The 72,089-nt window shown below is 42.8% G+C and overlaps 2 protein-coding genes across 2 annotated transcripts; both read left to right on the top strand.

Moving 5' to 3' along the window:
* The first annotated feature begins 45,072 nt into the window (after positions 1 to 45,072).
* MSX1 (msh homeobox 1) lies at positions 45,073 to 48,039 on the top strand. Its single transcript, XM_021554333.4, has 2 exons — positions 45,073 to 45,605; positions 47,018 to 48,039. Exons 1-2 carry the CDS (start codon positions 45,161 to 45,163, stop codon positions 47,446 to 47,448), a joined length of 876 nt encoding a protein of 291 aa, XP_021410008.1. The 5' UTR covers positions 45,073 to 45,160; the 3' UTR covers positions 47,449 to 48,039.
* Positions 48,040 to 48,497: 458 nt separating this feature from the next.
* Positions 48,498 to 53,554, top strand: LOC146767535 (uncharacterized). The gene is made up of 2 exons (XM_085577687.1): positions 48,498 to 49,003; positions 52,359 to 53,554. Exon 1 carries the CDS (start codon positions 48,614 to 48,616, stop codon positions 48,989 to 48,991), a length of 378 nt encoding a protein of 125 aa, XP_085433813.1. The 5' UTR covers positions 48,498 to 48,613; the 3' UTR covers positions 48,992 to 49,003; positions 52,359 to 53,554.
* Positions 53,555 to 72,089: the final 18,535 nt, after the last annotated feature.

Below are 72,089 nucleotides of genomic sequence, written 5' to 3'. Positions count from 1 at the left end.
GATTTGAGTGGGAAAACTCCAGGTCCAGTTTCCCTTCCTGTTTTTCATGATAGGACACACATGGCTGTGGCTGTACTGCTTTGGGCCATGAGCTCCTCAAGTGTTTTGCAGTACTCACAACTGTGTTTGGGCATTAGAATAACTACTGGGATAGTGATGTGGCAAACCATGTTGTTAACATTGCTTTGGGGAACACTGGGTAGTTCTCGGTCTTACAAGCAAAGAATTCTGCAGCAATGTTGTGTTCCTAAAAACACCTACAAACAAGATTGTGTAGCAGTGTTTGCAAAAATACAAGCTTGTTCCAACATTTTACCTTTATTTCATTTCTTGGATTCATTTAATTTCATTTTATGGATCAGTTAAGAAGGGTACAGTGAAAGAATCCAGAATAAAACAGTCAAGGTAACAGATGGGAAAATGGTCTGTACTGAAACATTTTTTTGTATTTGGATATAGGATAGACCTTTTCTAGGCAAGAGGGAAGAATAACACTATTGAACTGGAGATAAACATATGCTATGGAATGGTGATATTAAAGATTTTCTGTGAGGGTAAAAAAAAAATAAAAAAAAATATAAATACTTCATCAAGCAATCTGGAAGTTATCATAAATTAATAATGAAAGAGGAAAACTTGACACTGTGACCTAAAGGCCAAGAGTTTACATTGTCCTAAAGAAAAAAAAAATCACCTTTTCTTTCTCCCCTCCTGCAAGTGCAGAAGTACTGATTCTCTTGGGACAAAGCCAATGCCTCTATCTCCACATCCTTCTCTTCCCCATCTAGATCTGTGTCTTGTGCATTCACAGGGCACCTCCACATCCTCTTGACTACTCCACAACTTTTTGCACAAGATATGGTTGATTGGCCCCATCTGCCAATCAGCTGTGCCTGGCAGGAGAGAAGCCCCAGCTTCATGTTCAAAGGAGAATCCCATCCCAAGGTTTTCCTTGTCACTGCACTCTGAAGTCTGTGCTGTGTCCTCACCTTGGCTGTGACATGTGTGTCTCCTGGTACATAATCCAGTACATCACTGGCTCATACACCGGAATAGAAGAAATTTCACCACTGAATAAAATTAATTTTTCAAAGCTAAGGTGCTAAATTCGGGAATTAGTAAAAATTGCCCATCTTGTGGTGCATTACAGTTACAGTGAAGATGCTGCATCATCTTCTTTAACTCCTTAAAGAGGTTGAGGAGTGCTTGGAAAAGTATGGAAGATTTTACTGGTATCTAGCACCACCTAAATATGGTGAAAACTTCGTAGGCTCCAGATTTTAGGTGTTTGGTGCCCAGGATGCAGCCTAACCTTCATGAGTTCAGCATGTAACCTGCCCATGAAGTCTCTCTGGACAATTAGGCAGCTCCTGCATTAGCCACCAGGCTGTAGATGTGTCTGCCTGACATTAGATGACTCTGGCTGAAGCGAGCCACGTCAGCCCAGGAGCCACACGGGGCACGGCACAGGGCTTGAGCTAATAAAGCTTCTAGACAGCACCTCACAGAACAGGCAAAGCAAGGCCACATCTGCCTACAGCCAGTTGTGTGGCTCAACCTCTGAATGGATGGAACACTAAAGGAAAATTATGAGGTGAGGGAAAAGAGAGAAGAGGGAGGCACTACTTTCGCCTTTCTCTGAAGCGTAAATACTCTGCTGAGTGCATTAATTTTACTAAGCATAAAATTCTGTGCTTGCATTTATAGGGAGGTGATTAAAGATCCACGTTTTAAAAACCAGTCCTGAGATAAGGGCTTGTTTTGGCTCAGAAGCCCCAGGCTTCTGTTTTGAAATGTGGCCAAATAAAGAAACACAAGTACCCCTCTGTTGATCTGCGCTGCAGTCAGCAAAGGATGCAAGATTAATGGGGCTGGAAATCAAGCACAAAAGGAATCCTCACGCTGTAATAATGGTTTAGGAACTCAGCGGGGATTAGAGAGACTTAGGTTTAGTGTTTGAAGTTGCATAGTACTTGTATCCCTGGCTGAGTACTCATACTACTAGGCTGCTACACAGGGTAGAGGAGAGGTGGGAGTGGAAGCCACCTATCTACCCTCATCTAATTTTGTTTTGAAATGAAATTATTCTATTGATGTCTGATCTATTTATTCTGAGGCTGTCTAAGAGATCAGGCCCCGTGTCTTCAGAGTGAGAATTTATAGATCTGATAATCAGTGAACTTAGCAGGATGGAAAAATGAAGGAATTTTTTTTATTGCAACTTTATTGTCAGGTACCTCAGTCCTGCTTCCATTCTGATTTATGTATAGAAATCCTTTAATGGAGTTGGGGTTTTTTTGTCTTGGTTTGTTTTTTTTTTTAATAATTGTTCCAAATTATTTAAATTATAGAAATTAAGTTTTTGACCAATTCCTTTAGAAGGCTGTGTTCATTGAAGCATTGGTCAGATTTCAAATACCATACCACATAAATAGCAACAGCATCTTTTGGGGAATGAACATTAAAAGGAGCAAAATAACTTTTCTTTTTAGCTGCTTTTGGACTCAGCTATTGTATAATTTCTTTCAGAGGCTCAAAAGAAGGAGATTTTGGGCTTTGCATTTGTACCCAGTGTGTGTTGAATTCAACCTTTATATTAACTGGTGCAAATCAGGAGCTGTTCCAATGAAATCAATAGTTACACAATTGTAAAATCAGTTAGTGATCATAGTCTGGCTATACAGACCTGTGGCATTAATCAGTTTTAAAGATCTGGTCCCTAAGTGCTTAATTTCTAGGAAACAGCACAATGTGACATTACAAGGATCCTATTTAGAGACACACACTCTGTAGATCAAAGCAGGAACTACTGGAAATGCTTTCTGAAGGTATGTGTAACTATAAAATGTTTTGAGTGGCTGCCAGTATTTTGTAATCAGTGTTGTAAAGTTTTGTGATACTCTTGATGTCTGCAGATGTTATGTGGCCCGTGGCACAGAGCTGATGTTCTGAATTACCAATTATATACCTAATGGAGCCCTGAGAACTAACTCCTGCCCTCCTCTGGGTACTGAGGCAGTCTTTAAACACTGGCAAAGGACTGATGCTATAAATAAAACTCTGTCTCCACAGCGACAAGCAGTTCAGTGCTCAGCTTTCAACACTTTAAAAAGGTAATTACTGTCTTTTTTCTTCATATTTTTCTATTCTTGGTTTATAACAGCAGTAATAACCTCCTGAGTTGGGCATTTCCTGGCAATTAATGACTGACAGTGTTAAGAACACTTGGCTTTACCTCAAGCCCTCAAATCCTCCAGCCGGTCATTAACTGCCAGGAAATGCCCTTCCCCGTAGTCATTATTGCTTAATTATGTAACCCTGGATTAGAAATTTAATTAGATTACTTTAACATTCTCTTATTCTCTCTCCACTTTCTTTGTCCATGTCCCAAGCACCAGTATTTGCCACAGTTGTCAGCTGGCACTGCTGATGTTTATTGCAAAATAGTGCCAGTATAGCAAACACTATACAGAGTCTCTGTGAAACAAGACTGATTCCCTTTCTAGGCCCCAGTTGACAGAATTAATCTGAACACCTGTTTGTGAATAATACATTACATTAGGTCGGAAAGAACCTCCAAGCCCAATTTGGTACTGCTTTTTGGTGGTGGTTCCCATTGGTAGCTCTCCAGTTGGATGAATGAAGGAGGGCTTGTGATGGAGGACAATGAATCTCTGCCTTAGCTTCCCAACTCCAGCTGTGCCTGCTTGAAGAAAGAATGCTCCAGGTACAGCTACGTGTTTCCCATGTCTCTGAAAAGCTCAAGCATGGAACTGCTGTAGGCAAGTACCTAGACACAGGATTAGTGGCTCTGGCTCATTTCTACCCAGACAACTTGTGAAGCTCTTTCATAGATCTCTTTCCTTCACCTGAACATGGCGCCAAGGTTTAGCTAAATAATAGCTGATGCAGCATCCAAAGAAAGGTGCCAAATTGATCTGGTTTTCCCTATTTAACATGCCCTTTGTTTATTAATTGCTCTTAAATATCTCCTGCATGGCACAGCTGCTGTAATACTGACCCCGTTATGCTACAAACGAGTTGCCCTTCAGAAGGCATTACCTCTGTTACCTCAGGGCCACTGACCCATGTGGATATTTGCACCACATTATTGTCACCATCATCAGTGTCTCACCATTACATTGATAAAATCACCTGTTTATATAATCTCATTTTAGTCCCAGAATATTTAGCTGGCTAGCAAACAGAAATAAGCACTAATATTTGCCATCTTCTTATCTTTGAATGGGCTAGTAGCCAACCCCTAAAAATTGTAGTTGTGATCCTGGGACATATTCTAAAGCATGAATTTGTTTTTGACTTCCATGCAGGCTATATGGCAGCATTTTAATTTTAGAACCTCTTCCTCTTTTTAAAGAGTCTAAAATTTCATAGAAAGTCCATTGAAATGTATATCCATTAGAAAGGTTAACTACGGATGAGAGATCCAAAATATTTGCTTATTCATTTAATTGAGCTATCAAATTATAATATTTCTTTTTGTGTAACATATTATAGTCACAAAGGTGTGTATATTTGTATCCTGTAACATTTTGGTGGTAACGAACTAAATAAATAAAGGTGAGGCCTGACTGTTGTACAGGTGGAGAAGCCTTTTACTCCTCAGTAAAAGAGGTAGACAAGGTAACTTACTTCTTTTTAAAAGCACACCAGAAGTGGAAAATGTGGCATAAAATGGACTTGTAGTCCTTTACTTTTATGCTAGTGAAGAAATGGAACAAGTACCCAAAAGTGAATACTTGTTGTTTGTGGTGGTGTTGTTTTTCTTTGTTTTCCCTGCCCACCCCTGCTTTTCTCCAAACCTGCCCTGCAGAGATCTAAAGCTGTGCTTGAGAGGAACCCCATTCATTTCCATGGAACTGCAGGTGAACAAAGCCAGGGACTCTCCATCCAGCTACTTCTGGGAAAGCAATATAGACAATAATTGCTTTAAGGCTTTAAGGGAACTCTTCTGGAATTCACTTAGGATCACAGTGAATTGGTTCAATCTATGTTATTATGTTAAAATATATGAAAGAAATAGGGAAGTATCCTTTTCTTAAGGTAGGATGAACCAGAGGTTGGAGATAAAATCTGGAACATGATAGATATTTGTTCATATTTTGGCTCTGCTAGTTACATGTTGCTTCAATTCTGTACCTCAGTTTCCCAAATATATGATTGCAGTTTCTTCCTGCGTTACAATGATGTTGATGTGTCCTGACAAGTAGCACTAAAATACGCATTAATAGCAGATTAATGACCAACTCAGCAAAAGGAATGAGAAGGCAGAGGAAAACCTCACTTATTTTATGCACCAAGAGGCAATGCTTCATAATCGACAACAGCTGAAGAGTGGACACCTTAGAAATACAATTTAATCTTCTTATCTTCCTTGCAATGGTGCATATTTTGCAACTTGAAGGTTTGCTAAAGCAGTAGCACAAAAATGTGTAGTAACTCTTCTTATTATGGCTTATATATACTTTATCTTAGTTATTAAACAAAACATAAATCCATGCACTTTAATTACTGTATTTTGTGACGCTTTAGTGGCTAAGAGTGTTCAGTAAACAGAAGGAAATGTAATAGTTAATACTAACAGGTCATTGCCAGGCATATCAGACCAGACAGACAAATTCAATTGCTAATGAGATTGCTAGTCTAACTTGCCACTTCAGAATTTAGAGTGAATAGCAAAGAATAGAGCTAAAAGAAAAAGCTTTGAAATGTATTACAGAAAATGAAGGTTTGTTGATGAATAACATTTACAGGAAAAAAAATTATAAATATTGAGAAAAAGTTTTGCTTTCTATAGTGAAAGACTACTTTTTTCCTGTTTCCCTGGACAGGTTTTGAGTTCAATGGGAGCAAAACATTGTTGATTTAGCAAGGATTACAAGACTGATCCTCACATTACACAACAGACTTTATCCACCTCAGGAATCACTTCAGACTCTCTGTTTCTGTGAGATACAGTGATGAATCAAAAGGCTATTAACTGCTGTAATTTATATAATCTACCCTCTTGCAAAAAAAATTCATTCAGATAAGACTATTTAAGCATTTCTTTGCACAGAGGAGTATTGTCAGCATAAATTATATTACTTTAGCCGAGTTGATATTGCACCAATTAAACACATTCATGCTGTTGTGTCAATGTCCTCAGAGCATTCTGCCATGGTCTTTTCATTGCAGACAAGGTGTCTGAGCCCTGCTGGCATTTCTCAGAGTTCATTGTGTGGTGGATAATTTTTGTGATATGCTGTGGGATACCTCTCTGTGGCTGAAGAAATGATGGTTGTAGTGGCCACTTGCCAATCTAAATCCATCTGGAATGTTATTCTGCTCCCAAGTTGTCCTTCACTTGCATGGATGAAACACAGAAGAACATGATACTTGTTCTTTATCTCACAGGAAATTGAAATCCTTCATCAGAAAGCTGAAATGTTCCTGGGTTGTCTAATTTCTCAATCACTCCTGAGATTCTGATAGTTTTAAAATTTTTAACTTTTGTTCGGCCTTCATTCCTTTGGTGTTTGATGTCCTCCACTGGCAAGCCCAGGTGCAGCCACGAAGGAGCCTGGTTTCATACCCTCTCCATAAAGTGACACAGAGTATGTGTTCCCAGTATGTGGAGCTAACCACATAGCAGCAAGAGACCTGGGACAGCTTCTTTAACTTTGCTTATAAATCTCTGTTTTGTATACTTCAGAAGAAAATTGGGAAAATATTTTATAGGGCCTTGATTTTTTAAAAAATTAAGTAACACTTTGAGACAATTTTTTCTTTCTCTTATTTTCACTAGATAAGAGCAGATTTCTGCAGTAGTTTACATATGTTTTTCATTATATTTTCATGAAAATATTGTTTCGTTTGTAGGTTTAGGGTTGTTTGAGTTTTTTTCCCTGAAAATACCTCTAATTCTTGGAAAGCATGCAGCAAACATGGAAACTACAGTCTAAGCATCACCTTGAACTGCCAGAAAAGATTCAGGAACAGTACTGACCTCTGTGTCTCTGAAATAAAAGAAAGCTTCCTATCTGCTGCCCTTCCTTTCAGCGTGCAGGAAGTTTTCTGTAGGATGCTGGGGGATGAATGGTGGGTTGCAGGAGCCCGGCTGAGTGTGAGCAGGGCTGTGTGCTCTGACAGGCAGGCACTGAGCCACAGAGCCATGAATGGGGAGGGAGCAGCAATGAGCAGCTGATTAAACTGATAGGAGCCAAACAGCGCTGTGGAGCCTTTGATGAGTGTCAGAGGTCACCTCCATACAGTTCCCCAAGTCCCCAGGACACACAACCTCACTGACCCAGTCACTGGATCAGACAAGAGCCTTGAGACTTCATCAGCAAGCAACAACCTCACAGATTTAGGTAACTGATAGACTACCAAGCAGATGCTGTAAAAAAGAGCCAAGCAGAAGCTGCTTGTTGAGAAGGAAAAAACAAGGAGAGAGAGAGAGAGAGAGAAATAAAGTGTTCCAAAAACATATTTTTCTGTCTCAACACCAGTACCAGGATGTATGAGACACCCAGGGTAAACACCATTGACATAAAGATACCTAAGTTCCTGCAAATTGTTGAGGTCTGTACTAGTGCTAATTCTTCATCTGCTAAAGAATTTATGGAATTTTAGGTATTTCTTTAGCTGTCTGGGGGGTTTCAGTATTTACATGCCATTTTTAAATGAATGAGGTATCAACTTAAAAATACAGTCAGCTGCATCATAGGGACTCTCCCACCCTTTTATCCTTATTTTGTAGGGCTGATTTTCTTTGGTTTTGGCAGCATGTTGCAAAAGAGACAAAAATCTACATCTGAGCAAATGTTTTGAGAGGGGGCAGCACAGATTGCTAAAGCAATGTGTCACTAATGGTATAACAATGTGCCTCTAATGGTATAACAATGTGCCAAGCTACTGAACTCCATCAGTTAGAATGGTCAGTTATTTTGAACCCAAAATTAATGTGGCTGCACTGCTTTTTTGTATGACACCTATGCATAGCATAAACACTCCTTGAGACTTAAGTAAGTAACCTTGGTGTGTTAGCCTTCCCATTTGTGTGTGCAACATTCAATGAAGTGTTCACCTGTTTGGGCTGGTTTTGACATGACCACAATAATAAATAAATCTGATATTTGAAGTTCAGTATGGTAAAAGTGATAGAAAAGCAATAGCAACTCACCTTAAACACTACATCCAACTCTGGGTTGGATTTTTGGGATTGAGATTTTTCAGGCTGGAGAAGAGAAGGTTTTGGAGTATCCTAATTGCAGCCTTTCAGTACTTGAAACAAACCTACAAGAAAGATGGAGAGGGACTTTTTAAAAGAACATGTAGTGGCAGAGCAAGGGGAAATGGCTTCAAACTGAATGAGAGTAGGTTTAGGTTAGATATTGGCAAGAAATTCTTCACTGTGGGAGTGGTGAGACAGTGGAACAGGTTGTCAAGGGAGGTTGAGAATGTGGATGCCCCATCCCTGGAAGTGTTCAAGGCCAGGTTGGATGAGGCTCTGAGAAACCTGGCCCAGTGAAAGTTGTACCTGCCCACAGCAGGGAGGGGTTGGAACAAAGTGATCTCTCAGGTCCCTTCCAAAGCAGGCTGTTCTATGATTCCGTGATCCTTATTTCTTTTAGAAACAGCTGGTATATTTCACTGAAGTGTACTGTGTATAGACAAAAATGTCAAGGGCTATGTGAGATGTCCTAGGGTGCTCAAGACAGTCACATGAAGCTGGCAGATAAAACATGGGACCTGTGCGGGCCCCACATCCACTCAGGTGCCACGAGCTACCTCTCTCTCCCCTGTGAGCTGACATGCTGCAGAACAAATGCGAGGTGAAAGGCATTTAGGCAGGTTTGAGTCCTGCTGAAAGGTAACACGAAGTCGAGGAGCAGGACGTATTTGCTCAGACACAGGACTGAGCTGACACATCTGAGCAGCCTCCAGCGTGCAGCTGGCTCACGCGCCAGTCTGGCTGCAGCTGTCAGCACCTGGCAGTGTGGCTGGAGCCTAAGAGGAAAAGATCAGCCCAGGCTCTGCTTCACCTTGTGTTTTGTCACCAGAATGATGCTCCTGTGGCAGATTGTGGTCATGAGCGAGCCAGGAGGAACTGGACTTGCAAAACCTCAGCCGCAGTTTGTAAGGGTCTGCAGCAAGAAAGCAGAAATTCTGATATGTAAATGAAGAATGGTTAAAACAAGCGTGGAAAGAAAATGAATGTGATCCTTTTTACATGTGCTCCTTGTAAGACACCATGTAAAAGGAAAATATGAAAAGTGTTACAAGTGAAATTAAATGTACAGATGAGATACAGAACTTACCCTGCACAGTCCTTCCATTCACTATCACAGATAAAGAAATTTTTCAGGAGCTTATGTGGTGTGCTTAGTTAAACAAATTTCCTTGGAGACATAACTGACTGTTTTTAAGCTGAGCACTCACAGTAACAATTACCTGCGTTCTCAATGTCCATGAGCCTCAATAAACAGCCTATGGATTTATGTCTTAGTGAGAACCAACCTATTAGTTTCAGCCATAAATCTCATGTGCCTTGTGTGCAAAGTGAATTTAATAAAAATCATATAAGGAGCCAGACTTGCTAGGCAGGGTTTCACATGGCTGCCAACATTTGAAAACAATTAATAGAGACCTTTTGGGGGAGGGTAAATAGAACCATGTCTTTAGCTCCTGTTGAAATACAGTGGACTCAGTGAACTTGCCTGAAGGACAGAATAGAGAGGGTTTTTTTCCTATTAAAAAATGAAAAAAGAAATAGAGGCCATCACTTCTAAATAAGGGCAGATGAATGGAAAGGGTCATTCCTCTGAGTTTGCAATTCTTATCCTCTCTGACACCCTGCTGCCAGGGAAATGACAATAAGTGCCTTAAAATTAAGCAGCAAAATAAAATAAATATCCATTTGCACTCCCTGGTCTGAAAATAGATTCCTGCCCCTGGTGAGCAGAGGTAGTGTATGTGTTCAGTTTCCAAACCCTTGATTTTGGTGCTCATTGTACATTCCCTATCTGATATCTGAGTGTACAGAACATGTCGAGTAGAGGACAAAAGACAAAGCCAAGAGTCACTGCTCATTTTTATTCTGGTGGTCATACTGGTTTTATAAGCAAATACTTCATGCATAGAAAAATAAATTTGTAAAGTTCAAAGATAAAAGGTTAGGGCCCAAGGTTCAGATGCTTTGTACTGCCTCCACAGTGGTAAGGGCAGAAAGGTTGCTCCAAAGGGGAGGCCAGGGATTTCTGTAACACACAAGGAGCCTCCCAGGGCCTTGGTGTTGTGTCTGCCCAGTCTGTGCAGGACTAGTTCAGCTGGTGTAAATTAACCCAGCTCACAGGCTGTAATATACTGCTATAATATACTGGGAACGGATGCCTTATCACCAGGCTGGGGAAGGATCCCAGCATTGAAAGGTACCGTTTATACTGAGTTTAACCAAATACAGCTGAGGGCAGGACCACTTCATGTATAACACCAATAAATATATAGACTTGGTCCAGGTAGGGAACTTCGGTGGTGATAAGGGGGTAGCTACACTCTACCTGGCTGCTTTTGAGAAACATATGACATATGTTTTGAGTTACTGACATGGCATATACCAGTACTACATATATACTGTGTATACTGTGCTGCTATTCACATACTCATACTTAAATCTAGGCTGGGATGGTTATAATGAAATTAATCTTATAATTGCAGATAGAGTCACTCTATTCCCTTTGCAAGTTTTTGATGGAAGAAAGTGATTGGCATTGGTTTTATGGCCAATTTTCTCAAGCAGTCAAGGTGTAGGTCCTCTTATCCTTATGTATCACTCATAAATTCATATATCATTCATATATACATATATCATTCATATATACTTATTCATATATACTTATTCATATATACATTTACTCTGAAGCTTGGGTAAATGATTCAGGACTAAATAGTTTAAACCCAAACAGATTGAATTTCATCCAGCTATACAATGTCCAAACACGGAGAGCTAAATTCAGCTAACATGCCACTGCGCCTGCAGGTATTGGTAGTCAAAAAGTGCTTCGAGTTTAGATAGTCCCAACCAGAATATGGTAAGAAAGAACAAGCTGTTTTGCTCCCCAAATAACTCTTCTGCCATGCTTTCCTGTTCTTCAGAAATAGGACAAGTTATTTGGTTGATTTTGATATTTTCAAATAGCTGTAATGAAGGTGTCTTCACATTTTAAAGCAGTTTGAGGATAAATTTGACGTACACAGAAAATTTGTACCCCTTCTAGGAAGTATTAAACAATAGCTTCTGACTTCAGGTCTGGATACACTTAGCTGATTTGAATTATTTCTTGCCAAGAGTATGTAGTGGAGCTCAGACTGGGCTGCAATACTGTATTAGTGGACAAGGGGAAGACAGTGGAGCAGAATAGTCAAGGGCAATAAGAAAGTTTCAGAGTTGAGCATCGAAACTAATTTGTGCCTCAGTGCAGAGTTTGTTCGGCTCTGTAGCATATCCCTCAAGGCAATTAAAAGGTTGACCAAGAAAAAAGATAGGTGTTTCCATCTACTTCTGTGGTCTTTTGCACTTCAGAGTCTTTTGCTATATTGCAGTAAATGTTCAGGTATGAGCTGACACAACCTTTATTTTTTTTGCCTCTGGAGATCCTAGGGAGACTGCTCAAATTACCCAAGACAGTTGTGGTAGTGTATTGTTTTCTTAGATTTAACTTTGTGTAATTACACACAGGTAATCCTGGTTTATTTCTGTTATCCCTTAATTGAGCCATAAGACTTTTTTTTTAAGCTTAAAAAATGCCACAGGCATTTTAGGGGCTCTAAATTAAAATACAATAAACTGAAAGAAACCCCTCCCCAGTTAATGCTATTGACCGCTAATCTGCCAAATTTAATCGCAAAAGAAGCATGTTTTTTTAAAATTACAAAATCCCAAAGAGATCCTTCAAAACACCTATGTGGATTTTATTATTTTTTGTTCCAACTGCCCTGGAGCGCTGTGTCTTTATTTTCTCACTCTCAGCCTGCGGTATGCTTTTTATGACTAAAGTATCAAGACCCTGCAAACAGAGGTTCATAACAGAAACCCTGGTAGATCTTTAGCTGCATGGGTGGGCAAAGCCTTAGCTATAATGTCTTTAGAAGTCTTACTCACCTTGTCACTGCTGTAACAGGCACCTGTTAGCAGTGCTGCTGCAGTCTCATTGGCTCCATTATAAACCTCTCTTTTCATGAGTGCATTTCTTGCTTAATGAGTTTCCTCACAGCTGAAATTTGGCTGAAAGAAACTTTGCCTGGGAACAATTATTATTAATATTCTTATATAAATTCTCTTAAAAAAAACAATCTTTCTGCTATTTTTCAATTAAAAGATAAAGATATTTGTAGGGTTCAGATGCCTGCTCCCTGCATACACAACCAGGTCTGATAGTTCTACTTAGAGTTAGATGCCAGCCAGAAGTTACTGGATCTGATTGTCCTGTGGGTGATGACAAACTGCATGGAAGATCTTTTGCTCTTGTCTACTTGGATAATTCCAGTTCCTAGAAAGAGTGCGGACCTCAGGCCAGGGTTTTTGGAAATTACATATCCAGGAATGTAAAGGTTGAGGAAAGAAAGAGCACAACAGCAGTAGGTTCACCATCTCAGCAGTGAGTTGTGCACACTGAGTTGTTAGAGGAGAGTAACTTCAAGCAGCCCAAGGACAGTAACCTCTGCCTGTGGTGCCCACCAGGCACACCTGTGCTTTCACTGGATGGGTTACACCAAACAGGGCCAAGGACAAAGTGCTGCTTTCCCATCACACATTACTCAAGGCTTGCTGATCTGTTTTTCCCCTGCTGTTCCCACACATCCTTATCAGACGCTGAGTTTCCAGGAGCCCTCTTCTCCCGCCAAAGCTCTGATTTCCTTTCCTGCCCCTGCACTCAGCACTGGGGAAGTGCTGCCTGGTTCCCTCATTCCCCAGCTCCCTTATTCCCTGGCTGCGTATGCTGGTGCCAAAAATCCTGCATCCAGCATTTCTCATGCTCTTATTGAAAGAAAGTATTCTCACTTTCCCTTCCAAAAAGCTGGGCAGGTGGAAATTGTCATACTCAAATGGTGATTGATGTAGAGTGTTTGGGAGTATTTGGGAAAACAGTATCTCCTCTTTCTGTTCCAAATAATTTTGAACTAGACAATATACATGATGCTGAAATATTTAGTAATAGTGACCTGCTTTTCATTCCAAACAGGAAGCAATATATAAATTAGAAGATTCCTACAAATCCACAAGGATAGGGTCCCCACCAAGGAATTTTGGACAAAGATACTTCGCTGCAATAAAAAATAACTTCTGTATAAACTGAGGTATGCAAAGAAAATCTCTGACATTGTGTTTTTTATATACAGGGTTTAGTTAGTAAATAGATCTTGTGAGGATGTGGGTGAATTTTACCCTCTTTGAACAGCACAAGCATATTTTTAATTTTTTTTATATATATATAGCAGCTTTTCACTTTTACTGCAGTGGATGTGACCATTTTCTCAACAGTATTTCAGCTGATTCATTTTCTGGTCCATAGCTACTGGACATACTTTTGTCTCTGACCCACCTTTCCTTGATGCAGAAGCACCATCAGGCACAGCTTTAGCTCTCACTGGGCAGGAGCAGGGGTCATCATTGTGTTGCTTGGGCAAGGAATGTGGAGCAGGTCACAGACACCCCTCCCAAAGTCATGCTGCGACCAGGGATCCCTGCCCTGGGTGCCATGGGCACATGTCCACAAGGTACTCTAACAGTGTAACATGCTGGGACCCTGCCTGCCTGGACAAGGAGAGGTCTTAGAACATACAAAGAATGGAATTCTCCCATCATCTCCTCACATCCAAACTATGGACCTACAGCACCCCAACTTGCCCCTCAAAAGCGATGAAAAACTCACTTTTCTTCCCTTTGCTTTTCCTGCTCACTCCTAAAATGCCATGCATTGTGTGCAGCCTTTGAGAAAAGAAGGAAACTCGGTTTTCTTGATTTTCATCTTGACAAGAGAGAAGGTGAGTATTACTTGAATTTTTTATCCCATATTCTTTCCCATCCTCCTTCGCCCTCCCTGTTCACTGTTAACTGAAAAACCTCAAAATAGCCAAAAACAAACAGAGAACTAGCAGGCTGGCCTCACCTCCCACTTGCCCTTTCAAGTAAGCTGCTTCTCTGCCTTTGTTTTCCCATTGCTAAAATGAAGATTATTCATGTCATGGGATAAATTGTAGTCTACATCCAGAGGACTTAGCAGATTTTCACCAGCTGATGTCCTGTTCCCAATGTAAATTTTGTATTACCATTTTCTTGAAGGAAAGATGCTGAATCCTATGGTGCTGCCTAGAAGAATGATCAGCATTTTATAAAATCTCTACCAAATGGGGTCCTCTTCCTCTTACCCAGACATCTCTCTTGTTTCAGACACCTCTCCTGTCCCAGTGTTAAGGATATGGACTTTCTCAGACGTGCTGATTTACAGTTCAGTCTGCTGAAGGAGAGGAATCAGGCCCAGAGACTTCAGATCATACAGTTTTAAACCACCAACAATTAGACGTTATGCAGTTAACTAACAACAGGGTGGAAAAAACTAAGAGGAATTGTAAATATATCCTAATAATTGTATTGGAGCATAGGATTTATAATTACTAAATGTGTGATAACTGCTTCCTAAATGCCCATGGTCTTTAAACAACCTAATTTATAATTTAAAAAGCTGACAACTCTTAAAGTGTTTTATTTTATCTTGTCTGAAATAATTGAAGAGTAAGTTATTGAAAACCTTTATTTTTCATTAGCCTTAAATTCAACTACAATTAATGTGCCCAATTTGATTATAAACTGCACAAATTAAACAATAAAGAGCTGTCTAATGAGAAATTAATTATGAGGAACAGAAGAGGAGCTGGGCTGGATAAAAGCAATAAGTTATGGCCTATGGCAGGATGTGTCAGGTTTTAAAGGAGACAAAGGGCTTTTTCCTCAATGTGTGCCAGTGCTGATAGGGCTCATCACAGATCAGTAGATCCAGAAGCCATAACAGCACGGTAATTGAAACTGCCAAAATCAATAGTGCTGACAACCTTAATTAAATTAAATATGTCTCTGATGAGCTCAAACAGCATGGCAGCGGACCACTTGACCCTTTCTCGGAGCCCCACTTGATGGAGTGCAGCGTGCAGGATGATGGATTTCGCCCCCGAGGACCACTGGAGCCCTGGCGCTACTGTAGGAAATTGCTCCAAGAGCGACGCTGTCCCCAGAGCAACTGCAGCTGGGACTCCAAAGTGCAGCCCCAGTTTGTCGCCTGCTCTGGCTTCTGCTCTGCCCAGAAAGCACAGGGACTACTTAGCTGAGCACAGCCTGGGGAACTTTGTCATCGTGTCAGCTTTCTGCCCTCCTCCCAGCAGAAATAACAGTTTTGTTTGCTAAACAGGCAAACAACTTCCATCGCAGCTGGCTGGCTGAGAAGCAGCTCTGGCTTTTTATTACAAGCAGCATAGTCAGGAGACCCACTTGGAATTGGGTCTGATTCAGCCTGGGTTTCTAAGTCGTATCTTTTAAAATTAACAGATTGGGCTGATATATCCTGGTATTATCCAAAAGATCATCATGGGATTCTAAGAGAGAGAAAAAAAAAAAGAACTATAAATTGGGCAGGAGACAAAGAAAAATTCTTGCTGCTCAAACCACAGGGCTGGAATCTCAGTTCAGCTGTACAGTCAGCAGTTGTTTTTCTCACTAGGAAATTGCATGAGTAAATATTTTTGAAGAGTGCTGTTCTCTTGACCATGTAGTGCTCACTTCCTAAACAACATGAAATAATTGTACCTTTAAGTTTTCAAAATGTTTATGTCAGCATTAACAAACTGTTCCTTCATTATAAGCCTGTCAAAGATCAGAGGCTTAGATTATTGAAGCAGATTCCTTTCAAATGCTGAAGTTGTTGCTGTGACAACTGAGGGAGAGAAGAGATTGTTTGAGGTGGACAAACTGTGGGTTTTCCATACCAAAAGGTTTTAAATAATCCGCCTCTCTGTTTAGAAAAAATACCTCAGTCACAGTAAACACCCTCCAGCTAAGCACAAAGGTCTCAGAAGGGTAAAATTACATCTAAAAAATTACATCTAAAAACCTATGGGTTTAAATCATGCTGTTGAGGTGCATATATATAAATTACACTAATCTTAAATAAATGTGATCCACAAATTGTAGTTCCATGTATAACATTTTATGAAAGACACCAATTCAATATATGTTGGAGCATTGCTATTCTGCTAGGAACTTCGGGCAGAAATTTATGATACTGGAAAAATTATACAAAAGACAATATCCTTGAATCACGAGCAGGCCCTCCCTCCCTCGCAGTGCCGTTTATGGCATTGCTAATTTAAATGTGCTTCTGTGTCAGGCAAACTGTTTTATAGCAGTCTCTAATCCAGCTTTGAAAACTTCATAATCCACTGCATAAGAAAGCAGTTTGCAGAGAGCGGGAGGAGAAATAGAGTTTGGATTTTGGAACTCTCAGTCCTTTTTTCCTTTTTTCTCCCTTTTCCTTTTTTTTTTTTTTTTTTTTTGGTCATTCTCCTTCCCCTTCTTCTTTTCATTCCCTTTCCATTCCTCCTCCCCTTAACTTTCCATTCCCCTTTCCTTTTTTAAGTTAAATAAAAATAAAAATTGCCTTTTTACATCCTAAGTAGTGTGTATTGTTTTCATTATTATTAGTGGAGAATTATGACACTGTTGGGGTCAGATAGATGCCAAACTCCCCATAAAAATCTGTAGGAGATGGTGTGCAAATTCTGCCTTTGAAAGCTATTTGCCTTTCAGTGACAGCATCAAATAATAACAAATTATTAGTAAAAAAATGTACTAGTTACATTATCAGCAGTAAAAAGTGCCTTTATGCTCATTTCTCTTTAAACCAGGATGAAAAACCTTTATGCCTGTGATGGAGCTGTTAATGATGCTGGATAGTGAATGGAAAACAGGACTTCTAGAGCAAAAGGGACTTCCCAGAGAGTGAAAACTTCTCAAGTAAAGAACTAGAGCTGTGACTGCATCCCTAGAAGAGCAGTGTGGAAACCAGAAATTTTCCAATGGTCTGACAGCCAAGAAGCTGCTCACCCTCAGCAGAGAGCCAGTGTGAGGCCCAAAAGCCATTGAAGCAGAGCTCTTGCTTGTGTCCTCTGTCAATGTTGTTTTTCTGGCCAGCTGACTGATTATCTGCCTGTTGCCTGAAATGTACTGCCAGCTCCATCCAATCCCTTAGAGCTCTCACCATCTTTTGTCTTTTCCTTGTTTAACTCTCTTTTTATCTCTTTTTTCCTGTTGTACCTGAGCTGTACAGCTGTACAGCTGTACCTTTTCCTGCTGTACTTGTACCAACAGATGCTTTTGCCCCACCATTCCAGTGGTGGGTGTAAGGTAGCTGAGCCCTCTGCTTTTGGGGGTGCTGTTGGGATGCAGCACTGGGATACGAGGGAGAAAATGCAGCCAGCATGACCACTTATTCCCCAGTGTTACTGGTGTTAGAAGCCAACAGTCTTTTACTGCCTGAAAAATTATTTACTGAGGCTGGACACTTGGGATACTCTGCTTTTGTCACACTGATAATGCCTGGGAGGAGGGCGAGGAGCTGAGCTCAACAGTGCCTTTCCATGGGAGTCCTTCTGCAAGGAGACAGGACCCCTGAGGCTTGCTGGAAAGAGAATGATTGTGTCCCATGCTCCAGCATGATCCCTGTTTCACCAGATGCCACCATGCCAGCGAGCTGCCTCAGCAATCCCTCCCTTGGACACTGTGAGAGGATTGTAAATGGGAAGAGAAGGTTGTTGGATATTCCTGGAAGGACTCATGATGTTGATGAAAGTCTCAAAGCTTGGATCAGAGAGCAGCATCAAATTTGCATTTTTCTGGAAAATCAGGGGTGACAGAACATGAACTTAAAACTTCAGTCCTTGAGGTTTTGTTCTTTTAGTATCTCTTGACCAGTACATCTGCAGCAAGCCAAACATTCAAGCTCACTCTTGTTGGGAAAACTGTTTAAAATAAGTGATTCTTAATCTGCTTATTCAAGATAGAGATACATTCTGGAGCCAAACTTTTCTGAATGTTCTGTTATTTTTGGCCAACCATAATATATCTCTCTAATCTTAAAGAACCCAAAGCATTTACTTGTTGCCAAAGAAACACTTTATGTTTAGGAGAGATAGTTTAGCTGCAGGCACCTTCACCATTCAGCTTGCAGCCCTCCATTCTGTCTGTGGCAGCTGACCTCCGAGTGACAAGGGAGGCTGGCCCTTGCCACCAGGGCTGGAGTATATAAACCCTCTGCTTGAAATCAAAAAAGAAGAGCAGCATAAAGGTTTTGAATTGACTCTCAGTTTGCACATTCTACTAATAATTTGGTCTTTATCTCTTGCATTGTTCTCTGTACTCTGAAGCTTCAGAATTATCTTGACTGATGTGTCTGAGCTAGTCTTGTGTCACCAGCCTTTGCAATGGGGAAGAAAACTATGCTAGCAAGACAGATAGCTCGGAAGAAGCAATTTGTATAAGGAGGAGAGTCACATTGATCATGTCATAGCATCACTACTAGTTACATGGACACTTCAGCTCTAAGTAGAAAAGATTCATTTCCACAAAAGAGCCTTGGCTTGAATAACCAAAGAGAGTGAAAGCCATGCAAAGTAATTTCCAAGATGCACAGTTTCAAGGAAAAAAGAAAGGAAGCAAGAAAATCTTAAGGAGTGTATGAAATATCTTCCACAAAGTGTATGTAGGGGTGGGTTTTCTGGGTGGCTGGAACAGGAGACACTGTAAGGACTGTAGATCCAGGTCATGGTACAAAAGCAAGTGTAGGTATATTGCTGCACACCCCCTTTCATAAATATTCCAGTTGCAGCTGGCCTTGCCAAAGTCATTTCATGGTCCCCAAAACTCATCTCTGTCTTGATATCAGCAAAATCTGAGTAATGGCTGGCAGCTGCTCTTAGCTCTACTGATTTCAATCACCATGTGTTGGCTATTGCATTTACCTTACCCATGAGTCTGATTTCTAATTTTATATATTCTGTGTTCTACTATTCTATATTCTGTGTTCCTGTTGAACAGGACCAAATTCCTCATTTACTGAGTTTCAAATCAAAGCCTTTTATATGCAGGCAGTGTTTAGATGTATTCATGCTTTGGGTGCAGCTACACAAAAAGTGAAAACTTCTGCACTGGGCCTGATCATCAAATATGATGATCCATTAGCATTCTACTCTGAACAAAATGTGATGTGAAATACAGCTTTAGGTGCTGAAGGCAAATTCTGTAGCTGGAAAGGTGATCTCACAGTCTTACACAGCTGAAAGAGGCACTTCTGTATCACACACTGGATGTCATCAGGCTGAATCCATTTTTCAATATAGTTATAACGCCTTTGCACAATTCTAATACTTTGCATTCCTTTTGTGTATCAATATTAACAAAGATTTTTTCCTGAAAAAAAATCACATACCGTATTTTGTTGAAGAATACTATGATATTGTTTTATTTATTGTTTTGCTGTGTAATGATGGAATGTACAATTTGTTCCAAAAGTTGGAACTGAATTTTTTTTAATACTTCTTCCTATTCCGCTTTGAAATTTCTAAATAGAAGTGGCAGGGTTACTAATGATCTTCTGCTAGTGCTAAGATATCCTTTTGTTTCACTGTCCCAAAATTAAGCTTGTTATTGTCTTTAGTTTTGCCTGGATATAGACACAGTGAAATAATGTCACTTTTGTCCTTTCATTTATTTTGATTTAGATTCTAGAAACTTTTGATGCCTTGATACTATCTTTTGACAGCACAGAAATGTAATGAACTGTGAATGCCCTAAAGCACAGACCTTCAAAATTTAGAATAACAAGAGTTCACACTGAAGGACATTTTATTGCCTTATTATTATACTATTACAGGAAATAGTCTTAGGAGAAATGGGAATATTAAGAAATTATTGTTCATTTGAGTCATAGGTCAAATCAGGGGCCTTATTGCAAATGCATAGAAATTATCTTTACAGCTTCTAGAAGGTTAGATGGAGTTCAAGGCCAAGCATTCATACAAGTAAGAAAGGTCAAATTATACATATGATAATACTTGGTGACAACAAAGCCAAAGGTCAAGTCTGAGGCATTATTGTGGCACATACAGAGAAAATTACCATTCAGATATCATATGGCATTCCTGCTGGCTCCAGGGCCAGATTCTCATCTTGGTTCTGCTGTTGCAAAACGAAAAATTCCAGTTAAGCACCTGTGCATTTGAAAGACTGGGTTTATTCTCGAATATTTAGCTTTAGTTCAATGAAGTCTCCAGTAGAGAAAGTAAACAAGTTCCCCTTGATATTTTGCCATTTCCATATTTTAAGATGTGCAGACTCCTTTTCAATAGATAAATTGGCTCCAAGGATTTCCGCTTTGTTACTGCAATATTTATGTGTCCTGAATTCCTAGACAAAAAATAACCAAAGTAGAGTCTTGCATAATCCATATAGTGGAAAAAATTGTGTATTTTGAGTTACAAGAAAGTAAAGAAATTATTATTTACTTTTTGTTGCACATTTTAGTAAATTGATTTTTTAGATATACAATGAAGAGATTTTTGTCTGCTATCAGTATGAACCTTTTCATTTTGAAAACTTTTATTTTAGAGTTTGTTGTCTCAGATAAGGGGAAGAATGAATGAATGAATGAATGAATGAATGAATGAATGAATTTTCAAATAATTTTTTTTCTAAATTTTTTACAACCCTTGAAAGTAGCCCACTTAAGAAAGCAGTTGTAGACTATAAGGAAAAATAATTAGCTTTTAAAGGAAACTTTTTTTGTTATTGTTGTAAAAGTGTTGTGCAGGCACAGATCAAATAAAATGGTCTTCCACAAATCAACAGGAGAAAAATGCTACTGATACACAGTTATACATCAGAGAAATGACTGTTTGGAGCATACTTAAGCAGTGGGATAACCTCTATATTTACTCTAATACACTGTTCTTGGTAATTGGAAGCAATATAACATTGTCTCTACTAATATAGCTAATGAAGACCCAGAACTGTAATACAAGGAAAAAAATATCTCTGTGTGTTGCTTCTTTTTCATCATGTTCTGTATATGGCATCAGAGTGTAAATGTTTAATAATAGGAATAATACAATGCAAAGAAATGTTTTTCTTAAACCGAAACTGATTCCATATTAATCAGCTTGTAATTTCTTCAAATGTATTTCTCATTAAACTCAGAAAAGCTTTAATCAGAGCTAAAGACAGAAAAATTCCATTGCAAGACAAATGTGGCATTTACTCCATGCCTGTTTGAGTGCAAACTCTTACTATTTAAAATTGCCAAATAGAATAATTAAATTGCTAAATTTAGCATCACTAAAAAAAATGCATCTGCTATATATTGTATGTGGAAAAACTATGGATGCATAAAAAAATTAAGCTACTATTTTTAGTGTATCCATATATACACACATGCACAAACTTATGCATATTATGTCAAAATATGTTTGAGTGACTTGGTTTTAGTTTTAGTCATTGTATTTACAATAAAATATGTTTGATGAGGAATAGAAGGACATTTTCTAAAAATGGAAAATATTTCAGCATTAATGGAGTTGAATCTGACACTCAGTGTTGTGAGTGGCTCTAGCAATACCTATCACTGAGTTTGTCAGCAGATCAGTCCATCTTGTTTGATATTTAGTTGCAGTATCAGTTGAGTTGTATGAGTTCCATTCTCTGTGAATATTTTTCCAATCCACCAACCAGACCCTGTATTCTTGTGGTGCTGTATAATTATCCAGAAACAATGGTGATACAACACTATCCAGCAATTCTGGTGCAGGGTGCCATCAGGAATCTTACCAACAACATTCAAATCACATGGGATATTCATTCTTGGAGTAGGATGTAGTTCTTATGTGCAATGCTTAGTGCATCTTTGGGGAAGGAATTTGTACTACTCAAGTAAAACCAATATAACTCTGTAGAGGCTTTAATCCTGCCACGTGAAAGAAGATTCACAGAAGAAGAAATTGGTCACAAAGATAAGTTCAAGCATTCTGCACCTGAAGAAGTGGAACTATTTTATTTGCCTAACAGAATGGCCAGATCTGCTGTTTGTACCTTGACTCTCTTAAACCTCACTATTGCTACTGCTAGCAGGTATGAGAATATCAGCCTCACAATAAATTTTAGAGACTCTGATGCAATTAAAGCTTCAGAAGCAGTATTTAGTGATCTTTACATGAGGGAACGCTTGCTGACTGATCTCCCAGTGCTTTAGATTGGCAACACTATGTCAGCCTGTCTGCAGCTATTGCAGTCTAAGTTATACCTCCAGCTTTGGTTTGCTTTAGTCCAGTTTCAAATACTGAGCTAAGCTAGCAATGAGTTACTTGAGCAATGGCTCTGTATTTGTAATGTATTGGTACAAATGACTCAGTACCTGACCATCTTCTCCTCTGGTTGTTGAAGAAAAACCCTAGCCACCATCCAGTGGTGTTGGCATGCACAAAGGTCACAAGCACTTGGGATGTGAAAGTTATTAATTAGCTCAACCATTTTAAATTTCCCTGAAGGAACATAGCTTGGATATGATTATTTATTCAACCTCTCCAAATGTACCTCAGGCTTAAACCGGACATTTCTGCAGGATTCTCCCTTCATTCTCGACCTGAAACGGGAATCATTGCTCCTGGCCGTTGAGCGGTGTGAGCATCCTGTCTCTTAGCCTGTCTTGTAGGAGATCAGAGGTGTCAGAGCAGCCGTCCCCTCCCAGGGACAGCCGGGACGGCGCTGCGGCTCTTGCTCGCTGCCCCGCTCGGTGCGGGAGGGGAGCGGGGCAGCGAACGCCGCCGGGCTGGGTCCCTGGGGCCCCGTTCCCTTTCCCCGGCAGAGCTTCCCTTTCCCCGGCGGAGCTTCCCTTTCCCCGGCAGAGCTTTCCTTTCCTCGGCAGAGCTTCCCTTTCCCCGGCAGAGCTTCCCTTTCCCCGGCAGAACTTCCCTTTCCCCGGCAGAACTTCCCTTTCCCCGGCAGAGCTTCCCTTTCCCCGGCAGAGCTTTCCTTTCCTCGGCGGAGCCTCCCTTTCCCCGCGGTGCCGCCCGCGCCGGCCCCGCACCGCCGCTCCCGCCGCAGCTGTTTGTGCAGCTGTGCGCCCGGAAGATGGGAGAAGCGATTCTGGCTGGAAAGGAAAACATGTTGTTTTTTGGAGGGTGTTTTAACATACTTTTCTCCAGCCAGATCGATTCCCTGCTCCGGTTCGCCGTGCAGGCACGGAGCTGTGCCTGGGCAGCTTCAGGACAGAAAGATGGGTGAGTCAAGAGCCTCTGCTCGGAGCGCTTTGAACCACATGGGACTGACGCTGCCATTGATAAGCGGTTAAATCGACTCAGGAAAAGCAATTCGCCTCCTGACTTCTCTTTCTTTCCCATGTGAGCATTTCCGGCTTCTGCTGTCACAAATGCATGGAGCCGCTCCTCCAGCCAAGCAGACAAGAGGAAAATCAGGCTGGCTAACATGTAGAGGTGAAAAACTCCTTATCCCATGGGAGGACTTCTGCTAGAGCAGCTACCCTAATCCTCTTCTTTGCCAGAGCAGCACAAGCGCTTTCTCCAGCAGCAGGGTGGGCAGCACAGGAAAGGTGAGAAAGCACAGCAGGTCTCTGCCTGCTGTTCCCTCCCAGATGTGTTGCTCACTAGAAATGATGGAGATTGCTAAAAATAGTGAATGTACTTCCACTGACCAGTATAATTCAGTATTTTTACAGATTCAGTTTCTTTTTTTCTCAAGACTTTGGACATTGATAAAAGGCATTGGCTCAGTCCTCTTGTAGTGTTTGAGGCACTTGATCTGCCGTTAGAATCTTGGAAGAGCTGGTGGGTGGGGTGTGAAGAGCATTTTTGTGCCAACATGGACCATGAGTCTCATCCACCACGCCATGGTCACCTGCCATCACAGTGTGGGACAGCCCTCCCCACGATGAGTGACAGTCCTTCGTGAGGGATGAGCTGTGACCTGTAGCAGGAGAACCACGAGGGGCAGCCTGCCTCACTCATGCACTGGCACAGTCAAGGCCAGTGTCAGACAGTCCTCTGCACACTGCTGCCCTACTAAATCTGTTTGTTTTATCTAAAACTGGAGGTATCCATTTCAGAAATAATATTGTTGGGCATTGGTCATAAAGAATATCCTCTCCCAAATCAGACCAGCTACTTATTTCACCACCAGCCCCATGTTTCTGTGACTGGTTACACTGATCTGAAAGCCCAAGGAGAAAACTGGGCTTTGTTTGACCCTGCCCATGGCCAGGAAGCCGTGGGTGATGTTTCATATTACAGACTTATTCAGTGGCAGTGACATCAGCTAAAATTATTGCAGGCTTTAAAACAGGTTTAAATTAAATCCAAGTCAAACAGAGAAGGAGCTTTGCTTCTCATATCTAAGATAATTATAGTTATAAAATAATTACAAAGTCATCATGTGATACCAGACCTCCTTACCAATATTTAGCATTTTCAGCCTCCTTTGAAGCCAGTGACACAAAAACATCCTGGGTGGGGCTGGGATGTTGGCCTGAGATCTGTAGAGATTTAGGCTTTCTGCACTCTTCAAGGCTAGGTATGAAATACCTTACAGAAACCTCAGTACTGAGGAGATATTAAACACTTGCTGCCAGAAACTTTATGCTCTGTTGTATGGATTGAGTCAGGTTCCCAAAATTAAAGTGCCCCCAAAAATCACTCATGTATTAGAGAAAAGAGAAGGTTGGCTTTGAATAGCAAATAGCAGATCTTATGCAAAAGTAACAGAGAGGGGAAAAAAAAAAAAACAACCCATTTTTTTTCCTGACTACTGTCATTTATTTCACATAAAGAATTAATATTTTGCTCATACTTTAACTCAAATTTACCTGTTTCTAACAGTAATAAACACTCAGTAAATATATCTGAAAGCTCTCTCCATGTTTCTTTATATGAGTATTTTGAAAGGGGCTTATCCTATATCTAGCAAATTCTAATCCCTATGAGCTAAACTATGGAAGTGAGCAAGGAATGCAGGTAGAAAGCTTTTCTCTTTCAAAGGCAAAGGGTAATAGCACGTCCTTTCTATTCCAAAGTCAGAGTGAAGACAAGTTCCTCTTGATGAAAGCGCCACAGTTAATCCGTCTCAGGATTGGTGTCTCCATGTAGCACCCTGGGGAACTCGAATAAAAAGAAGTGGGTTTTGCCTGGTGAGCTGTAGAGTTACAGTGCAGGAAAATCCTTGTTGTACAGTATGCTATATTGTTTCGCTAATGTATTTTTTCTGTGCTCTGAATGAAGCGTTTATATGCAGGGAAATTGGCTTTGAGGCAGCGGATGAAATCGTAATGGTGACAATGATCTGCCTTGCAGCAGAACGAGCTATCAGCTGATGGATCATGTTAAACCACAGAGGATGCCATCCCACAACTCCTTCTCATGGCAGCAAAGCCATAAACATTGGGTTGTTCTGTTAACATCCAAGAGCCTGCCCCCAGAAAGGAGGATAATTCCAACACATTTATTAAAGCGTCAGCTTCCATTTTTCTTGATTAAGTATGATCATTTGTTGAAGAGTCTAAGGCTTTTTTTCTCCTGATCTACTTTTAAATACATTCCAAAATGCACCCAGCCCCCATATATTGCAGTTCTTTCAATTTTTTAAAAGGTCCAGGATGGAAAAAAGGCGAGGTTGTTTTCTTTGGTGGAAGTTGTCTGATAGTGAATTTTCTTCCTTTTTTTCTGTTACATTTTTCAAGGAAGCTGCTTTCGAGGGTGTGATCTGACATATTTACGCAGTTCTGAACATGAAAGCTCTGCATAAATGGTGGAGTTATATAATGGTTTGGTTTGGAAGGGACCTTTAAAGACCATCCAGTTCCAGTCCCCTGCCATGGAAGTGATGTGAACAGTGATGCAGAGCTCTGAAAGTTCCTTACATGACACACAGGACCATGGTGCAAGCAACTTGTGCTGACACACACATCAGAAGAGTTGCCTTTCACTGATTTTATCACTTTATTACTCAATGTTATAATTCCTCTAAACTTCAAATGAGAGCTGACATTCTGTTGTGACTTTTTGTTGTTTGTTATTTGCTATTACAGAACTGTTCACATGTAAGGAGTGAGACAGAGCTACAGTTTTAAAAGACATAATTGCCACAAGGTATTTGTGTGGTCAGAGAATAAACAATAGCCAGGCTGTTTCTTCCAACTTCAGAAAAACATTTTCTTTGAATACCCCCTTTTGCTTTCTGAAGAGTCACCATTATATCTAAACCCAGACCATACACAAAAAGCTGAGTGCCAGATGATGAAAGATGCTCACAGTGCAGTTCTTGGCGACCAGTGGGAGAGTACTTCATCAGTGTTCACTGCTAATCAGCCTAATCTGGCCTTGCAACTGGTGTGATAGGGTTTCCAGTCAGCTGATGCCATGTATAATCACACTGCATGCAGGGCTCAAACTGTCAATACAAACTGAGCCCTTCCACGGCACATACGGCACACAAAAACCCAAATTAATGGTCACATTTAATTAACCATCCTTAAATCAATTCACATTTTAAAAAGTGCTTGTGAGAACATCAAAACATTATAAGAAAGCTCATGTTTCTGCATGCTGAAGGCTTATGGAAAGGCTGCTGTTTGTTTTATCACTTGGTGATTCAAAGAAGCAACAGTTACTGGCCAATCTTTTCTACCTTTCCATCCTCTTTAAGAATCCAGTTTTCCAGCTTTTCCATCAAATTGCAAGATTCTAATTCATTCTGACGGTAGGGAAAGTTATGTGGCTTAATTTGTTCTTAGAAATGGGAAATTTCCTCATATTCTGAGTCTGTTTTAGTAAACCTGGCTCCATCTTAGAAATATTAATGTTCTCTGTTTTGAAAACCTCATCACATTCACTATTCAAGAGAGCAGTCTGTGTGATGGGTGTCGAAATCAGCTGCTCTTGCATTTCATTATTATAACAGAGCTGTTAAATCCATTCCTTTTCTTTCTCTTCAAAGCTTTTCCTATCCTCTTGAGCTGAAATTTTTCTGGAAAAAATGTTACAACTCCATTTATAGGTGCCAGTGAGCTGCTGTAATATGCAATGCATTTATTTTAATCACACACATTATCCTGAAGACATGTTTGTTCTTACTTTCAGCTGACACTTACTTGCTAAATATTTATTGTTTTAGTAATTGTGTCTTCTTTATCTTCTTATGATTGTTATTCCAGACTAATTCTCAGCTGGTGTAAATGCATTTAGGATGAGCAGTTAATAATGTTTTAGGATCAAGACCCTAGTGCTTCCAAGGATTTCAAAATTATGGGAGAGTGTCCGCTGGTTTTGCTGAAGATATATTCTAACTTTTTCTAAGGTGCTCAAGTCTGTAAGTATTTGATAGTCCCCTCACACTGCTTCTCAAGCTAGGCAAGTATTCACATTTATGTCAGGTGAATAATTTAATTAATTAAATATTGTAAATTGCATCTTTGAAAGGAGTAAATAATTTTATTATTTGCCTAATATTTAAGACTCCTCAAAATAGGAAGATAGTACTTTAGAAGTCAAGTCTCAATACTTCTAGCTTAAGCCTATTAATGTTCTTCTTTTTTGCAAATGGGAACCACTATGAGAAAAAAATTGGCTTGAACTGGCTTCTATATGCTGGCATGTGTTATGAAAGCACTGTCTTAGTCCATTTTATCAACTATTTTTGGTTAAAAAGCAACTATTTGACTGATAATTAGCACGCCTGTGTCTTTACAGAGTCTCAATTTTGAAGCAATATATGAAATGTCAAGGAGCTTAAGGCAAAGGTTAAAGATTATTGGTGTCTTTTGGTTAAAACAGTGCCAGAATAAGTTTTGTATCTTTCTGAAGAGGAGGTTTCTACTTCTTTCAGTGCAGCTGTTTGATTTTTTTTTTTTTTTTCATCATGACTCTGCATGCATTAGTCTCCTACAGGGCAAATTGCTTTATTTAACATGCCACAGAAAGCTACTGCTGTTGCATCAGGGAAATGGAATGCTTCTCTTAAACTGTAATGCCAATAATTGCCTTTGGACTTCCACACAAAGAAAGTTTTGGTCTTCAAACTGTCTGGAAGGGTTTGACTGTAATTGCTGTAATGTACAATCACTCCTAGAATGAAAAGGAAAATGACATATATTTAGAAAGTTCAATAAGAACAGTGCAAACAAGCAACGCTATTATCCAAGACAGTGAATGAGCCCCATGTTCTGAGGCTGAGCCTCAGAAATTGTTTTATTGCACATGGTGAGCAGACACACTGTTAATATAAAAGTATAATGGAAGCAGTTGGAGTAACCACAAGAACACTCTCTGAAGCATCCACATTTGGTTAAACATATTTGTCTGAATTCATACCATGCAGCTGGGCTGACAGATTATTTATGTCTATTTATGTCTGGATTCTCCCCTCCACTCTGATTCACAGCAGAATAGGTATAGCCCATCTGCACATTGAGATGTTCAATGCCTTAGACCTTCTGGGCAATTAAAAAGCAAAATAATATACATTTTCTAAGTTTCAAAATTGTTAAAACACTAGATACACTTTCGGAGAGCCACTCTGGCCAAATCTCTTAATGTCTGTGAGGCTGCATCATGGCTTTGCCCCACTTCTGAGCACAGTCAGTCATGGCACTGCCACTGACCTGCAAACCCAAAAACCTGCTGGTTTTCTGCTGTCAGAAATGCCAGAATAAGAAAGGCAGAGAAAAGCAGCTTCCGGTATGGATGTAAGACAGCAGTGACCTAAAATGCTCTCTATGGCTTAACAGGATTTATTGTCCCTTCCTCCAAGCAGTGGGAATTTGGATTACTGGTCAGCTACAGTGTGGGGTAAACATTAACAGGCTCAATCTGCTGGAGTTAAAACCTGGGGAGGATGGAGACTTTTCCCTTGATACCATGTAGATGCAAGAATAAATATAAACTCCGAAAGGCAGAAGGAACAATTCACCATTTTTTAATAAAAAACTTCAAAGGCCATGAAAGGAATTGTTAAAACTGTCTGCAAAATAACCTCCTGGGCAGGGTACAAAATTCTAGATCAGATGTTTGCAGCAACTTCTGCTATCTTCTGGTCTTCTGCCCACACACTAATGATTGTCTTGTCATTCTATTCATTGCTAAGAAAAATAATGACTGTGTTGTCATAAATGACAAGCTATATTCAAATATGGAATAACTGAGTGAAGCACATGAATTCCAAGATAGATTGATCATGTCTTTTCATGAAAAGTATTCTTAGCATCAAAACTAAAGAGAGAAATTAAAAAAAAAAATATCCACAACCTGTCAACAAATTTCTGGCAATGTCAAAGTACTTCTGATTTTTTTTGCTGTGCTCCCTTCCAAACCTTATTTAAAATCAATTTTTTTTTAATGGCTAATATTGCCTCAATGTGTGTGTAATTCAGACTAGTTAATGCACAATTGTCCACTAAGTTAACTTTTAATTCTGTAAATCTGGGTTTGCTAAATCAAAACATTAAAACCAAAATATAGTCCTTAAGGATATCTAGAAACAAATCCTTCTACACAGCACTTGCATCTACAAAAGAAAATTTTCTACTGGTCCTTCTGCAGGTGTATGAAAGGGATTAATGTTGCAAAAAAAGGTTCTCAAAACCAAAGTATACAATATAGCTACACCTTCATTTGGATTATTAAAGACATCACAATAATCTGTAGAAAAGTATTTTGGCCCTCAGTTTGAGAAGCTGCTGCCCCAGTAGTTTACATAGGAAAGTTACAACTTGAAAATACATTTGTGGAAATGCTGTAGTTCATATCTACATGCATTCTTGAAATCATGACTTATCTAGATCAGAAGCAAATGTTTTTTCTCCCTGCTTCTTGCTTTGCTTGGGTTAAGCTTGTCCCACTGCACAGCAGTCCTGCAAGAGGATATGGAGCAGCAGGTGATGAGTATTTTGGTAATTCAGCTCTCCCTATTCCCATTTTTCAGTCCTTCTCCCCAGTCCCCTCTATTGTCCAGTCCTTCTCCCCTGCCACATCTCAGCATCTTCAGCCCCACAGCCAGAGGAGCCCTTTGAATTCTGCCAGAGTTTATTGATAACAAGCCAAGTGCTTTGGCAACTGATAAGGCCCATTGTGGTTTTTGTGGTTCCTACTGCAGGTAACTCTTGCAGTTTTGTCTTGCCAAGAATCCATGAGGTACAGGGTCAGATGGCATATGGTGCCTTTGAAATATGCTGCTTTTTCAGCACTTAAAACATGAGTTTCTGTATGAGCTCTGATAGAGGGACCATCCCAACAGCCTATTTTTGGTGTTTCATTACAGTAAGGACGCTGAAATCAAAACATGTACTCCTTAATGATTTGAATGGTGAAAGATGTGCATAGAAATGGCAGCTCTGCTGCAGAAGGAAGGGTCTAAGCTATTGGGAATTTAATCAGAGAAGAAGGAGGGATTTTAATTTAAAATTTACTTGGCATGCAGAAAAAAAAGATTAAAACCTGCAATTTGTTCAAACATAAAATTTAGTTTTTAGCTGCTCATGTTTAAAAAAGTGGAAAGTGTTAGAGAGTAGGTATGAATAGAAAAAATATTCTGATATTTTGAATTAGAGGGGAGTTTGACTGAAAAACAAACAAACTAACAAACAAATTTATAGCATTTGATTTTGTCTTATCTAAGTGTACATTTTCCAGGAAAAAAATCTTTCAGACGGCAACTAGATCAGAGGGTTCAAAGGACTATTACCATATGTGATTCTTTCCAGCTCAGTTTCCTTATAAAAAATAAATCAGTACCATCTAAATTTCCCTTTTCCTCTTTCTCCATGAAAGAAAACCTACAGCATGTCCATATGAATCTCATAATGTTTTGTTTCCAGTGTTCTGCTGAGCCCATCCTAGCTCTGTCACCAACCCTCTTTGTATCTGTCTACTCCTTTATTCCTTCAAACCATGCACCCCAATTTTCTCCAAATCCTTCCTCCCTTTTCCTAGTCACTCTTCTTCTTCATTCCAACAGGGCATTTGGGAGAGTAAAATAATGGAAGACAGGAAGGCAAGCATGGAAAACTTGAAACAATAGACACATACAGCTGTTCCAAAAGGGCCAAATTTTCATTTGTTTTAAAATGGGAAGTATCTGATCACACAATAAAATTAAGAGTAATTTAGAAGTTTTTCTATCACAATTCTAACTAGCTCCCACCTGGGAGGTGGACTGCATGTGTGTGTGCAAGAAAGAACAAAGATTGTTGGTGCTTGTCTCTGAAACACAGGCAAGTTTAGGTTTTATCTGAAAAAGCCAACTTTACTGTACAAAAATCCTACCTTCAAATAATTGCATTTGCCACAGAAGGACAATATATCAAACCAGAATAGAAAGCTCAAGGCCTGATATGCATCTTTAGTCCACCCTTAAGACACATCTTGGTTCATCCTGACTGTGGCTGACACTTGCATGAAATCAGCTGCTGGGCATGGGTATATCCACCTGCTAGTTTTGCTAAATGTCTGTGTCTCACATGAGTTGTGATTGCCTGTATACCTGGGTTTGCAGCACCCGGTGGAGAGGGGAGCAGACTTGCTCCAGGCTTGAGTTGGGATGAGTCACAGTGTGGACCTAAAAACTCTTAACAGAGACCATACAGTGACTTGTGGAATGATTTCTGAAATTTGTGTGTTCCAAAAACATACATTTCCACTCCTGCACACCTCTTTTGATTTGCTAAAAAATCTTAAGCTCCTCGAATTATTTCTTATTATTTTTCTAAAAAATATTCAACATTTTGCAAGACTGCAGCCATATTTGAAATTTTCTTCTCATTAGCCCCCTCCCTTCCCCCCCATAAATTGACACAGATCAGAGCTGATGAAAGAGTAGCAGTGGTAGTTCCACTGCTTGGTTAGGCACTCTGATCTGCTAAATTCTAGATGTAGAGCAAAGGAATCTAAAAAAAAAAAAAAATATTCCAAAGAGTAGTTCTCAGGCAGCTCTTTTGTGTGGGGATCATATACTTGACACCATGCCTTATGTGGAATGCACATCAAATCACCTGGAGACTCCACATCAATGGTAGTTATGTGCATGCATGTACCACAAAGAGAATAGACCTTTAAACCGGTTGGGTGCATGAAACAAAAAAAAAAAAGTCTAAAGAGTATAAATCTGGAGGACTGCATCAACTTCTTTGATTTACTTCTCTGCCCTGCCTTATACCTTTTTTGCTGTTGTTGTGTTTTAATGTTTTAATAGACAGATTAAAAAAAAAAAAAATGAAAGGCTTTCCCAGTGCAGCCAGTGCTTTATTTTATAAGGTTCCCTTCTTAATCTAACACATCTGTGTTATCTGATCCCAGTCTGCCCATAGGATAGAGGGACAGATCCTTAGCTCCCATGCATTCATCTCATACACTTCAAGGAGGTTACACTAACTGCAACGAGTCCATGACTTGCTCTTGCTTGTCGTTGAGCTCTTAAGTGTTACCATATTTTTTCTTTAACTGTTACTGAAGCCCATACCAAGTATCCCTCAGATAAAATGATTTCCTCTGTGCTGAGCTGATTTTTGCTCCAGGCTGGCATTTACTAATTTCAGGGAGGTTTTGCTATCACAGACAGGACCAAAACAAGCCTCTTATAGGAGTCAATGGACTCTGAGTCAATGGACTTCAATATTTAGAGCAAGGAGTTTTTCACCTCAGAACTGAGCCCCAGGTTAAGTTGCATTTGTTCCTTTCAGACTAGAAATGTCAGGGATGTTATAATAGAAACTGAAATAAAACCAACAAAAAATAGGAAACTGCCTCAGTTTGTTCCATGATGAAGTGGTAAACTCTGAGTTTACCTTCCAGTTCATGCTCCAGAGTGAAGAGCACTGTCTTCTGATCCTGCATATTCCTCCTGTGATGTGAATAAGTGTAATGGACCTGCTCACTAAAACCTCATTGAAGACAGTGCCAGGCTGCCTAGCTCTTGTGGCAGTCTGTCCTAAAGAGAGATTTCTGACCACATCAAGGAGGAACATTCCGCAAGAGTTTCCTGTGACATTAGAAACTGGACTCTGCTACTGCTGAATATGGTCTCACCTCTCTGGAACTCCCCATCTTTCTCCTCTCAATCCTCCCACCCCATATTTCTTTCTGACATGCAAAGAAATTAGGACAATAAGCAAAGACAACCAATTCCAAAAATCATGCACTAAGTCCCAGTTTTTATCCCACATACTCAGCAGAATCCGTAGGATCACAGCCCATGTGTTTGCAGCACACCATGATGGCCTGACTGGGACCAAATGCCCAGCAAAGGACACTGTGGAGACAGAGTGAAGAAAAGGTCCTCTGCTGCCACAGGACATATGCCTTCAAATGAGCCACTGCTCTCAAATACTGGGAGAAGTAAAACAAAAGTTATGAGGCCTGCAATAAATGCATGTTCCCACGGAAGTGGATAACACATACATTGCATGTCGAATATTACAACCTATTTAATGATTACTGTTGTCCCACTTGGCAGGAGCACCAAGCACAGAAACTGCACATAAGTGTTAAAAGAAGAAGGAAAAGTGATGGATAAGTCAGTGCAGGGTGTGAATTACAGTGTAATAGATTAGCTGTTGCCATTAGCTCAGATATCTACAAAACCTTTTCATAGCTCTGCAAGCTATAGTGCATCCCATGAGATTTTTTAGGACATGCATAAGAAGCAGAAGTGACTCCATATCCATATACACATGTGACACATATCCAAATACAGCTGACAATTGCTTTAAGGCTGCTGTAAAGGGCAGAGGGAAGCTTCATCTGTGGAGGGCCAGCAATGCCTCTTCAGCTCTCACACCTTATGGAGAGCTGCAGGAAGCCCTGCAAGCCCATCTCCTGGAGCAAATGCTGAGAACACCTAAATAATTCATGAGTTCCATCTGTGTGGATGTCCTGGTAGGTTGTGGCTGCTTTGGGCAGTAGGATGACTGCTCAGTGACAGACCTGAAGTTCACTGGGGTTGAGACATGAGGAGCAGAAGTGTGGACAGGATCAAGCACATCAGCACGCACCATCCGAGTGAAGTGTGCTCTGTCTGCACTTGGAGAAGGATACAATGCTGGAGTGAGTGCCAGCAAGACTTACACAGATGGGTCTAGAGACTGGAAACAAGGGCAAATAGATGGAGAAACTGCTCCATCCAGGTGTTTCGTTACTTAAAGGAAACATGAGAGAGTGTTTAATCTCCTTACAGGAGGAAAGATCATTCATCACTTAATTTAGAAGTGATAGTTGTGTAGAACAACACATGAAAGCTGAGAACAGAGAGTTAAGCTGGAATTAAAACAGGATTTTTATTGCTCACATAATTAACTGCTAAAACAATCTCTGAATTTCAGTGATGGCTTCTTTATATTTTGGTATTTCCATCTGAAGACCTGGACCATTTTGGGAGCTATCTTTTATCTTAGTACACACTTTTTGAACTCAATGCTATTATCACTGGATAAAATGAAAAGGCCTGTAATTTATATGGAAGATCATTTTAAGGAATGTGATGTTTCCATCAGTCCTCATACATTATAAATGAACCCAGAAACTTCTCAGGGTGATGACAGGTGTGAAGACTGCAACGTACAGTTGCAAAGTACAATTCCCAAAGTACAGTTCTCCAGTTCAAGCAATGCAACCAGAATTCTGTGATCAAGCCTACAGTTGCATGGTTTTACCGCCTTCTGCAAGACAGCATCATCTGCAATATATGTGAATTAAGAGCAGCCCTTGGGCTCTGGAGCTTTGTCTGCTCCACACTCCTTTAGCCAAAGCCTGACTGGTTTGGGATAAACACCTGGCTTTGTATGGAGTGGCCTCAGTTTTGTATGATCTGCCTTCAGTTATTGAGCTCCCCCTGAACCAGGCAGGAACTCAGAGTACTCTGTGTTTAAGGATTGCACCCTGCAGGAGAGATTTTTTGTTTAATTTTTCTATTTTATGCTTCAGTAATTGAGTGGAGTATTTTCAACACCTCCCATAAAGATACCTGAAAAATGTCATTGCAAGATATTCTTTAAATAGCACTCTGCCCTTACAGTGCTGAGCCAGGGACTGTCTCCCACCTGGTTCTGACATCCTTGTGTCTGGAGAAGCCTCTGACTGGTTTGGCTGTTAATATCTCTGACTCTACAGTCTGCTTCAACATGTTCACAAGTTCCTTCCCCTCTCTGTAAGAAATTTGTTTTCCTCAAGCCTGCAAACTGATAGCACTGCTAAATAAAAGGCTGAGTGCTTCAACTACTTATATATTATCTCCTTTCAGGCATAACTTGATTTAAAGAATCACAGAGAAGCACAAAGGAAGACCTAGCCAGAGCTATATGTCAGCCTTCCCAAACACAACACAAACATAAACAAAACCAGATCAAAACAAAAGGAAGGAATCCTCTTTATCAAATATAATTACTAAACATAGTTCTATTTCAAGAAAAAGTAAATTTTATTGCATCTCTACAACTGAGGGTAAAAAAGGGGTAAAAATTGTAAAAAGAAGGAAATTAGTAGAAAATATGATTTTTCAAAAGCAGTGACTTATTGTACATAGTTTTATTTTCTCAATGTCTTATAAGTTCTGTATATGCCTTAACTGATAATCAATTTTGTCATGTTACTAGAGATAAAATTATTGCAGATGCTTAGAAAGGGGAAACATATGAATATTTAAAATCTCCAAGACCTATTTCATATACTCAACTCTAAGTGTTATCACTGATTTCAACGAAACCTACTCCTATGAAATTATCAAAAAGTTGAAAAAATCCTTCACTGGGTGGGGAAGAGGGAAGCAGAGAGACCAGGCTGGGATGGGGATTTCTGTGGGGTGGGGGGGGTACCTGCAGTTCAGGAGCAGGGCCAGGCTGGGGGGCAGAGCTGCAGGGAGATGCCTGGCCACAGGTGCATTTCGTGGCCAGAGTGCTCAGCTGCAGGGAATATCCCTTTCTCCCCCACTCCCTGCCTTGCCTGACTGGGAGCTGGCTGGGGGTGGCCAGCATCACCCATCTGAGGGCTTTCAGGGAGAAAATGCTTTTTGAACTCCTCCAAGATTACAGAAGTCTCACGGTGCCTGTTTAAACAAGTGTGTCTGAACAGGAAAATCAAACAGGCAGGGAGCTACTTCAGTTTCTGCACTTATATGATATTTGAAATGATAAGCAAGGATATACTTTCACATAATTGGACTGTGTCAGGGTACCAGCCATTTGATCAGATAGGGTCTCCCTATGTAGTCTCACATCAGAAGGCTAGTAAACTACAAATTAAGGCAGGCTTTAGATTTTTTCTGCGAAGTAGCCAAATAAATTGCGTTTTATTTCTAAAGGTCATAAAAGGGGGTGGGAGAAAATACAAAAATAGATGCAGAATAACTCTATACCAGGATAACTGAATCTGAAAGAATAAATGAATAACTCTTTGAAAAGGTCTCAATCATGCGTGAAAATCCATAAGTATTGGAAAGATACCAATCACCGTCTTTGGATCTGACAGGGAGATTTGACAGCCCAGTTTTCATCACCCTAAAAGAGGCCTGCAGAAAGGAAGGCCTAGTGAGGCAAGAGAAATATAATGCTCCATGGGTCCAAGGCTTTTGGTTTTGTTCTGTTTGTTGGTAATTTATCATTTCATTTGGCATTTGCCTTTGCAACAGTATCTTTGGGAGGGTAAGACACCCTGGGACAACTTGCACAGGCCAGCTGGGTGAGGGCCAGAGAGCATTGCTCACTCCCCTCCATCCCTCCATCCCACCCTATTTGCTCTAGCATCTCAGGCCTGGAGACAGCCAGCCTGCATTTTCTCCTGCTCCCTAGTCCATACATCTCCCTCAAGAATGCCCCCAAAGCAGGGAAAAGCTCCCCTGCCCACCCTCCAGCCCTGGGGGAAAGTTTCCCAAAGGTCTGAGAACTGCAAAACCCCTTTCCTCTATGTGGCCACTGCCTAAGCCTACCCCTCCTGCAAATACAAGTCTGGTCCCCCCAGCCTTGTGCTCTAGACAGATTCCCAGGCTCCAGACAAAAAGGCCAGGGGGACTCCAGGGGACCCAGCTGGCTCCCAGCCAGCACTGCTGAAAGGGGATCACAAGAAGCCAGATTTATTCCTAAGAACAAAGCTTCCGGTGACTTTCCAAGATGCTCGTGGTACTCCTTTCTCCCTTTTTTTCTTCTCCTCCTTCCCTCCCACCCTTATTTTACAAACTCTCTGCTGGAATAGAGGTGTTCCCTGTCACTATCAGTGAATGTGCTGCTTCCATTCCTTGCCAGGTCTGTGTACATTCCTGTGGCATTTCTTTTTCAGTCCCTGGATTTATACATCACTGACATTTAGCTAGTTGTGTTGGCTAGAGAGGACTTCTCACATTTACCTGTGAGGCTGCTGCACATGATTTTTTTCTGTAAATAGCTACTGCTGGGTCAAGTGTGCTGTGATTTGCCCCTACATCAAAGCCCCCACGACCACAGTGTGGGAGTCAGGGTGTGCAGTCTGTGTGTGTGTGTGTGTGTGTGTGTGTGTGTGTGTGTGTTTGTGTGCTCATATGTCACCTACAGCCAGGGTTTGCAGCTGCACTTAGTAACTAGTAAAGGTTGGACTCTGATGGGAAATTTCTGCATAAAAGAAGAGAAATTACTTGCAAAATAGCACCAGCAAACTTCAGGGAGATAACTAATTCCATGTGTTGAGCGTGCCCCTGCTCTGCCTGCTGTCAGAGCCTCCTCCTTGTGTCTTTGCATTATCTTAAGATTTTTTTCAGAAGTAAAAATCAAACAGACCTAAATCCATCCAAGGGTAATAGGACCATTAATAGCAGGGAACAGAATGCAAGATCAGATGCAAAGGCATCATCCCACTCCTCAGTGTGGCCCGTGCTGCTGACAGGGCTGGGTAGGTGGGCAGCAGCCAGTGCACCTGGTCTGGGCACCCACAGCCACCCATGGCCTGGGTGTGCCCCTGCAGGGGCTGCAGGCTGCATGAGGCTGCTGTACCTTAAAGCCACGGATTGCAAGAAGTCTGAATCTGTTTGAGAGGCTGAAATAAGTCCTGCTTTGAGAGACAGAAAAACCCCTAGATGTTGAAAAGCAAAGTGGCCCAATACCAAGAGAGAGCTCACACTCTCTACATAAATAATGCCAAAAGCACATACACTGACAATAACATGAAGGCAGCACAAGGCAGATCAATGTCTAGAAATGTTATCTCTTCTGTTCCAAAAGCTAATCAGCCCAGCAGCAGGCAAGCCAGGAACATTTTAGATTATGGATATGCTTGTGGTTGATGCAAAGTTTAAGAGGAACGTAAGCTTTCTAAAGGCTGTGTTTCCCTACAAAATAGTTGGGATTTTTTTTCCTCCTCCTCTGGCAGTGAATTTGTTTGGATATATTGATTTATTAGAATGATGTAGCCCCCAGTATCATATCTAGCCATCAGTTGCCACTAAGCAAAAGGATGTGGTGAGATCACATCACCAAAATAAGGAGGCACTGGAGTTCCTAAACAGGGGGTTACATACCATCAGGACAGTTTCAGATACTTGAGGATGACTTTGAGATTTGCAGGAGTGTGATGGTGCTTTTTTAAAACTGACAGAGTCTGGAAGATACCTGACACCAGTTACTCTGCTGTTTAGCCATAGTTTCCTTTACATAAAGAAATTAAAATCCCTCTATATGTATTTGCACAAATACATGTTTTCCTAAGTGGAAGGTTTTAGCTTAAAGCAATCTCTTATGAACCATCTTAGCAGAGAAAGAAAATAAACATTTTCCCTTAACCTGTTCCTTGGAGCTTAGAAGGATAATTTTGAGACTGGAATTTTACCGAGTCAAATTAAAGGCGGGGGGGAGAAGCAGCCTGGCTTGGGATGCTGTGTGACACCAGCAGGAAGGTAGAAAAGGGATACTGGAAAGAAGAGATCTGGCAAGCTCCACTGCTGTGCCTCAGGCTGAGCCAGTGTCTGCCTGTGGGGCCATGGCTCACGGCCCTCCTCCAGCTCTGCAGCTGGAGGCAGCAGCTGGAGGAGAAATTCTTCTGCACAGGCAACCCTGACACATACAGGTGCTGCTTTCACTTCATTTTCCATTCTATGGACATTCTTTCCTCAGGAGCTGATTATTATAGAGCTGAAATGTACTTCATTCTGAAAAGTGGGTTTGTGTTTGGTCCCTCCCTCCATTTGCACACACCTCTCTGGTGGGATCAGGCTTAGATCAGGATTGCAGCGTGTTTTCAAAATGTGGTGACGTGCATTTCTACTGTGCTGTATGTTTTCATGTGGTCCTTTGTGTCACATATTTTCCAGCAATTTAGAGAGATGTAAGAAATAGCTTTTACACAATAGACAAAGAAGTGGAAGGATTATTTCAATAGTCTTGCAACTTTGGGGTATTTAATCTTCTTCAAAAGGCAAGAGAAAAAACCTGTCCTTGTGAGCAAATTATTAAAAGAAGACTGGGAATACAATAATTACCCCAAATGGAAATCCAGACCCCAGTCAAACAATACAGCTTTTGTAAACTGGCTCTGCCTGTAAAAAAATCTAGGAAATCTCATAACTAGAAATGTCGAATCCTTTTCTTATGCAACAATATGTAAAAGACTCCCGAGAAATGAGGAGTAAATATAGAAATGAAATAGCATGATAACGGACTTGCTCTGAGCATTGGAGACTGCCTTGGCAGTACTGGCATGGATTCCTACAACCACAAACTATTTTCTCATCTTAAAGAATTTGGGACAAATTAAATTTTGTGATATCCCACCAATAAACAAGGACTTGAAGAAAAATAAACTGGGACTCGTCATAATCTACCTTGATCGTTGTGGAATTCGAGGGGACCAAAGCAACTGGGGGAGAGAGAGAGAGTGCGGTTTTGAATGAATGTCCTTTATGAGAGAGCAGAGAGAAGATCATTTATATCCTCCATATTTTATACTTTTGCCTCTAAGAAATAAAGGGCTAGCAGAGTTCCGACTATCATTCACTCATAATGATCGCATTCAATCTAGTGATTCACAGTGAATCATGTAATAAGCTTTCTATTTTGCGCATGGGGAGAAGAAGGAGGGGTGGTTAAACTTCGTTTAGTTCACATTCACGTCGCCGGCCTCTCTCCCTTGAACTGCTTTAGCGGTTTAGGCCATTATTTTTCTAATTTTATCTTTAATTTTTCTTCCCTTCTGTTATCCCCCAACAGTAAAAATTCCTGAAAGGAACGCTGACAGGCTAATTGTACAGTCAGTAATTTTCCTTCGGCAGCCATTCGTTCGAGCACGGCTCTCGCTGCCTCCCGGGCCGGGCTGTGCCGCGCTGGGCAGAGGCTCCCGGCCAGCGGGGCACGGCGCGGCCGCGGCGGGGAGCGATCGCAGCGGCTCCGGAGAACGGGCAGAAGTTGCTTTTCGGCACTTCGGCCTAAACCCGCACCCACGACCACCGCCCCGGGCCCTGGGACAGCCCGCTCTGCGCACCCCACTTGCGGGTTTGGGCCAGGACGAGGGTCCGGCCCTGGGGCCGTGCTCCCCTCGAGGTGTTCCCGCAGAGCCGCCGCACACAGGGCAGGGCACAGGCGGCACAGCCGGGGCGCGGTTAACGCAATGCTCCCGGGGCTCTCGGAACTTGCCATCTGCAAGCGCTTCAGGTAAAAGCCGAGGCGAGGGCAGGGTAAAGCTCTGGGGGCTGGGAAGAGGCGCTGACTCAGCAGGGAGGTCTGCGCTGGAGCTGGGGACCGCGAATCGACCACCAGCGGCTGTTCCTGCAGAACTCCGTGAGACATAGCAGGAATCACCCCGAAAAGCTAACGAAAGAAAGGCACCGACTGGGGGAAAGGGTCGGAGAGCTCAAGCATCCCGGAGCGAGCAGGGCGAGGCGAGGCAGATCGGTGCTGGCTGGCCGGGGCAGGGGTGATGCCACACAGGCACCGGCCCCAAACGCACCTGGAGGAGCGGTGCTCTTCTCCGGCAGAGTCGACACCTTTGCAAGAGTTCTAAAAATATATATATTAAATTAAATAGGTGTGTTGTCACTGAAGGGAAACCAATGCCTTAGCCATGGGGCTTTCACCAAGGCAGCCAAGTTCCCTTTTGGGCAGAGCAGAGTCTCGAAGTCTGCTTGACATCTTGAAGCTTAAATAACCGTAAGGCATTGTTACTCCCTGGCAGCAAAGTGCCTCGTTACGCCTGATTGAGCTAATTGCTTTGAAATAGGATATATTATCTATAATTATAGAGATCTTGGAGGAGACGGCCAGCCTTTTCTTTCATCTTTTCCAAGTGCATCATAATGTCGCGATCAAATTAATTTAGGCCACTTGAAATAGTGCCTTCCTTTCAGCCCGACTCCTCCGACCCTCAAAGAGCCGGGGACGCCTCGGCGACTGGAGTTTGGCCATCCAAACAGCTCCTGGTGACCTCCTGAGGACCAGTCCCGGTCTCTGGAGCCTTGGAAGTAGTTTGGGTTATGTTTAATCTGAACAGAAAGAAGTAGGGAGAAAGAGAGAGAGAAAGAGAAAAGGAAAATAAAGGGACAGGATAGGAAAAGCCAAAAAAAAAAAAAAAAAAAAAAAAAAGAACTGAGGTGTTTTCCCATTTTGCCGACACTCGGAAATCAGCGACGAAATCGGGGAGGGCTTTGAGCACTTGAAGGGTTTTGAGGGCTTGTAAAGCCCGCGGGACATTTTTAGCACTTGCGACAGTTCTGGTTCTTTGCCCCCAGGGCTGAGTCTAGCAGAGATGAAGCCGGGCTGCTGAAGGGCGCGCAGGGAGCGCGCAGGGAGCGCGCAGGGAGCGCGCAGGCGGTGCCCGGCGCAGCGGAACTGCCCCGGAGCTGCCCGTCCCCAAAGCCGGCTCGTGTCCTGCGGGACTGTCTGGTCTCCTAAGGGCTGCTGTCTCGGGAGAAATAAAGTAGAAACAAGGGAAACAACAAACATCCCTCTCCTTTCTGAGTTCTGCCTTTAAGTCTAAGATAACGTTTACAAAAGGCAGACAATGCCCTGAATTGGCTTAGCGCTGCCTCCTGTCCTTTCTTCCCATCCCCCACGCACTCCTCCCAGCCCTTGTTGTATTCCCACCGAAATAAAATGCTATGGGTAATGGCTTTGCCTAGCACATTCATTATATTGAAACGGGACTGTTTAAGATGCTAATTGCCCAATATTGTTATCTAGCACAACTGCCTTCAGGGAAACGCCACAGCTCCCAATAAAAACACGGGACTGGAACAAGCTCCAATAAAGTCACCTATTTCCCTCTGCCCTTTCACTTCGATTTTTCCTTGCAGCCCAGGGCGGAACATAAGAGAGGCACCTAAAAGCAAACAAGAGTATCAACAACATGAAACGGGTTCTAAAAAAATTCCTAAAATCCAGTGCTGTTTTGGTCACCCAAAGTGCAGTAAGCAAGGGAGGAAGAATTTGGAAACTAAAAATTTCCCGCTGAACACAGAAGTAGATCTTGAGGGAGATTTCGTTTTGCAGATTTATTTTCTCCATTCCTAACTTAACACTTGTAGATTTCATTAAGAAAGAAGGGAAAGAAAAAATGAGCAAGAAACGAAAGAAACTTTACTGGCATCTCGTTTTCAGCCAAACAGATGAAAAACCAGCATATGAATTAGAATCAAGTCCTTGCTGTAGTGATTGCTACAGTGATTGAAATACCAGCGAGTATGACAGAAATGTAAACACAAAGCGCTCATTGCTGGGAGATAAATAAAGAGCTAATTATCTCATTCTGTCAACTCTAAATGAGAGCAGGATCGCGCTCCCGGTATGGGACGCACACGCATCTCTTCAAACCTCAGCAACGTCCCAGTGTTCAAATCATTGTGCAAAAGAAGAGATGAGAGGGGGGAAAGCCAGCAGCTCTAACTATAATTTTCATATTTCCATCAAACAACGAGATTGAACTCAGCCCAGGGGCTGCCTCGAGGTCCAATAAACACATCACTTCTTCTTTTGCATGGTTAAGTTTGGATTCAGGGAAAAAATAATAATAATTTAAAAACTCAAGCAAAACAAGATCCTACCTGTAGGATCGGGTGGAGGGGACACCGTGACACGATGCATCGATATATGTGCGTGTTTTCCTAGTCGGGGGTGGGATGGGGGGGGGGTGCATCTTCGAGACGAGTACCGGGCTTTGGGAAAATGTCGTGTGATTGGTAGAGCAAACTAATTTTGTCAGGCTGAATGTGCCGATGTCCCAGGGCTAAGGCGCCTTGCTCCCTTGATGCGGGTTAACGTCCTCAATAGTCCCCCTCCAGCTGAAGCCTTTGATCAGACCGCTGCTGGCGCCTAAAAACAACATCACTTGTCTGCCTATTAGAGGCACTGTCTAATCGTGACAGATTGTTTATTCTCGCAATTAGCAATGCGGCCGCTTCTCCCGGCACCCCCCACCCCCTCTCCCCGTCGCGGCCCGACCCGGCCCCCCGGCCCGATGGGGCGCGGGGGAGGCTGCGGGCAGCGCGGGCACCGGCCCCGGCCCCGGCAGCGGAGCCGGCGGGGCGCGGAGCCGGCCGGGCTGGGCGGCGGCACCGCTGCTCCCGCCTCGCAGGAGCGCTCAGCGGGGCGGCACGGCGCAGGAGGGCAGCTGGAGGTACCAACGTGAGCTGTATGTGTGTGCAAAGTGCGCTCACCTTCATGTATAGGAATCTGCGGGAGTAGCCCGCAAACCGCCTGCAGATCACCCCCGCGGGTGAGAGGGACCATCCGTGAGCAAAGCACAGGCGGGAGGCGGGTGTGATGTACGCGCAGAACACGGGAAACACCCCGCTAGGGTATGTGCTCACGCGTGTGCGAGATAAGTGTGTGGAGCTGCGCGCAGGACAATATTCATTTCCATCAGATCCTGTTGCTTATCAGTTAATAAAATGTCTATTGTATCAATTCATTTCATAATCTATATGCTCCTAATCTACCATCTTTATAGAGTCCAGTTAAAAGGAAAGGGAATTCGCTGTCCCTCCCTGTTTAGATAATTGCCCTTAAATGACTGCAAGAGGCTCTTGTGTTCCGAGGAGATTAGAGCCCTGCAGCTATCAATAAACTTTTCTCAGCGAGCGGCCAATCCCGTTATTAGAGAGCGGCTCCGTTTTACTGCACATCCGTCCTGGGCGCCGGGATAAGGGATCGTAAAACGAATTAACAGAACAAAATACCGGGACTTTAAGGGCTCAGGGGCTTGTATGTTCCTTTTTAAGTGGGCGAATATTTCGTTATCTGAAGACACGCACACATCTACGCCATAAGAAGTAGCTCAATCATGCGTCGTGTATGCGCATATACATGTATATAAACGCAGATCACCACAGTCACATCGAACACACCGCAGGGCCGGCGATCATGTAAAAACCGAATCAAACATACAAACAAAAAAACCCCAAACAAAACAAAACAAAACAAAATCCACAAGAAAAAAAAATCCCCAAAAAACTCAAAAGGGCGGCGGAGCGGGCAGGGTCTCCTTCCCTTTGAGAGGTCACACTCGGGACAGCTCGGTATCTGCTAGTTTTGCAGAAGAACGCGCTCGGGCTCGCTGCCTCGCGCTTTACGAACAGAAAGGCCGGTGTTTTTTCCGACGTTAATGCGTTTTTCCCCGAGCTTTGAGCCTTCCCCTGACCACAGCGGAGGGCTGTGCCGGCTGCCCGGCCTGCTGCTCTCCGCGCTGAGACGAGCGCTGGGCGCGGAGCGGGCCCGGGGGACGCGGAGCGGGCCCGAGCGCTCCGGGCGGCGGGGCGGGCGGGGCGGGCGGGGCGCGCGGGGCGGGCGGGGCGCGCGGGGCGGGCGGGGCGCGCGGGGCGGGCGGGGCGGGCGGGGGCCCGGCGGCCCCGGCCCCGCCCCCCGCGCGCCGCCGGGCCGCAGCCAATGGGGCGGCGCGGCCCCGCCCCCGCGCGCCGGCTGGGCGGAGCCGGCGCGCGCCGCTTTATGAGGCGGCGGCGGCGGCGCGGGGCCGGAGCGCGCCGCCGGCTGCCCGCGCCCCCCGGCCCCATGAGCGGCGGCGCCGCCCGCTCCCGCCCGGCGCTGCGGTGGCGACGGCCGGCAGCCCCTGTATGGCCCCGGCTGTGGATATGACCGCCGCGCCCACCGGGGTCCGCAGCGACGAGCTGCCCGCATCCGCCTTCAGCAGTCCCGGTGGCGGCGCGCTGCCCGTCGCGGCGGCGATGGGCGGGGAGGAGGAAAGCGACAAGCCCAAGGTTTCCCCGTCCCTCCTGCCGTTCAGCGTGGAGGCGCTCATGGCCGACCACAGGAAGCCGGGAGGCAGGGACGGGCCCGAGGGCGCCGGGCCCCCGCCGGGCGCTGGGGCGGCCAGCCTCAGTCCCCGGCTGGGCGCGCTGTCGGCGGAGGCGCCGCCGTCCCCGCTGCCCCTCGGCGGGCACTTCGCCGTCGGGGGGCTGGTCAAGCTGCCCGAGGACACGCACGTCAAGGCGGAAAGCCCCGAGAAGCAGGAGCGCAGTCCCTGGATGCAAACCCCGCGCTTCTCGCCGCCTCCCCCGAGTAAGTAATGGTCCGGGGGCTCTGCGGGCCGGCCGCGATCTCCCGTGGGGCCGGGCGGACCGAGGGCAAGGCTGCGCGGGTGGCGGGGCTTTCCTGTCGCTTTCGCCCTGCCTGCCTCTCCTGGTGTATTTTTCGTGCGGTTCGTACTCTCCTGGGCCAGTTTGATCGGTCTAAAGTACTGAACCGATTCGAGAGTTCGCGGAGGATGGCTGCGAAGGCGCAGGAAGAGCGGCCGTGCCAGGGTTGAAATTTTGTGCCAAATGTTAGCCGGGGGAGGGGGAAGAAAAAGCAACGTAGCCAGCCTGTTAATTTAACCTGGGGCTCGAACTAGGTACTTAAGATTTGACTCAACATCACTGAGGCTCTCCTCAGAAAGTGGCTCAAGTTATTCCGTAAGGATGCGCACAGACCGCGCGGCAGCTTTGCGGACTTCAGCCCCACGGGCTGGCGTCTTAAATGGTGCATGTCCAAAGTCCGAAGAGGCACAATTAGTGATGCTTTCCTGCTTTAATGCAGAGAGATCTAAATTAGTACAAATAACAGCGTGGGAGCCGAGGTCAGAGAAGGCCGTTAATTTCCAGGGGCTGCGCTGCGCCCGGATCTGGGCAGCATGGGCCGGCTGCCCTCGGCCTGGCCCCGCTCCCTTCCTGCCGGGGATCCCTTGGAAGTGGATGACCTTAGTCTGAGGCTCTCCAAGCGTTTGGGGTGTCCTTAGCAAAGCTGCAAACAAGAGCTGCCCCTCTGTCCCGAAAACGGCAGGTTTCCCGGCAGGATTTGTGTAAAGCAAAGCAGCGGTTTAATTTATTTAAATTGCAAAGTAAAATTTGCTGTTGCTAAGTAAACCCGGGACAGCTGGATGTTGAAGACCCTTAGAAATGTTAAAGAGGAGAGGAGCAGACCAGTGGAGAGTGGTAGATAGAGCATGAGTGTCAATTCAGACCTCGTAATTAATTACATGCTTAATCCGGTTCCCAGGGGCCTAATGAAGAAGGGTGTGCGACTGAGAAGCCAGTCCGTTTTTTTTTTTTTGTTTCCTGTAATCCAATAAAAAAACAGGATTTGTTTCTTCGTTTTGGAGGGCCATTCCCTTTATTTGCGTCTCCTCTTCATAAGGCAGGAGATGCAGAGTTTTTGGGTGTCTCATTCCTGCCCATTGCTGGGTTCTTTCAATGGAGTCAGAGCTTTATAATATGAAGCACCGTTCTCTTTTTTTAGAAAGGCAGACGGCAGTTTTGAGTGTGCCCCAGGCAATCCTGGTGGTTTTGGGGTACCTTGCTTCAAGTAGGACCCTATGTCTCCCTTTCTCCACCTCAGCTGTGGTAGGGTGGGGGCTCTGCAGGCTGTGGGGTTTTGGGCACTGCTAACCAAGGTGTCTCTCCTTTCCCCTCTTCCCCGGCTGCTCCCGGGTACAGGGCGACTGAGCCCGCCCGCCTGCACCCTGCGCAAGCACAAGACAAACAGGAAGCCCCGGACGCCCTTCACCACGGCACAGCTGCTGGCCCTGGAGAGGAAGTTTCGGCAGAAGCAGTACCTGTCCATTGCCGAGCGTGCCGAGTTCTCCAGCTCGCTCAGCCTCACGGAGACCCAGGTGAAGATCTGGTTCCAGAACCGTCGCGCCAAGGCCAAGCGGCTCCAGGAGGCCGAACTGGAGAAGCTGAAGATGGCAGCCAAGCCCATGCTCCCGCCTGCTGCTTTTGGCATCTCCTTCCCACTGGGCGGCCCGGCCGTGGCTGGCGCTTCTCTGTACGGCGCCTCCAGCCCTTTTCAGCGGGCAGGGCTGCCCGTGGCTCCTGTGGGACTATACACAGCACATGTGGGATATAGCATGTACCACCTCACATAGAGCCAGAGCCGAGCCCAGCCCAGGACTGCTGACTGTCTGCTCCCTCTGGCTCCACACACACTCCCTCCCTGCTCCTCTGGCTCTCCTCTGTGGACTTCCCCATGGAGCCTATGGCAGAGGCTCCTTCCGTTTGGCTCTGCTTGACCTCTCTGCTTCCCCCTCTGATGCTGAGCCCTTATCCCAGCACTGTTCTGGTCTCCTCAGCAGTCCTGGGGAGCTGGCAGAAACCTGAGGCATTGCCCCAGCTTTTTCCAGGTGCAGGGTGGTGATGGGCCAACTGTGTCCTGCTTCTCTGGGTCTGGCTGGCAGCCTGCAGACAGCCCCCTGCCTCAGGGGAAGGAACTGTGGAAGAGATGGAAAAAGGGGACTGAAAGACAGGATGTTACTCTTACTTTTCTGCAAGGCGAGGTCAAGAGAAGTGTAATACAGCCTTTCCCATTCCCATGTAACAGTGCTGTCTGTTACCTTCTTTGCTCCTCCACCAGCTCCTTTGGAAGGGGCTCTGTGTACTATGTAATATACTGTATATTTGAAATTTTATTATCATTTATATTATAGCTATATTTGTTAAATAAATTAATTTTAAGCTACTGTTTTATGTAATTTGTTTGCTTGCTCTTTGCCCTCTCGGGTGTGACAGAAGAGACCGAATTTGTGTATCAGGAGATGAGAGAGGGACCGGCTATTTAGTAACTGTTTTCCCTCTTCTCCAGGGGGCTTCAGCCTTGGGTGGTGAGACATCAGCTGAGTTTTCAATTTTCTGTGTCTCCCAGAGCTGCCCTGTCCTCACAGCTGTTTGAGGTTTCCTCCTTTTCCCCCACTGCTCCTTGCCAGCAGTTCTTTCCACATTCCTGCCCCGAAGGTGCATGTGATCGCCGCTGCTTCCCCCAGCGGCGCCGGGATCGGCCGTGTTTCCTTGGCCCGAGGAAAGAGAAAAGTTGCTCCTCTCCCTGCCTGTGTCTGGGAGGGTGCCGGCCGCAGCTCCCGCTGGCTGTGAAGAGTGTCCCACACCTCAGTGCCAAGCTTAGCGCGAAGGGCTTTCCCCAGAGCTCCGTTTGCCGGCCGGTATTACTCGGGGGGAACGGAGCACCGGGAATTGGGCGGTGGGGAGGAGAGGGGCCTGTCGCGGTTCGGCTGGTGCTGAAGAAGGGGACAAAGGGCGCTAATGGCGAGGCGGTGTCAGCACCGGAGCCGCTGGGGCGTGGGGCCGATGGTGCTGGGCACGAGTGCGGGCCCGGCGGCCGGTGGCCCCCGCGGGACTGACGGTCGGGACCGCTCGGCGCCGTGTCTCCTGCTCGCCCTCAGGCTTTCGAGCACCCTGCCGTTCTCAGCGGCTGGCCCTGCTAGAAACCCGGCCCGGTCGACCACGGCCCCGAGGAAACCGCTGGCGACGGCTGAGAAGCCCGCGGAGGAAATCGGCGGACACGCAGCCCCGGCTCCGCGCCTGCCGATCCCGCCAGCACCGGCGCCGCCGCCTCGCCGCGTTCCCCGCCGGCTGCGCCCTGAGCCCGCTCAGTGCGCCGCTCCACCCGCTTTGGTTTGACGAATCCCTCGGGTAAGGGAGAGCGTTGGTTTCCTCTTTTTTTGTGTATTTTTTTCTTTTTTTTTTCTTTTTCTTTTTAGTTTCGTGCTTTATCTTTGTACTCAAGGAATGGCGGCTGAGAAATTAAGGACTCTGTATTTTTCTTTCTGTCTTTCCCCCCCACCCCCCACCCCACTGCTTTCATTTCCAGCAATTTAAAACGTTAAGGTTGAAGCAAAGTTAGAAGGAAAATAATTGCTGTAATGAGGCTCGGCAATCTTCTGCAGGCACTGTGGCTCCAGCGAGACTGTAGCTGGGGGCGAGGCAAGACTTTTATCATCTCCTAAGTATCAATGATGCTTTCAATAACTCAGCGAAACAACATACCTGAACACAGTCACTTTCTCCAGAGCTCGCTGCTCTAATCCCCCTTCTCTCGCTCCGCTCTGGTCGCCCAGTCATTTTTGAGCTGGGGTGAGTTTGGGGCTTTTGTGGTTGTTTGTTTTCTTTTCTTGCTTTTTTTTCCCCTCTACTTTTTTCCCAACCCTTTTCTTTTCCTCTCATTTCTTTTCTCTGTGCAAATGACAGTGTCTGTGATTCTGACCCCAGCGCCCAACGCCGCGCCGGAGCGGGAAGGCTCTGTGCCGACTTTTTCCCACGTTGTGTCTCTGGCAGAAAAAGGCTGGATATCTCCAGCTTATCGCTCTAACTTAGCCTCTGCGCGATTAGACCGCGGGTTTGGGGAGATCTAATCGCTCAGGAGGCCCGGTTTATCCTGTAAAGATGCCCTTAAAATCCGACAGAGATTTTAAAAAGGGAGGACTGCCTTGAGCTGGCTCCCCGCAAACACTGCTCCCCTTTGCCGGCACCTTTGGGCGCTGCGGCGCGAGACTCCGGGCAGAGCGGCACCCTTTAATCTCTCCGCTTTGTCTCTGTTTGATTTTTTTTTTTTTTTTTTTTTTTTTACATTATGTTAACTCGGGGTGGATATTCGAAGCGCAGGATTCCTATTGAACATGTCTTTGCTTTAAGTTTTCCCCCTGACCCTTGGGCTAAAGTCCTTGGTTGCTCAATTAAACCCAGATGAGAACAATTAATAACTAAGTAATGACAATAAGTTGGGAATCACACGGATGAACGCTCCATGTGAATAGGAAAAGCTCACACAAAAGAGCAAAAAGGATTTGTCGGCTCTTTTTAAGGGGGAATTGGCTTTTCTTTTTTCTTGCCTCTGGCTTACCAGCAAATAAAACTCACTTTTGTGTCTTTGTCGCCTTAAGGATCTCAGTGGGCAGTTGGAAGTGAGAATGGCTGTTTTCCTTTCAACTTGAGGGTGCTGGCGCCACGCAGCCCCAAGGATAGAGAGTAGCCAAAGCAAAGTTTCCTAATAACTCCCCTCTCCCCCGCCACCCCTCCCCAGTCACGCCGGTACCCCCCTCCCCTCCATGCATATCTCCACATGCACTCCTAGAGAGAGCCTCGGCAGACAGACGAGAGAAAGCAGAGGGGCCCCGAGCACATCCCCGTACCGCCACGGACTCACAGCCGGGGCTGACTGCCGTGGGAAAGCGGCAGTGCCTTGGTGCGACACTTTCCACGGGCCGTAGGAAACACGGCTGGCAGTAGCCGGAGCACGGAGAGGAAGCAAGCACGCGCAGAAACACATACCAAATAAAAGCTGTGTTTTCTACTCTTATTCCCACAAAGGAGGGGAACGGCTCCGTTACCCGTCCACAGGGGCAGCGCCCGGGCGCATCTTCCCGGCGCCGGCTCCGTGCAAGCTCGAGAGCCCCGGCTGGGAGCGCGGCGGGATCGCGCCCGCCTGCGGCTGTGGCAGAAGGGCAGAGCGGCACACGGCGAGGGCTGAGAGCTTAGAAAGCACGGGAAGGCTCTCCTTCAGTTTTAGCTCAGAGAAAGTGACTACCGGGTAAACCTGCTGCGCAAATCGTTGGTTAAACCGTACATTTGTCATCTGCTCTGAATTTCTCGTGGTTTGGGGGCTTCTGTCCGAATTCGCTCTTTCACTCGAAACACCAATCGGTGCCTCGTTGATTACTTTATCGAATGTTTTCCGTAGTGTTCAAGCAAAGTGGGAGCTTAAAATCTTGTTTTCTAAAGTTAGGGCAAGCTAAAGTCAGCAAGTGAGTTAGGCGCAGCAACAGCCTCCTGCTGCTCAGGATTGTGCCTGAGAACAGAACCTTAAGAAATCAGAGGCAAAACAGGGAAGCTGCCTAACTTAGCCATTGTAAAGGCCAGGAGAAGGGGGGGAGGTTGAGTGCTTCTCACTAGTGCTTATAAGCTGAAATCCAGGCTCATCATTTTGTATGAATCTCTTGGGTCACATCAAAACTTTTTCCTAAAAATCTGGGAAATTAAAGGTCTGTTGAACAAACTGGCTGGACCCCTTCAGGAGGAAGTCGGATGCTTGGCACTAACTCCTTGGTACTGCCTGAATTTAGGTAAACAGCTGAATTCAGATATTCTATATGCAAAGTGAAAACACCAATCACCAGCTTATTAGAGAGTCAGAGGTAATTGGTCTTCATCTCTTCTAATGATACATCTGATTTTATATTAGACACGGAGGTGGTCAGAGAGAGCAAGAAAAAGCAGCTGTGTAAGCAGTCTTGAGACCAGGACACTCCTCAGAGCAGTCCAAATTAAATCCAGCAGAGTGGTGACTGGTGAGTAAGTCTCCCACTGCCTGGAATATAATATGCTGTACCCAATGAGCTCCTGGATGCAATGAGCTAGTTCACCCACTCTTAATTCTTCAGAAAAAGCAGGCTGATGTGACTTCTGCACCGAACTGTGAGGGAGTCTGTGGCAGAAAGAGACACCTTCTTCCTGCCTTTCATCGTTCTGGCCCTGCTATATATCTATATCTATTTATACCCATATCATATATATATTCTTTATCTATATATAAATCTATATAATCTAAAGTATATATGTATCTATAGTAGAATATATATATATATATTCTAACCCAAGGAGTATGTGGACCTCTGAAATTTTCTTTTATTAGCTTTTAAGTCTCTCCACACCTTATGTGAAGCACAGTGGTGTCTGTCCCTGGCCTGAGCAATCTGTTCCACAGCAGGGAGCCTAAAAATGAGGCATTGCGATAATGGGCATTGCAACACAGCTCCTTGGGGCTGGCCCGAGGCCCCTTCTGCGACACGGACCCATTGTCTGTCCAGCTATGTGGCAGGAGAAGCTGGAGGCAGAACCAGAAGCAACAGCTCTGAATCATTTAACTACGAGTTGTAAATTTTAACATGCTGCACAGAGAGATGTGGCAGTGATTTGCTTACAGCAGTAAACCGATCGACATTAACTCTGCTCCATTGTACTTCTTCATCTCAGAGATCTTTTATCCCTCCAGGCTGGATCCGGTTCCCACCCTGCAGTGATTAAAGGGAAAGCGAGGAGGCAGCTACCTGGACCCAATCTCCCTCGTGCGACCAGGAATGTGCAATAAACCCCCGTGCAAAGCTCTTTTCATCTGGGGAAGTGGCGCAGCTGAGGGAGCCCAGCTCCTCCCGGACCCGATGCCTGGAGCCGGCTCGGTGCTGGCTGTGCCGCGGAGCCCCCTCGGCGCACAACGGTGTGAACAGCACTCTGCATTTCTTCTGGCTTAGAAGAGAAACAGATCTCCTGCGTGTGTCTCAGAGCCATCAAACCTACCCGCTTCAATAGTACAGGCCGTGCCAGAGAGCTGTGAGACAAGCCTTGGGGAGAGAGTTTTGTAGGAGCAATGTTTAAAACCCGGGATTGTTCCTATGTCTATGGTCCATTCTCATGGAAGCTGCGGCAGACAACGGGGCAGTGGGGTCACAGTGATTAGCACCGGACAGACCTGAGGTTCAGGCACCCAGGCACAAAAAGATGCAGCCCAAACTAAATATTCATTTCAGCCTAACTGAGAAATGCTTTTGTTGTGTTTTGTATCGGGCACCCAGCAACGGGCAGGGTGGGTGTGCATGCGATGTATATTGGAGAAAGAGGCACCTTATAACGACAAACACATTCAAGACCTTCTGACCACCGCTGTTGCTGCCCAGCGTAAGGGTACAAAGAGAAAGAGCACTCAGGTGAGGCAGTATTTAGAGGCTTTTCTGTAATTCAGGTTCCATTTACATGTCAGAGAGAAAGGAAGTGGCAGCATGAGGGAAAGAGATCTGTTTGCAAAGGATGGCAAAAATATGTTAGCTGGAAGATTGCGAGTAGTGTGGGGAAGTCTCAGGAATGGAGGAAAAAAGAATTATTTCCAAAAGACAAGCTGGAGGGAAGGAACAACTTTCTTTTGATGCAAAGTTTTGTGTGCATTGGGCATTATTATGCAAATATCAGCTAACAAATACTAAGTAAGGATATTTTAAAACTCAAGGGGTGATTGGCTTACATTTCATTGCATTTAGATGTAAGCCAATGGCCCTGTTGCCATTTACATCAGCAAGGGAGTGGAGGCTCTGAGATTTGCCCTCGCATTATGGCAAGCTTGTGTGCATTAGTCCTGGGAGCATCTGCTCCTCACACTGTACTCACTAAAAGCTATAAATGTTTTTCTAAACCTCATAATGAGCTTTGGACTTACTGTGAAAACCGAGTCTGTGGTGTACCACAAGAAGAGACAGTGGGATGTTGTAGATGTTGTCAGTCTGACCAGATTTTTCTTTCTGCAACATTGTCAATTTTCTCTTTTGATAGGAGGCTACATAAATAATACAAGCTAAATTCTATTTACAAAACAAAATACAGGGTTGCAAAACACAATACATATGACGTGGAACTGGAATAGACATAGAAACAGGATTCAGTGGTTTTCAAAACAATTTAGCACTTTAAACATTAATTGCCTCCAATTAAGACTGTAGGCACCCACCTGAATATGCAGACAGCATGTTATTGAGAGAGATGTTCTCTGTTGCTGCTTATCAGGGAACCCAAACTCGAGTACCCTGTGAGATGCCCATCAGCTGAGACCCTGTGAAATTTGAAATTTCTTAAATGATTAGCAGATCAAAATTCTTTTTAAATACAGTTTAAGTATTAACTGCGTGTTCAAATTCTGTGTTCAGAAGTCTTAGTGATAAATTTCTAGCTCCGATTTTTAATTTAGAAATTACTCAAAGGAGGATTATCAAAAGATTCTTCAGGACTAGTTTCTTAAAAATTACATAATTGCAGCTACATTTCTATCAACTGTGATACCTGAATTAGGATGAACTTAATGGCCTTAATAGCTTAGAGTTGAAATGTAGGTCTTCAGACAGTTCGCCCTTTAATTTAAGAAGACCTGTGCAAGCATGTTAATTTTCCCTCTAAATAATTGTAAATTTCATGTGCATACTCAAATCTGTCTCAAAACACCTGGAAAGCAAATAGGAAGTTATAGAGGGTATATAATAAAATAAGAAAGCTGAGATGGACAAGTAATCCTAAAGTATTACTCTCTAAAACATCAGGCTGAATTTCTCCAAATGTGATTTACCCTTCCTCAAAGATGGCTTTAATACTAGCCAAGTTTGAAGTTTGCTAATGACATTTATTTCTGAGCTATGTATGCATGAGAATTTCACTTTGCATACTTGGAGACTGTGATCTTTTTCAAGCTTGCATAATGTTTAATATGACTGAATCAATTTTCAAAACAAAGAAACATGAAAACATTGAAAAATGCCCAGAACAAGAATGGGCATTTCCATTCCATAAGGAATTTGTTTGGAAAAAATTACAGAGTTGTTGGAATTAGAATCTAAGTTTATCTTAAGTTTGCTGGAAGGGAAAGTTATATTATACAAGACAATTAGCCATTGGTTTCAGACTGATCCAAAGCCCAATAAAGTCAGTGGCGCCTTTCCATGGGCTAAGTAAGAGGCTTCGGGGCTGACTCATACACTGCAGAGCTCCTCAGAAGATAATAGTTCTACATTGCTTATATGAAAGTTAAATATAGCCCAATGTTTGTAAGTGTGTATGTATTACGATTAATTTAAACCCTTGGTTAAGACTGGGTTACAGTTTCCATTTAATGCATATACATGTGTTTGTGTTTGTATGCATGCACATGTAAAGACAGACATCTGTGGACGTGTAAGCACACACATAGGGCTAGTGCCGTAAGGATGATTGAATCAAGAATATATACACGATGGCAAACACCAGCCTTTACTACAGCAGATATCACCACTGCCATACATACACTTTGACAGATCTGAACATGTGCTTTCAAAACCAGCAGCATCTGTTTACATTGAACTGCAATAAAAACTGAAGGAAGGCATCAGTTAGTATTAGAATTTTATCTTTTCAATGTCCAGAAACAGTTTCTGTGCCTTTGATGTAAGCTGTCAAGCACTACTGGAAAATTGCATCTCTCTGATTACTGCATTCAGGGCAGAGGAAAGGACATGACTGCCTTGCAGCGTTTGTCAGCAGGGACCCTGCAGGGGCTTGCTTTTTGGGTACTGATAAGCAAAGCTAGCTCACATTCAAAGAACAGTGAAGCAATTCTTGCGTAAAGGGGGAAAAAACCTACAAGGGGCACTATTTTGGATGATCCAGTAGAAAGCTTTCCTTTGTTGCAGGTATGATTAACCCTTACTTTTACTCGCTGGTCCCATCAGATGAAACTTCCTACACCCTGCATGAGTGCTTAGCCTGAATATAAACGCAGCGGCAGCAGCACCACTGATTATTCAGGTATGTGCACGTTCAGACCTGTAATGAGCACCTGATTACCCGTGAAGTGGTTGTATTGTGCCTGAAGATGTGGCTTCACATTTCCAGGCTTTTAGAGGTGGTATTAGCTTATCTGTTCCTCATTATCCCTATTCCCGGTTTCTTCCATTGCCCATAGCCCCATTCCTCTGGGCTATGTGTCACAAAACATTTCATGGCATTTTTAAGCCTGCATCAGTTGTCTGATGAGATTTAGAGCTATGACCTTTGCTGATGGTTGCACTGACAAAAAGGGTAGGGCAAGGGAGAAGTGGTTAGAAAGTCATAGCACACTGAACTCTGTAAGGTGACAATGACACCGAGGAAACAGGAGCACTTGCCCCATCACAAAACTTTGGGTTGATATGAAGAGGATTTTTTATTTTAAATTTTAATTGCAAATGAGAAGAAAAGGCTCATTAAGACTTGTTTGTGTTATTTTCCTCCTGTGTAAACAGAAAGGAAGCATTTGCATACTTCAGGTATTATAAATCTGAACAAAAGATCCAGTCATAAGCTGTGTGCATCCCGAGCATGCACCAGGAAGAAAGGCTGGCAAAATAACCGCACCTTTGTAGTATTCCTACCACACTGCGGCAGCATCCAGCCTGGAACGACTTTTAGCAGAAGTGCAGGATGTAAGACAGCCAAGCTCAGCCAGAGAGGAGAGCAAACTCAGAGAAATAAGAATGGAAAAAACAATGCAAAGGAAAAAAAAGGCAGTTAGCATGCAGTGGAACAAAAGTGAATGTCTAGTGTGTAAACAGAGCAAACACAGCCTCTTCCATGTAGGGACTGCCAAATTACAGCTGGGGGCGGGGAGGTGGACAGGTAGAAACACACCCCTAAAGACACATTTTAGAGTGAGCAGCAGCAAGAACACTGCAGAAGACATTGGGTGCATTGTATTGTGGTTGGCAGCAGCATTTATTTCATAGGGGCGAGGTAAGTGCAGGAACATAAACATTTGCAAGCCATCTATTTTACTGGCAATTCATAAGGAGAACTTGCAGAGTATTTAAAGCTTCCACAGCCAGGCCCAGGAGGACTGAAGGTATTCACACACATTTTAATAAGGTGGACAGGCCAAAAAGGAAATGACCCAGTCTCTCCCAGTTGTAGGGTTTTAGCTTTGTGGGAGAGCTGATGGCCATTTGGATTCTGCTTGTCCCAGGGCAGAGGTAAGCTCCAGGTGCCTACATCTCAGAGAGAAATTTGGCATGCTCTCTGCTGTCTTGAACCAGTTGGTGCTCCTGTGTTGGAATACACAGCTTCCTGAAGGCATAACACCACCTCCTAACAAGCTACATGAGTCTCTCAAGGAAGCTCAGCTCATAGTGAGGGTGTGAAGACGCTCAACCTGCACTCCATTGCTGGGAAGTGCTGAATTCCACATCAGGCAGGTCAGTCGGTGTCAATCTTAAAAATTTACAGCTGGAACAGAGCACAGCAGCCTAGCTCAGAGCGAGCAGGGCTGCCCTCCACAAGGAGTTCAAAGCCAATACTCCCACCTCCCAGAGCAGTGGCCTCTTCCCGCTCTGGGGTCTGAAGCCCCCCTTCTCCTGTGGGAGCCATGTCCCTGTGCAGCACTAAGGGCACAGCCTAGGGTTTCTCAGGAAGCACAAGGAACAGGAGAAACCTGGCTCTGCTTTAATGTTCTGGCTAGCAGTTACATGATAGAAAATGCATAGGTAATTTCTGTGTCAGGGTCTCGAGTATGGCAGAAAATTTTTTCCATCTTTAGAGATGCCTGCTTTTCACTTGCAGACCACATTGAGCATCTGTAAAGCATCTGCCTTAGGTGCTCTAAAACATATTGAGAGACCAAAATAATTTCTCTTCAGACAACATCTTCATTCAGTGTCCAAAGACTGTAGTTGAGAGCAACCCCCTTTTCTTGTGTTAGCATATTTTCTGTGTATATCTATTGCATCTATGAAACACCTAAATTAGAGAGGTACTCAGACATGAAGAGAGTTACACTGTGTTCCTTTCACTTCTCTATTTCATTCCACCTCTCCATTCATTATCCATCAATTAGGGGTGAATCCTGAGTATCTTCCAACCCGTAATTGTGTTTGTGAACTTATCGTAGAATATATAGTTGTTAGGACATTCAATAGCATGTAATTGCTTTTTACTATGTATTCATTTGCCTTTTCTTCTAGATGGGAATTTGTATAAGTGTTATACTTGGCTTCAGTCCTGCAAACAGTTGTGCCCACAAAAAACTTTACCCACACTAGGAGCTCCACGGATCACAGCTTCTCCTTCAACCACTGAATTATATGAAGTTGCTCAGCAGTTAAATTACTCATAAGCATATGTGTTTGCTGGATCAGGGCTTCTCCATGTAAGATTGATCTTTATAATTAATTTAAGACACCTATACATTTCTTTTTAGATACAGGAAGTAAATCCTTGGGAAGTTGTAATAAACTTTGGAGCTGCACTTAGTGAACGAAAATGCATCTTGGTTTATTAATTGGTATCTGTTTTTTTAATTTGACACTCTAAAACCAAAATAACTCAACATACTACTAAACATTTTATAAAATAATGGATTTAATACTTAATAATTTTATACAGTAAGGCAACTTGATAGGGTTTCTTTAAACAGCATAACAAGGTAAGAACATCTTCTTAAATGCTATGACAACAGAAGCTGCCATTTTATGTCGCCTGTTAGCCTACACACAAATACTTCAGACTTTGATCCCCAAGTCTTTGCCAACTGGGCATCCTGCTAAGTGCCCTTGAATGTGGAGTGCCTTAGAACAATGAATGATCAGGACCTTGGGTCTGAAGATCCATTAAGCTTAAAAGTGCTGGCTTAAAGTAATTTTCTCTTTTCCCTTTCACTAAAATCTTCTGTAACTCTCTTTGGATGGAATGCTAGTTCAAACGCCTGTAAAAACCTGTGGCTGACACATAATTATTTTTCTGGAGGGGAACAGTTTACCTTTTCAAAAGAGATCTCAAATAATTTTGTTTGAACCTCTACACCACCTTCCTTTCAGGCATGAAATTGCAAGACAAACTTTTCTACACACTTCTAGCTATCAGAAGGAGAAGAACTGGAAATATCCAAGCTGTGGAGCTTTTTCCTGCTGTGGGTCAAATAGCTTATCATCCTCACAGAGGCAGATGGATGTTTTACTGTGAATCACAGCCCAGCTCCAGAGGACAGTTCTTGGTGATCTACCCACTAATGACCTGTGAGCTCACTGCATCTCTCCTCTCCTGACCCTTGTCCATGCCCTGTCTTGCTCCTCACCACTGTCTCTTATCTTGGGCATTGCAAGGTGCTCAAGTGGCTGGGTGTATGTGCTGGTTTGGTTTGGTTATCCTTGGGGAATTTTGCTGTCATAACTGGCCATGGGCATCTCCTGTTAAGTGCATGTCCCCATCTGCAACCCAGCTCTGGTGAGGTTTGCAGAGGAGAGCAGCCACAGCACTTCTGCCACCCCCTCCCTGCTCACAGCTCACTGGCACTGTCTGACCATGTCCCTGTGCTGTGCTGTGTGCATTAACCAAGGCTGCAGCCTTGACTAGAATGCACCTCCAGTCCCTGGCTTGCTGCCCATTTTCTCTCCAGTTCTTCCTCGTCTCACCACCTTGCTCTCCTGCTGTCTGAATGCATCTCTGCATGCAGGTGGTGTTTGCATCTCAGGGTGCCAGCTGTTGCTGCAGCGGCATGGCTGCTGCAGCTCCAGGCTCGCCCATCTGCCTCCTGCACCTGCTTGTCCTCAACCAGGCACCTCTCAGCTCTGCAGCATCCCTTGCTGGGCCAGATCAGATCTCCCTTAGCCACTGCAGCCCTGGTAATGCCTGCTCCCACCTCAGCTCCCTTTCCTTTCCTCATTCCTTAAAAGTACACTTCTGTCCCCAAAATCGACATTCCAGGACCAGTTTGTTCCCCTTTGCTGCCAGCTCGCTGGTTTCACCGGTGTCCCACACTCTCCAACACCTGACATGGATTTCACTGGGGTCGCTTGTGAATGAAATGGGCCTAGGAGCCCTGCAGGAAAATCAGATGGAAACAAATGTTCACAGCTTTCTAGAAATTGGTGTCAGCTCCCTGATACAGAGAGTTTTACAGCTCTATAAATCAGGCTGAAAATGTAACCAGAAGCCCTGTTAGCTTTCTGTTTCTTTTAGCACATCCGTTTCTTGTAAAATTCCGATTAGAGGGACTGGTCTCTGTAGAAATCATTCACTCCAAACCCAACAGGGATATAAATCAAAGCACTACAAATCACCACAATTTGCAGATTTTGGGTTTCATCATTTTATTGCTTTTGAAGAAGTTATGTAAATGCTCTTGGAGAATATTGACCCCTGCATCCTCTGTCATATCTGGGATGAGGAAGAAAATAAAAGCATTTTTTGAAAACCAGGTATCTCATTCATACAATTACTCCTAACCTATTTCTCTAAGAGATCAGGTCCAGAGTGCTTTTTCATGTGAAGAGTCTCACCAAAATTAGTGAGACTACTCTCATAACTTGGAGCTAGAGGACTAATAATTTTTTCAGAAAAAAGCAAAAAGACAGTAGAATTTTACAAGAATCTCTGTGTGGAAAAAAAAAAAATCAGTGATGATTGGATTTGTAACCATTTATAACTCCCTGTCTCAGCCTGGGTTTGGCTGTACAAGATGATGATTATCTGCTCCAGCAGGCAGAGATTTCATCACCTCCCAGTATGAATGACAAAACTGTTCCCAACAAATGTTGCCCTCCCAGTGACAGTAAATCCAGTCTAGGCTTGCAAACTCCAGATATCTCTGAGCTGAGTCACACTGGTCTGCTGCAATGCATTAGACCCCACAGTGACCACAGCTGTGATTTGGACATCTGGAGAAGGGTTTTCAGACCAGGTTCACTCATGACTCAGGTTCTGTGCAGCACTTTGAAGGGCTCCTCAAAGTGCAAATCCTGGAAGGATCTCTCACTTTTGCCTATCTACTTTCCTGAAGTCCAGGGGCTTCAGCAGTCCTGGAGCTTCTTAACACAACAGGCTTCTCTTCACCACCCGTCCACCTTATTAGTCACAAAGTTCTGGGAACTTCTGCAGATCCCAAAGATCTGGAAAAAAAACCACACAAGGACAAATATCTTTGGTCACAGAGTGAAAGCATGAAATTATTCCTTTAGATTCATTATTACAGCAACAATATGTAATTTACCAGGAAGAAATTTAATTCCTGTGGAGTTTTAATTGTACTATTGGTATCTGAGAGCTACAACAGGGACCAGATGCCCACTGAACAAGTTGCTATGCAGCACAGGGGAAAAAAGTGGTCGTTTCCCATGAAGGCTCATAAGTTCTTTGCATTGCCTTTATCAGAACAATGGCAAGATTTTATTTTTCATTATTATATGCAGATAACTTATACTGTAAGGAGAACATTTTCCAAGGTCCAGAGAATAGGGAGGTATTTGATTCCCTTGACACTCAGTGGGATTCTTAATAGCTATTTGTCTGTGGTACCTTTGAAGAGGACTGCTCAGGCAGCTAAGTGGCATGATCACATTCTTTGAAAGTTGATTTAAATATTGGAAAATACTCATAGAAATGGGACATATATTTCAAAATCACTGGTTTTGATGCACTAAACCTTTTAATTCAGCCTAGTGCTTAAACAGATCCATCATTTTTATTACATAGCCTATAAAGGCAATTAAAGTAATTAAATGGAAATTGGAGAGTATTTTAAAGGCTGGTTTAAGATTCCTCTTTGAGCACTGGAGCTTAGTGTTACAGTAGGACACCATCTGCTGTCCAAGCAGGGTCTGACTGCACTGCCTCTGCAGCCACATCCCAGCTATAAAAACTACGCGCCCTGAATTACCTTAATAAAGCTTTTGCTAACCAAATTCCTTGTCAGATTCATGAGTCTGTGTTGTATTTTATTTAGGACAGATGTTTGAATTTGATCTTTTTTTTTTCCCCCATTACGTGGTAGAAATACATAAAATGAGGATTTCTTCACAGAAATTTTGTTTCAGTAAAAATGTTTTGAAGGGACTCAGAGTGTTGAGAAATAAATGCTGTAAAAAGAAATAAAAAATAATATTTCAGATCTTGCATCTGTGAGTAAGTTGTGTGGCCATTACTGGTTACTGTACTGTAAGATTAGCAAGGGTGCAAGCTGTTTATTAATGACTGCAAACTGAAGGAGCTCTTCCCATTCCTGGCCAGCTCTCAGGGGACATCTGAGGCCTCGCTGGCATAGCTGCCAACTACTGTTAATTTTAATGGAGATTTTCTCACTGTGGCCACTTTACATCTGGAAACTGAGTTGAGACCATCGACTTATTTTTCACAGGTCACTGAAGTGATTGCCAGGTGGCAAAGTTTTTGGGTTTCTGTCAACATGCAGAACTTTTAAGTTGTCCTTGCTGTGGGAAATTCCATATTACTTTACATGTCTTCTGCATGTAGTAAATAAGTCTCAGGCTTTGAAAGTAGAGTCTCAGGCCCAATTATACCCGTTGACAATCTATAAAAGTAGTTTCTTTGCTTACACAGCTGTATGTCTTCATTTCTTCTTTACATTTCCTTCTAGAAAGACAGAAATTTTCTACAAAATTATTCCCGTTTTCCTTTGTTTCAGAATTGTTTTTCTGTTCTTGTTGCTCTGAATGTCAACACTTCTGTAGAAGAAAAAGCTTGGATTGGTGTATTGTATCATAAATACAATGTAGTAGAGATATCAGAGCAACAGGTTGCAGTTGGAGTCAGTATAGATAAGTTATGAATCAGAACAAGGTAAGTAGGAAAATGTTGTGGTATCACTGTATGTGGGCTAGAGCACCCAACAGTTCCTGTAGGAGATCATATGCCTTAAGTTCCACTCTTGGCCTACATAATTAGAGTTTTGGATTGGCTGAAGTGACAAAGTAGTGAATAAAATTGCCTTTAATTCCTCAATTAAGGCAATGGGCAATTAGCGAATGATTTTCCTGCAGCTCTCTGGAGGGTCCTGTATTTCTGTACTGCCTGTATAGGACCTCAGTTTGATGATCCATTTAGAGGGGGTGAATTTAGGTCTCAGTGTACAGTGAGACACAGACACATCTGAGACTTTGAGCAATCAATATCAATATTGCAATAAATATTTTATCTCTTTTGGAAATCATCTGGACATTTCATGTTTATAAAACACTCTTATGGGACAAAAGGCTTGGCTAATGTGCAAATGACCCCTTCCATTTTCACATCTGTCTCCAGCAAGAATGGCATATACAGTAGTTTGTCAGAACCAAGCATTGCCACTCCCAATTCCTTTAGCTGTTAGTCTGAAGTTATGGATCATATACCATTCTTTCACTAACACCAAAAAGAGAAGTTCTGTAAATCAGATTAAGGTCAGTTCTGGAGCACAGAGTTCAATAAAATGATGGGATTCTTCTAATATTTACTATTTACTCAATTTTGCCATTGAAATTATTGCTCCTAGTAGAGGGCTTCTTCCTGATGGATTATCCTGTTATATCTGTGTTGCATTAACAGACTTGGGTGCAATAGTCTAATACATAAGCTTTCTGTGTAAGTAATTTACCATCTGCCTGCCTTTCCCAGTCTGAAATTGAGGAGATGGGTTCTGGAAGATGTCCTAGGAGTCTCAAACATGTCAAGTGTTCCTCAGTGAGGAAGGAAAAAAGTGCTTCTCTGTCTGCTAAAATAAATGATGAGGTTAAATTTCCTAGTTTAGTGAGCTATTGGGGAAAAATGTCTAATGGTAAAGACTAAAAAAAGACAAAGACAAAAAACAAATTACTAAGGAAATTAAGTAATGTCCATAGCTAGAAATTCCTTCAGGACAGGGGAACGAGCATCTATCATGAGCTGATTTAAATTTGATCCTGCATTTGAAAGGGGAAAAGGAGAGTGAACTAAATAACTTTTAAAGTTTCTTTTAATTTTTAATGATCCTGTGATGGTCCCTGTATGGTGACATTGTCCAAGACGAGTGGAAGGAGAGAAGGACACTGTGCAGAGGCTGCTCCTTGCTTCTGCCTTTCCATGGGCCTCTCTCTCTTGAGTCTCCTGGCGTCTGCAGCCATGAGAGCTCCAGAGGGAGCATCAGCCTGGGGGCTTGTCATCACGGGAAGGTTTCAGGGTTTTTCCTGTGGCAGGGCTCCAGTGTGACCGTGCTGTTGCACTGCTGTCTGGGGAGATGCTTGCTCTGCGATAGAGTCCGTTTCCTTTGGCTTTAAAACCACTTAGATTCCAAAGTGACATTGGAGCACAGTGCTGTTCTGAGCAGACCCAGGGTCTGCATGGGTCGAACAACAACCGTGGGATTTGGTTCTTGTCACCTCTCATGGCTGGTGGCATTTTGCAGCTCTTTGCCATTTCACTCTTGGGTCAATGGCAGCTTTCAGCACAGGCCCTGCTTTTGCCCCTCAGTTCTCACAGTGTAAGATAACACAGTCAATCCTGGAAAAAAAGAACCTTCCACAGTACTGTGAAGCTATACAGCAATAGATGACATCAGATAAGGCTATGGGTTTGAGTTCCTTCCTCAGTCCCCTTGGCATGCTGTCCTCCCTCTGCACAGCCAGGCCAGCACAGAGCTATCCCAGTGCCAAAAGCCCTCAGACACCTCCATCCCTCCTCTCCATCTCCAGGGGCACACAGGGGGTTTTCACATCCTCCAGGATTCATGCAGGAGCATTGTCATGGAGACCTACCTGACACATTTACCTTGCCCCACTCTCTGATTCCTCTTGCCTCCATCCCCATGGATTCCCTCCTGTGCTCCCTAGCCTGCAGCTTATTTTGAAGATTTAATAGTACACTCATTTCATATCAACCCTCTCTGCAGGGAGGAATTTTGTCCAAATCAGGTGATGAATTCCAATGAATTCTGTCATTTTAGTGCTATACAGCAAATGACATCACTGCCATCCGTGTTAGCAGCAGCCCAGTTACCTTTATTGGTGGTAAATCCCACAGATGAGGAATATGAATAACCTAAAAAGCAGGAGTGGTTCATGGAGTTTGGGCCAGGAGGATGATTTTCCTCAGCAGGCTTGCTTGACCACACAGTGCCTGAGCACACAGCGAGGGCCCCCCACCTGGACTTGTAACCATCAACAAGCACATGCAAAGTTCAGAACCCACAGCATTCATTCTCCACAGCATCCAGTGCAGGTTATGTGAAATATTAAAATATGTAATTTTAAATGCATGCTTTTTATTGCTTTATAACTAAGAAACCAGATCTTTTCCCACTGACTTTCTCTGCAACTTTTCCCTGTTCTCATATCCCATGTGGCTCTTAAGTGCGTAAAGGCACCAGTATTAAAGTTTATAAGATATTTATATAAATCAGATGGTTGGTGAGTATTAAATCTGATTTTTCTCAATAACCCGAGGGGGAATATTAAAATATTAAGATTGTTTGAATTTTTAAAACACAATTGAGCTTTTGAATAGTTTAGTCCAAAGCCTCAACTCTTGTACTCAAATGTAAACTGGCTGAGGACAGAGCCCTTCAAGTTTTAATCTTGTTATTCATAAGAAGTGAGACAAAAGGCAGGCTTAGTGAAAAGCCTATTCTCAAAAATCACAAACAGGCTAATAGGGAAAAAAATAATTTTAACTTCTGTTTTCATCATATGATTTTCATCTTGAGAAGGGCACATATTTAGTTATAAATAACTGATGCCATAATACAAAAATTACCATCAAAATTGCTGTATGGCATTGCTGGCTAAGGAACAATCTTTACTTTTGTATTCAACAACTTCAATATAATGATGAGATTTTCCTATTTCAACAAACCTTATTGGGCTGCTGATACAGTAGTTTTCATGATTTCCTTCTGATTCCATTTTCTGTCTTTATCTGATTGTGTTGTGAACCAACATTTAGCATTGTGGATCTGTACAGCCAAAGCCTCCTGGTTCTTGTTTTTAATACCAAATAGCAGTTGCTTTTGGGAGGACACGTTATTGCTTCTGACTTGTGCAAGGGTGTGCAGAAGACAGCTGGATGACAGGGAGCTGTGTAGGCAAAAGGAATGTTTGCTCTTTGCTTTAGGCTCTGATTTGGTCAATTCTTGTGACAAAGTTATTCCCACAAACCCACAATTACTGCTAGGCTGAGTTTTCTGGAAAAAGAGATTTATTTGCAAGCTGTCTGACCATCCCATTGCAGGAGTGATGGGTGTTGGTATGTGTAGGTAAGTAAGGCAAGTTGCAAAAAGATTGTATTTAGATTCTATACTACTATACTTAGTTTTTTCCATAGACAAAAAATCAACCTCTGGCCCATATATTCGTGCAGAGAAACAGATATACTGCTGTGAGAAATGAATACTGGGATCAGAAGAAGCAGGAAATAATATTCTGAGAAAGGTGACATTTTTGTTACAGTTGTCTTTCTTAATCACTCTGCTTCAGGCTTCATTTCATACTTCATTTTACAGAATGAAAACCAAACATAGTAAGGATAAAAAAGAATTGAGTTCTTTGCATTTCTGAGGTGCTACTTAAATTAGTTCTTGTTACAGCTTTTAAGAACTATATTTTAGGAATGTAGAGAACAGAAACAAGTAAACAAATACACTTTAAATAAAATAATTGCAATGTTATTCCTGATACTTACAATATCTTGACTTTATATTTTATGCTAGAAGAGCTGTGGGATTTTGGGGGTAAAGAGTAATTCTTAGTCAAATGGCTGAACAACTCTCAAGAAGTGATTTGTCTTCCTATTTTTAAAAACAGATTTTTAAAAAAAATCTCAGAACACATGAAATAAGGCTTAAATGCCATTATGACAGAAGACACTTAAGCTACTGATAAGCATCCCGTATATATTTGCACTCCCCATGTTTACATGACAGACAGATCTAGACTTGCTTCAATAACCTTTTCAGCATATTTTGAATACTGTTAATGCTATGAGAAACGTTATATATGTAAATAAAAAATCCCCTGTAAGTGAAAAGGGTATGTCCATCATCATTACTGTTGGCCCTTGTCAAAAGCTCCATCTGTTGAAGTAGATAGGTGATTTTTGAAATTAAAGATGAAAGAAACCTAATAAATTGTTTTGTTCGTCATGACAAACTGAGTATACTGCCAGTATGCTGCCATATTTTATCTAGAAGAAAATGTTAATTCACTAGTTCATAACAGGTAGTCTTTTTCAGCCTGAAATGATGTTCTTTTCTCTAATGCTTTTCCTTTTTAGTAACATTGTTGAGATCACAGTCTGATTTGATCACCTGGAAGATGTTCTCAAGACACATTCTTAATAATACTCCTAATTATAATTATTGGTCTACCTAGACTACTTTTTAAGCAAGATTTGGATCTTCATGGTGATGAATAAGGAAGATCTTGTACAGAAGTTATTTGGCTCCCAGAGGTCTGGATTTGAGAGCAGTTATGGCTACAAGCCCTCGGTGTGACTCTGAAGAGCTCATTGAATTTACCTGTTCTCTAGTTGGTTATTTGGAGTCTCTAATTCTGTATTATGTAAAACCTGTTAAAATCTGCTTCTTCATCTCCAGAGGATGACTCCTACAAAATAATTCTATCTGAGCACACAAAGGGTCCTTTCCTACCCAAACAAAGCAGGTGAGTTTGCTGATTCACAATATGGATCTCTACAGGGCTAAAACAGGAAAGGAAGTGTTGGGAATTACATGAATCATGCAGCTTGAATCTAATATTTTGTTTCTCAAAACCTAGGGAAAAAATATGAAACAATGGTGTGTCTTATGCTCACAAAGATTTATAATTCTGTTTCCTCAGAAGACTAAATCCTATTAGCACCATCTTTACATATTTAAAGAGACATGTGAACACTTTCTGTAATGCTTTTTGATTTGTGCAGGACCTTGAACTGGTCCTGATGAATTATGATTCATTCACCATCTCTTGGACAAAGAGATTCTAATTTCAGCTGAAATTCATAGAGTCATAGAATGGTTTGAGTTGTAAGAGACCTTCAATATCATCTAGATCATCAAGTTTCAACCCTCCCTGCCAGCAGGGACACCATCCACTCAGCCAGGTTGCTCAGGACCTCATCCAAGCTGGCCTTGAACACTTCCTGGGATGGGGCATCCACAACACTTCTGGACAACCTGTTCCAGTGTCTCACCATCCTTGAAGTGAAGAATTTCCTACCTGTGTGTGCTAAAGAACATTAATGAATTAAGATGTCAATGGCACACCATGTAATAACTTCTTCACAAACTTTATTCCTATACCAGTAAACGTTGATTCAGCTGAATTGTTGGGTATCATCAGACATTAACTTATTGCCAGCTTTCCAAGACAGCCAAAGGGTGTCATAATGGGCACTACTACAGACACAGGCTATATGGACATGAAAAAATTTGGGGATAATTAAGCTATATTGGTGTTTTATCAGTTTGTACTGGTTCTATCAGTAAAATATGTAGAAACAATTTTGGAAAAAGAAAGACAATAATTATAGGCTTTTCTGAAATTTAGGGTGTGTTAATTTTCATTTATGTCAATGTGGCTCTTGGGTTCTTTTGATTACTAGATATTCAAGATTGTCATCACTGTCAGAGTAAACAAGTGACCCAATTCAGCTTGATCTTCACCTTTCACCCACGTAAAATTTCAAAAGGAGACTCATTGTTTTTGCATGTGTCGTAACCCTGTAATTATGAAGAAATTCAGTAGCAAATTACTTCCATGGCTTTTCCCCTCCATTCTCAGCAGTTGAAAGCATTCCTTCAAAAGACATTAAATACTCTCAATTTCCCTGTTCTTCTCAGGATCCCATACTAATGAAAATATACACTAAAGATTTTTTTCTGAGAGAGAAAAAATGTTAAACTCAGTAGAATAAATAGTTGCACATTAATAGTTACAATTTAACATGCATTCCTTTTTTTTCTCAACACCTCATTAATGTTGGAAGGGTACACACTGGGGAACATCTCATAACTTTGAAGAAGATCCTGCATGCCCAAAAAGTGTTTAACACGTATTACAGTTTTTTCAGGTTCCTAGAACCAAATTGTCATATATTGTAGTCGTTGTCATAATGTGGGGAAATAGTGGGGAAAAATTACTTGACCAAATTACAGAACATATCAACATATGTCCTGTGAAAGAAGTGATGTGATAAAATGCAAGGAACTTGATGCCTGTCTCTACCATATTCTGTCAACCACCAAAAGAAATTAGCCTAAACTTAAATGTATAGGTTAGGGAATACAGTCACTGGCTATACATATGGTGACATGGCTGTTCTGGAAATATGTGTAGAAAAGGCTATTGTCCAGCCTCTCAAACCACAACAGCTAAAACACATAGTAGGCTCTGTGATATTTGTTGTCTCACTGAACCTCAAGTAGCTGACTTGTGAATGCATAATCAGTATGACATTTTGGAATGCTGCTTTTATTTGCAATATGTTTTCCTATGCTTGCCAGTTCTGAAGATGAAAGACGACCTGACAGTATTTTAAATAATGAGCTCTTTGATCAGAAAATATATGAAACAACCTTTTTCCCCTGACACATTTTTGGTGAATTTGTCTGAATACAATAAATTGTGTATCTAAGAAAGAGGCTTCAAGCAATTCCTTTGAGTTCCTGCTCTGTTAATAAACCCTACTTTTATTGACAGGGTGGAAGCAAGTTCCCCAAATGCTAGAAAGCTAGGATGACATCTGATGTTCCTCTTTTCATAAATATATGATTTCAAGTAATTTTGCAGTGGGGCAGTCAGAGCAATCTGGAGTTTGACATGGTTCATACGTTGGTTAGGCCTAGAAATACTGGTCTAGAGATTTTGTATTGGGGTTCTCTGGCTTAACTGGTTTGAAGCCAAAGAAGTAACATTAGAGGAGATAAATGACATAAACAAGGTATGTCACACCTTGTTGAATAGAATGTTCATTGTGTTTTGTTAAAAGTTAATATTACTCTATTACATTACACCAGAAGACTATGCATACCTGCGGTTTTTAACAGCACCAGGCTTTGTCTTAGCTGACATGGCTGAACTTTAGTATTTTTGTTCTACTGCTGCCAGAAAGAGACTGTTTTAGAGCAAGCTATATTTCAAGTAATTGCTTTCTGATGAGGTATAATAATGGGATTATGGAATACAGGTAATTCAGATTCATGTTGATTCCATGTGTCTTAGCCCTTTAAAAACAGCCTAATTAAGCTTTATATAAAAACAACGCCAGCAGAATCTCTTGAGTTGATCTCTGTTCTCATAACTTTCATTTATTTGCAATTTATTATATTGTCTTCACATACTGGCATGAAAAATAATGTAATTTCAAGAATTCTGGTTGATCCAGAGGTATTCTTCAGCTTCCCCAAAGTGCCAATTGGTTCTCACTGTACCATTGACAGAGAGTCACTCTATCAGAAGTGCTGTTTTGCAAAGCTATGAGGAAAAAGAGGATGCAAGGAACCTTCCCTTCCTGAGAAATATTCTGCATGATGCTGATGAATTAAAAGGGAGAAAAAGCTGAGAAATGGGCACAAGATCCAGCTCCAGGCTTTGATTAATATCCAATTTTTTTTTGCTCTGTAGGTGTTTCTTTGTGCTGCCTGGCTTTGGCTCCTGATCCCCACCACACCCCTGGTTCAGTGACCATGGCACTGCTTACAGTGATGTACATGCCCTGCCTGTGTCCATAATGCCACATGGACTTTATTATATTGAAATGCAGTTATGTTCAATCTGGCCTCAGGCTCCAGTATTTGCTCCTAGACTGCTGCAGGGAGTGCTCTGATCTGAGATATTCCCACATAAGTGCTTTGTTAGCAAAACAGACAGCAGTAAACCTCCTCCCAGTCATTGACCAGCCAGGGGACAGCATAGTCAATAGGCTAAGCTGAAAACCTGGACTATGGAATAATGTGAGGTTTTAGCTTTTCTTTCAGGATTATACAGACTGTTCAGCTGAAGGTTGAACTTGAAAGTCTATGATTTTGAGTAGGCTATAGTGCAAGCATGGATTTAATAAAATGGCTAAGGGACATTAAAATTCCTTAGATGTAAAGAATGCTTGTAGACTTGACTAGATGTATGGTCTGCTTGTGTTTCCTCAACCTTCACATTCCCCACCCATGTGAAAATCACCTCTGCTCTTGTAAAGGAGCTCAGTCATCCCCAGAGATTAGGTTTAGGTTGTGTAGTTTTTTGGCTGCAATTTCCTTGATGTCTCTACAAAATTCAGAGCCTTGGGTGTTTGTTTTACCGTGTCAGGTGTCTTCACTCTTCCTCATTCATTTGGTTTTGCAGAGCTCAGATGCATCAAATTCAAATCAGTCATGTGTAGCATTTTAGTATTATAAAGTTACCTAATTAACTTAAGAGAGATGCTAGAATCCAAAAATGCATATTTTGGCAAGGGTTAAAACTTAATCTCAAAAGTTACATGCCAATTCGAAGTATATTTGTGTGCAGATTTATCTGAGAGTGGCTTGGCACTAAAGGATTTTCCATTGGCGCTAAAAGAGCCACTGCATGCCAAGAAAGTAAATATCAAACAGAAATGTGCCAGTATTTCCTGCCAGTCTCACATTTTTGAAACTTTTTCCATCCTCCATGCCATTGATTTTTGATTTGCTCCCAGGCTTCCTAGGGAAAGGCTTTTGAGTTTCACCCCAGGATGCTGAAACTTTTCTAATTTGAATACTAAAAATGTTAAATTAAAAAGGACCCCTCCCCCTTCTGACACCCCCAGGAAAAATCCCAGAATCTTTTCCTGTGAAATGCTGGAAGACTTCAAGGAGTTTTTCAACCATCCAAAATACACAGCAAATAGAATGTGACATTTTATCCAACATGTGCACAAACAAGTTGGTAAAGCCTCTCCACCTCTTTTTGGGATCTCTCAACCATACACTTCTGATTGTATTGCATTACTGATTCCTGTGTCTCAGTTTCCCACATTTGGCATTTTAATTTTTTTTGTTACTCATTCCTACTCTTGGAGCTTTCTTCCTGGAACTTCTGCATGCCAAGTTCTACCTTTGAAACTGTCCTTTGAAGACTCTTTCACAAGTTGTCCTTACTCCATTGACCACTCAGTCCTGGGGCTGGACTGCATTTCTTTGTGCCTCTGTTGCATTCTCAGACCAGGAGTTGTCCAGTTCTGGAAGCAGATGGCATTGATCAACCACCCAATCAGTAGATTTGTTGCAGGACACCCTTCAGTCACAATGGGATCATGTTTAACAACATGTCCTGTACCAAAACAGCACTAATAAAAGTGTCCAGACTTTACTTGGCCAATTCATTGGATGAAAAGAGGAAATGTCATAACCCACAATTTAATATATTTTATAAAGCCTAGACTATTTTGTTTCTGTTTCTAGTTTGTTTGCTAGCCATAATAACATTTTTTTCAC

This window comes from Lonchura striata, chromosome 4 (assembly GCF_050655825.1).
Source record: "Lonchura striata isolate lonStrDom1 chromosome 4, ASM5065582v1, whole genome shotgun sequence".
Lineage (NCBI taxonomy): Eukaryota > Metazoa > Chordata > Aves > Passeriformes > Estrildidae > Lonchura > Lonchura striata.
This window is presented reverse-complemented; position numbering and strand designations above follow the sequence as displayed.

Coding starts and splice junctions, on each gene's coding strand:
- MSX1 (XM_021554333.4), top strand. CDS start 45,161: ATGGCCCCGGCTGTGGATATGACCGCCGCGCCCACCGGGGTCCGCAGC. Junction 45,606..47,017: donor CTTCTCGCCGCCTCCCCCGA/GTAAGTAATGGT, acceptor TCCCGGGTACAG/GGCGACTGAGCCCGCCCGCC.
- LOC146767535 (XM_085577687.1), top strand. CDS start 48,614: ATGGCGAGGCGGTGTCAGCACCGGAGCCGCTGGGGCGTGGGGCCGATG.